General features: G+C 37.3%; 3 protein-coding genes and 1 long non-coding RNA gene across 7 annotated transcripts in view; 2 read left to right on the top strand and 2 right to left on the bottom strand.

The window, feature by feature from the left end:
* Positions 1-15390: 15390 nt before the first annotated feature.
* On the bottom strand, positions 15391-19335 carry LOC130742646 (uncharacterized). Of its 3 annotated transcripts, none has more exons than XR_009021235.1 (5): positions 17177-19335; positions 16837-17010; positions 16497-16636; positions 16256-16417; positions 15391-16150 (listed from the first exon to the last, which is right to left on the bottom strand). It is a non-coding gene; the product is annotated as an uncharacterized LOC130742646 (long non-coding RNA). The 3 variants fall into 3 exon arrangements; XR_009021236.1 differs by having other exon boundaries at positions 16837-16929; positions 17177-19334; XR_009021234.1 differs by having other exon boundaries at positions 16837-19330.
* Positions 19336-27819: 8484 nt separating this feature from the next.
* On the bottom strand, positions 27820-30199 carry LOC130744143 (uncharacterized). The gene is made up of 7 exons (XM_057596332.1): positions 30050-30199; positions 29724-29959; positions 29300-29421; positions 29133-29217; positions 28413-28548; positions 28217-28319; positions 27820-27860 (listed from the first exon to the last, which is right to left on the bottom strand). Exons 1-7 carry the CDS (start codon positions 30197-30199, stop codon positions 27820-27822), a joined length of 873 nt encoding a protein of 290 aa, XP_057452315.1.
* A 1167-nt stretch (positions 30200-31366) lies between these two features.
* Positions 31367-33884, top strand: LOC130742648 (receptor-like protein kinase ANXUR1). Of its 2 annotated transcripts, none has more exons than XM_057594751.1 (3): positions 31367-31592; positions 32221-32916; positions 32999-33884. In XM_057594751.1, exons 2-3 carry the CDS (start codon positions 32244-32246, stop codon positions 33394-33396), a joined length of 1071 nt encoding a protein of 356 aa, XP_057450734.1. In that variant the 5' UTR covers positions 31367-31592; positions 32221-32243; the 3' UTR covers positions 33397-33884. The 2 variants fall into 2 exon arrangements, with proteins under 2 accessions (XP_057450734.1, XP_057450735.1); XM_057594752.1 differs by having other exon boundaries at positions 31368-31525.
* A 36129-nt stretch (positions 33885-70013) lies between these two features.
* The window catches only part of LOC130742650 (pentatricopeptide repeat-containing protein At3g58590), a 3336-nt gene continuing 1260 nt past the window's right edge, over positions 70014-72089 (top strand). The window contains exon 1 of the mRNA XM_057594754.1: positions 70014-72089. This exon is cut by the window's right edge and continues 1260 nt beyond it. Coding sequence (XP_057450737.1) covers positions 70036-72089 — 2054 coding nt within the window. The 5' untranslated portion in view covers positions 70014-70035.

The following is a 72089-nucleotide window of genomic DNA, read 5'->3' on the forward strand; positions in this document are numbered from 1 at the left end:
AAGATAACAAAAATCCAAATCTTCTCTTTTATCTCATTGTTTGTTTCCCCAATTAAACTTTTACATTTTAATAAAAATTACAATGTAAATTTGCAATACCCTCATTCGTGTCTTTTTTAATTGTCAAAAAAAAATCATTGGTAAAACATGAAATTGGAACACAATTTAGGATATAAGAGCTTAATCCAGATGAGTAAACCCTTAATATAAAAAAAGAGAAAAGAAGAAAAAAAAAGTCAAAAGTAAAAGAATAATAGGTAATATCATAGTAAATAATAATAAGTATACTATGTGAAAGGTAAAGTCGTGTCTAAGTAATACAATTGACTAAATAATTTATTCTTTTTTATTTTTAATTATATCTTCTCATTAAAATAAAAATAAATGAAAATGTTTTCTCCTTTTTATCTGCTTCGGAAAATGTTTTCTGTGCCACCTTTATTGTTAGCATTATAGGAGTATTAATAAATATATTAGTTCTTGGAACAATTTACGACGTATTGATGAAAAGAAAGCACAGATCCACAAACAAAAGAAAAACAGGAAAAATAAAAAGGAATTTTGTTGTTATCAGACAAGGAAATAACATTTTGTTGCCACTTTTCAAATCACAATAGTGATAATAAACCTTTGAATCTATCAAAACAATTCGATGTCAGTGTCAATTTATTAAAAGTTCTGCTAAAATTTAAAAAGGACATAACCTGTAAGAAGAGTGACAGAAGAAGGTAGAGAATCATCTTGTTTGTTGTTGCTACTCGAGGCGTCTTCAGGTTTGGACCACAAAGTCATGAAACATCCAAACACCTTCATAAAAAAGCTTGAACCTTTGCTTTTTATACCTTCATTGTTTCTTCTTATCTTGGATTTTCCCATATCCTTAGGTCCAACCTTAGTGCAAGGACTTGTCATGTCTTAAGCTCAAAACCCTAAACGATCGGCACAAAATTCAACACATAATCGATAATTCAAATACACGCACACAAAAAGGAAATTGGACCGATAAGCCTAAATGACATGCATTGACAACAAAAACTTTAATTGTATGTTTTGATCAACATTTTTTTTTCGCCGGACTCAGAAACCCAGAAGTTACACACAAATGTTTCTCCTAAAATTTGATTCAATTTTCAAAATCAATTGTAGAAGATTCTCCTAACATGAATTGAAGCACAACAAAATCAGAAAAATAAAATAAAAAATAACAAGATTTAGTAAAGGCCCAGATTTCAGAGTCAATGTAGAACAGACACCACCATTCATTATGAAAACATAAAACAAGAAATACCCACAATGGAAAACAAGGTTTGAAACATTTAGGCGATGAAGAAAAATTCTTAGAGATCTAGATGATGATGATAAAAGAGAGACAAATGCAGAGAAAGAAAAAGCATTACCGGAGACAAAGTGCGTCTAGAAGAGAATAGATCTGCAGGAATTGGAAAATGGGGAGTGAGTGGGTGAGTCAAATGAGCATTGGGAGTGGTCTTTATAAGTAGGAATGTGATCACTCTTAGTGTTGTGGCTTCACCCATTCAGCGGATTCAACGCACATGTCCGGCTAATAAGACAGAAACAAACAAAAACAAGATGAAAGAAACGTTAGGTTTCGAGGGGAGCTCTGCATGATAGAGAGAGAGAGAGAGAGAGAGAGAGAGAGAGAGAGAGAGAGATAGAGAGAGAGAGAGAGAGAGAATTAAAGTTATGAGGAAAATACAAGGAATGAACTAATTAACACTTTAAAAAAACACAATTAGAGAGAAAAAAATGAATTAATGAATGAAGAAAGGGAAAAAAATTAATAGCATTAATGAATGTTACAAAAATAATAAGTAAAAGGGGGAGTGTATTAATTATTATTAACACTTTCAAAATAGGATAAACATGAATATATAATTTTGTGTAAAGAGAAAAAATGAAAAGAATATTATCAATTTCGTTGTATTTTTTCCATATTTTAATATTATAGGAGGGGAACTTAGAAATATTCTTCATTTTTAAAATAGAATTTATATTTTATCATTTATTTCGTGTATAAATTTAATCAGTTTTTCTGTTCAAAAAAATTTAATCAGTTTTTCATTTAAATCCTGTTGATATTCAGGGGTGAAATTAAACAATAATTATTCATTAATGTGGTAAAATGATACTAAAAAGTTCATGTGTCAAAAATAAAATGATCAAAGCTAGCTAGTGGGAAATAAAATTAAAAGTTGCACTGAAAAAGACACATATTAAGGAAATAAAATTAAATGCAAGAGAAAGGGAATGCATATGCTACCAACATTAGCAGTTAATAATGATTTTGAAGAATGAATTTTGGCGGAAATCTCAAACAACCACTTATCCCAAAAACTTAAACTGTTGGGTAAGGGTCACATCAATGATTTTATAATATATTCTAACACGCCCTCTCACGCAAGAGTCTGTTGGGCTTGAAGCGTTGATAATGCACAAGTTCACCTACCGTGTGCTTAAATTCCACCTTCTAATTCAAAAGTGAGGGGAGCAAGGATCGAACTCTAAACCGCTAAGTCATAGAGACTCTGATACCATGTCAAACAATCACTTATCCCAAAAGCTTAAGTTGTTGGGTAAGGGTCACATCGATAGTTTTATATTATAGGCTTAATTGCACTTTTGGTCCCCTAACTATTGCCTTCCTGTGAAAATCGTCCCCAAACTTCAAAATTAGCAAGACACGTCCTCGAACTATACATGTTGTTGCACTTTTGGTCTGCCGTTTGCCTTCCGTGAGAAAACTAACGTGGGAAGCTGATGTGGATCCCTCACATGTAAGACCCAAGATTTTAAGCTTAGAATAAGTGGAAGAGATTTCCATTTACGATTAGGCTTGATGTAATGTGAAGGGAAACCTGAACGAAAGTTTATTAAATGAAATATATTTATGAAGGAGAAAGTTCAGGAAAAGTTCAAGGATTGCATTATGATCGATAAAAGTTATAGCACGAACGTTTTACGCTTAAACCTAGGCCAGAAACCCTAGTATATAGCTAATTTTCACTTTTAGGCACGACGGAAGTTAATTCCAAAATCTTCAGAGAAATGTTAGAACTTCTCTTTTTCCATATATCAAAATCGTTTCGAGGCGAAACTCTAGGATCTACGAACGTCCGATTCCAATCATCGGAAGTTTGCCGAAACCGAATCCCTGGTATTTCAAAACCCTAGAATCACCCGACTATGGGGACTTTATCTATTCAGAGCTTCAAATGAATATTCTACACGCGTACACCCATTTCTCTTGATGATTTCAATCTTTCTTCAGAAGGAAGTTTTCTATTCCGACATTCGATGCAAAAAGCAACTTATCGGGTAAAATAGTTTTACACCGACTTTGCATTAGTTGCCAAAAATACAAGGAGACATCTTCTTAGCTTAGGAATTCCTTTGCCAAAACCTATCTTAGAATTCATGGAGAATGATGCCGGAAAAATCAGATTCGCGAAACTTTCATTTTCCCGCGAATTTCCACCTTTTATATATAGCAAAGAAAGGAAGAAAAACTCAAATTTTCCTCCATTTTCTCTCCTCAAATCCGCGAGCTCATCCAAGGAAGAAGGAATAAGAGTTTTTGTTCAAACCTTGCTTGATCGTTGATTAATCAGTTGCTGCTTCAAGGTTTCGAGGTATAGTCGCTAATCCTTACCTCTGATCGCTTTTTCCATAGCTTTTCTGTAGAGTTTTCTGAGTGGATAGTTTATGGGTTTTTGCAAAACTATCCTGAATCTTTCATTTCTGATTCTAAACCTCTTCTATATGTGCCCAAGATCACTTCTGCCGGATTAGATTTTCCGTTATGTCGCCGGAATTCCGCCGGAATCAATTTTAGCCTAAAATACCCATTTTGGAGTTTTTGGAGTAAAGCTTCAACCTTTAGGCTGAAAACTATCGCCTTAGCTTAGTGCTAGTAGGATTAGTTGTCATAAACGTCGTTGGTGACGTCCCTGCAAAATTTTATTTTTGGGATTTCAGTTTTGAAAATCCTAAGTTAAAAATCATGACCAAAATACCCCTGCGACAGTTTTTGATCCGATAATTTTTCCGAGTTCAGAATACCCTTAGTTACGGCTTATGAAAGCATAGGAACCAAGTTTGATCGAAGAAAAATCGAACCCTACAATTACCTATAGTGGCCGAGAGCTATTAGAGGGGGAGGAGGAAAATTTCCTTTTCCGAAAACTTGTCTTTCGCGCTAGATTATCGTACCTTAGAGTATAGATTACTTCGAGTAACCTTAGTAAGTATCGATAGCTTAGTTTTCGATAGATTCTGATAGTATTTCTGTGGTTTTGCTCTAAAGGTGATTTTGAGGAATTTCCAGCGGAGCAAGGCTTTGATTGTGAAGGAGCTTTAGGAGATAACTCTGGAGAACCTACAGGTGAGGGCTTCTCACTGAATCTCTAGTTAATGCTTAGGGTCGATGTTTCGACATTGTTTACTGTTTATGCACTGAGATTGTGTGTGATTGAAAATGTTTTCTGAGGCTTCGGCTGACAATGTAGATGATTCATCTACTGAATGTTTTTGAAGATTGACTTACATGCTATGTGCTATGTGGGTAATCTAGGATGTGTGGTGCATGCTTTATATGCTAAGTGCTAAGTGTTAATATTGCGATTTATTGAGATATGACATGTTGTTGATTGTGATGATTTAAATATGCTCTGTATTGGAATCTGAGTTTCTGAACGGTGAGAATAGCGGGCAGGTCATGCCGATTTTATTTTGAGAGTTTTGAGAAAGTTTGATAGGACGAACGAGGTTCGGGCCTTAATTCTGTTTAGTGGATCGAGACATCCTCTGGAAGCGACTTGGGATTGGGAGATCCTGCAAATGTATAAGACTTGCGATAAGACAAAATGGAATCTATTTTATAAAGAAAATTCATAAGACCTTAAATAACCTCAAAATCTTTAAGTAAGGATAACAACCTCGAAGGAAGGCATTGGAAGTCAAATCATGGTTTTGGAAAAGCGAGGAGTGTCGTCGGATCCAAGTGTTGAGGAGTTTGGTAAGTTCTGAGTATGTTGGTACTCCTTCGCTCGTTGAGCAGTTTGTTAGCCATCCAAGGGATGAGCCGAGAAGCTTCACTGAGGCGTGAGACCTTGTGAATGCGTGATACTCCACTGAGGCGTGAGACCTTGTGGAAAGCATGGATCTTCACTGAGGCGTGAGACCTCGTGAACAGCATGAAGCTTCACTGAGGCGTGAGACCTTGTGAATGCGGGATACTCCACTGAGGCGTGAGACCTTGTGGAAAGCATGGAACTCCACTGAGGCGTGAGACCTTGTGAGAGCATGAAACTTCACTGAAGCGTGAGACTTCGTGCAAGTGTGTAAATTCACTGAGGCGTGAGACCTTGTGAAAGCATAAAACTTCACTGAAGCGTGAGACTTTGTGAATGTGTGAGACTCCACTGAAGCGTGAGACTTCGTGAGAGCATTGATGACTCGAAGAGTTATCGTGAGTGGTTGCACTCATTTTATGATTATTGTATTTTGTCGCAGAATCGACTTTTACCTTAGGGTAAGCTTTTAGAGACATTAATTTACCTAGAACACGTGGCGACGTGTCGAGTGAGGTCGGAGACGTTGTTTGGCTAATCACATTGCACTCATGCATACATAGGAGGTTAATACACGGCGTGATACCGGACCTCGGTGAAATGGGAGGTTAATACACGGCGTGATACCGGACCTCGGTGGATTGGAGGTTAATACACGGCGTGATACCGGACCTCGGTGGATTCCAAAATGGTCATAAGACCCGGATTTCCGCGTAAGAGCGCTATTAGGCGACTCTTAGTAGCAGATCTGGCTACCGTTGTTGTTGGAGTAAGAGGCATCACGGGCCGAAATGGCACCACCGTGGCTGGTGAAGGGCTGATCCGATGATGTCCATCCGTTCCGGATTGCATATTGGTTGACTGGGTTAACCTGCATATCATTTCATGCGACATGCATACTGACATAGTTAATGAGTGTGTTTGATACTTGTTAGTTCTACTTGATGTATGTTAACTGTGATTTACAGTCGTTCTATTCTTTGTGGAAATATGCAACCCTAGGATGTTATCCCTAGTTATAAGCCTAAGTGGCTATTATCTTATTTATATTTATTGGTGCTATTATTTACATAATTCTTTGGAGTTGACCCTCGCGTCTTCTGTGTGTGCTTTGGCGAACAAACGCCCTTTGTCAGATGTCTTTGGCGGGCTGATTCAAGATGGTTCATCCTTCGAGAGGAACTAGGGTTGAGATGCGGGAACTGGAGCGTATCGCAGTAGCGAGAGGAGGACGGATGGTGTACATAGACTAGGTCGTTCTGGATTCAGATTCGGGCGACGATCATGCTAGCATGTAGGTTTAGTGCTGGTGTGAGCTCCTCGAGATGGGATTAGTGTAGGAGTAGAGTCTTAGCTCTGAACATCATTTGTTTTCTTTGGGGACAGGGTAGTTTCCCACCTATAGCTTTTTGTGTGGTTCTTTACGAGAATCACAGAGAGTTGGTTGGACTTAGGAGGTCTTGCTTCAGGCCGATGGGCCAGCTTATTCTCAGTTTTGAGGGATGGTGTTGCGGACACTTGACCTTCCTTGTGGATTGTACCTTTTGCCTTCGGGCGTTACACTTTTCTTTCCGTCACTGGAGGTTTTACTCGTGACGAGGTTACTTCTACAGCGGGGGCTGTTTATATATTGTATATTAGTTCGGATTTTGTTATTGTTGGGTTTCATTTAATTCAGTCTTGTCTTAGTTATTATAAAAAAAAAAATATTCACGTTTTTCCGCATTAAGTTTACTTTTGGTTACTAAAGTGACGCCACCGAAATCGGGGTGTTACATCACACGTGTCTCACGTGACTTTCTTCAGAGAGCTTGATGATTGTACAAGTCACATGCTTCTCACGTGACTCTAAAAGGCTCCAACGGTCATCTCCCTCCTCCATCGTCTTCTTCACCATGGAACCCTTAAAAGAGTCACGTGAGAAGCATGTGACTTGTCCCGTCATCAAGCACTCTGAAGAAAGTCACGTGAGACACGCGTGAGGGAGCCACATCAGCTTCTCACGTTAGTTTTCTCACGGAAGGCAAATGGCAGACCAAAAGTGCAACGACATGTATAGTTGGAGGACTTTTTTTGCTAATTTTGAAGTTTAGGGACGATTTTCGCAAGAAGGCAATAGTTAGGGGACCAAAAGTGCAATTAAGCCTATATTATATTATATTATAACAAGAAATGCAATGATATGAATACAACGGCAAATATTTGGATTGATGGAACATAATGGAACAGAACGTACTAGAATATGAACTCAAAACTCCATTCCATGCTAACGAAAGAATGAATTGGCGGAAATGTAATAATATGAACACAATCGCAGGAGCTTTTTACCAGTTGTAGTGGCTACGATTTTAGCAGGCTCATCAACATTGAAGAGAAAAAAAGAATATACCTTGCCAAGATAAACAATTGATGGAAAAAATTCAAAAATTGAAGGAACGAAAGAATGAATTTTGGCGGAAATGCAATAATATGAATACAACAACAAGAGCTTTTTCACAGTTGCAGCAACGTAAAAGAGAAGAAAAATATTGGTGAAAACATGAAATTATGGAGGGAGTTACAAAAGGGTAAAATAGTATTTTAATAATTTTACTAGGCATGAGCTTTTTTGTTCCATCTCATTCCTCCCAAATTGGGGGGAACAAAAGTGGGGAAAAGTAGTGGTATATGATGAAATATTGAAATGTGTGTCATTGAGTTCCATCACTTTCCATCCATTTTTAAATAATCCAAACAAGGGACCTCTTCCTCCATCCCCTCCAGTCCATCCCCTTCCACAAATCCAAACCAAGCCCTAAGCCATGAAACACAGAAAACACTACTAAATAACAGGGCATGGAATTAATGTAGTACTCCAAGATTTTTAGCACATATGTTAAGTGTAACACCCTCTAAACCTCGCGTAAATATTTTAGCATAAATCAGAGTAAAATGCATAACATAGAGGGTGTCACACTTATTCTCCAAAACCATAAATCAAAACACCTGTCATGCTCATATTTTAAATATAAATTTTCAACTTTGATGTCTCAACAATATATGCATAGCACAGCGGCTTTATTTTTAACTCCAAAATTTTAACATAACCCAAAAATAAATAAAGAGAGTTCATAAAATATTTCTTAACATTCAGGTACAATACTAAACGTTTCCCCGTGTTACATAACAGAGCATGACTCCCATCCCTAAAAACATATCTAAAAGACTAACTCCTCCGACTAACTCTTGCAAGAAACTCCACTATCCTCAGTACCTAAGCGATGTCGCATAGAACATCATTCCAACAGATGGGTGAGAACTCATATCATATAGATAAGCATAGTAATTAATAATGTAAAAGCTTATCTATGTTCCACATAAATTCTTCACACTCCAATAACAAATAATAAATTATGTAATTTAATATAATCAATCAATCTCACAGTTATGACAATACTCCATAATTCATAGCATCAAGTAAGCAAATATTATTGTCTCCAATTACCACAACATGAAATCTAAAAAAATATCACAATTATCATTATTTAGCATCAACAACTCCCTAACACATGACTCAAGTGAAACCCGTGCAAATGCCTTTGGTACCAAAGTTGTTATCCTTAGCGGTATCACCGCGTCCACTCCAGTCAGATAACCACCAATAAAGCCCTCGCTCTAGGCTTCAAAACACTCCAGTTTTAGGACAAGTCACTAGCCTCCACGAGAACTAGCCAACATTGCCTCTTGACAACTATGCAATGTATTGTGCAAAACTCAACTAACATGCATATTCAAACTATCTCCAAGTCTTAATTATTTTAGCATATTCATCACCAGCTCAACAATTCAAATCATCTCTAATTTCACAAAATACACACTTACATGTTATCAATCACACAACTTGTAATCATAGTAACTTAACAACTTAACACATAACATCAATTCAGAAAAACAACACCAAAATAATAAACTATTAAACAGATATAAATTAAATATAATTCATATTTAACAGGTTTTGCAACTATTATACAAAAACTGGATTATTCCTAATTTTCCCCAAAAACTCGTCATCTCCCTGCACCATACCCCTCATGCGCGCGCTACCGCGCGCACCACTACCTACATGCGCCACCTTCCTCATGCGCAACCCTCGCCATGGCCGCGCGTCACCGCGCCTTGTGCATCACCACGCGTGCGCACCACATCCTTTTTCAAAAACAACATTTGCACCTAAATACCTCAAATACACTCAGAAAAATCCAATATTTTTACCATGGTTCCCTATACACGTTTTGTAAATTCCTGTAAATTTTAAAGTTTAAATTCGAAGTACAAAATTCAGGAAAAATCTAACACTAACAGCAGTTCGTGAGAAACGAGACAACTTAACCTATCTTCACTAAAACGCATATAACTCGAGCTACAGACGTCGAAATGACGTGAAACCAGCGACAAAATTTTTATAACTGAAAGGGCTACAACTTTTAAGAAGACTACTTCTTCAAATTCGGTCACTAACACAGCTCAAAAAAGGGTTCAAGATCTCGTAAATTTCCCGCGCGCAACCCGCACATCATGCGCGCCTATCTTTTACCCCCAAAATTCATCTTAAAATCAAACCCTAACTATTTCAATTTGGGAATTTCTGCATCCTAGGGTTCCTAACTCATTCTTCCTATAATTACCCACTATCATACTAATCCATAGAACATGAATCCAAACCCTTACCTCTTATAGATCAACTCTAGGTTTTCTCCACTTTTTCTCTTCTCCTCCCCCTTTTCACGTGTTTCTTGTTCTGCTCCTCTTCTTCTCTCTTTCACGTGTTCTCTCCTTCTTCTCTTCTAATCCTTATTTTTCTTTCTCTCTATTTATTTCACTCCTAACCCTAAACTAGTAACACTAGTGGGCTCCACTCCATATATCACGTAAACCCAACAACCTTATCTAATTTAATCTTATCTCACTCAAATACAAATTAAATAAATTACTCACTCCATATATCACATAATCACTTAATTATCTAATAAAATAACATAATCACCATATATCATAATAATAATTAAAATAAAATAATAAAATAAAATAACCTAATAACGAAAAATGGGATGTTACATTAAGAAACACTATTAATGATCTTTTTTTACGGTAAAAGTGACAGATAAATAAAAAAAAAATTTCAATAAAATGTGAAAAGAGTTAGGGATCAGAGTATATATAAACGTCACAACAACAACACCAAATTATTTTTTCTGCAAACACTAAAATAGAAGGTGGACTGGGCAGGCTAGTACAAGCTCGCATACCCCGCCTAGTAGGCCTGACACCTCATAGGCAGAGATGGGGTCCCAGCATGAAGACGTGGGCTCGGGTTGCTTTGTCTTGTTTATATTAAGGATATAGGCATTTGTCTTATTCTACATAGGGATTTGGGCCTTGCATGTAAGGCCCAAATCCATGAATATTCTAGATAAGAATCACCTCCCACTATAAAAGGGGTATCCTCACCTTGTACTAGACACCTTTTTGATCATTAGTGAGATAATTTCCTTATTCATACATCACATATATTCTTTTAGCTCTGCTAGGGTTTATCAAGGACATTCTATATCCATTATTAGACCTTAGACAAGAACAAAAGGCACTAGTTATACGCTTAAAGTCACTAAACTAATTCATGTTAAGTATCCAGAGTTATCTTCCATCCATGTCAATAGAAGAAATGGACAAATCCTACTTCCTTCCTCCAAACACTACAAAAATTTGTCATTTTATATAACGTAAAAAATTAGCGTCGGCATCGATAACGACACTAATGTTTGAGAGTTAGCGTCAGTTAAGACAATGTAAAGCTGACACTATCATTAAAATTAGAATTTCACTATTTTTAAAAGTAGCGTCGATTGGTATTGACCCGACATTATAGAGTTATTTTCTTAGGTCTTCAATGTAAGACCCAAATTTCGAACTCGGATTTAAATAATTAGTTTTAATTATTTTTCCAACCCAAGAGTAGAACCGGTTTAACCGCAAAAGGATCTTGTAAAGGATAATGCTGTTTTAGATGACTTGATGAAGAATAACGTTCAGGAAATTCCTTGAAGATAGTACTGTGGTCAGTATAAGAGTTAGCACAAGCCATCTCCACACCGACTAAGGTCGAGAGTGTCCGAAACAGGCTATTTCCGCTCTTAAAGCGTTGTTTAAGCGAAATTCAAAATCGTTGGAAAAATAAGAAGCTCTCTTTATTTTTCCCTCGACCAGCGTTTCATTTCGGAACTCTGGACTGTACGCACGATAGGTTCCACTTCTCGGAAGTCTGACGACGCTAAATTATATTCTCTCAAGACTTTAAATTCCAACACTGAATGAAGACATTTTCTATCCGGAGCTTCTAACGAAGATTCCATCCACGTTGCCAGATTTCTTTCGACGTTTCAAACCTTTCTTCAGAATGAAGTTTTGTCATCCGACTTTCACAGTAAAAAGTAGTTTTTCGGAGCATTTTAGCTCGCACCGCTTTTGGATCGTTTTCTTCAAATTCAAGAAACCTGCTTTGAGTTCTGGAATTCTGTCGCCAGAATCTCGCTTAGAATTCACAGATGAACGTACTGCAAAAATCGGAATCCCGAAATATTCATTTTCCCGCGATTTCTCTCTCCTATAAATAGAAACAAAAAAACAAAAAAACTTGTCATTTTCCATGTGTGTGGCCGCGAGCTTGAGGAGGAGAGGGAGAGGAGGGATCTTCGTCGTTTCTTGACCGATCTTCGTGTTGTTCGTTGCTACTTCGCGACATCGAGGTTCAATTGTGTAAACTTTGGGGTTGACTGAACAAGCTTGTGAGCAAGACTTGCACCGCGAGACTGGAACAACTCGAGGTTAGAGCAACTTACTTGCTAGCTAATGCTACTAGGCGTCGATCAATTCGACTTGGTTATTGTGTTTATAATGAATATTGCTTTGATTTTGATTATTGTTTGGAACTGAGAAAATGATTTTTGGAGGCTTCGGCCGAGTGAACTTATATGAGACGTGTGTCTCCGTTTTCTGAGAGGCTTCGGCCGTTTACTGGTTTCTGTCTTATCGCTTTCTAGTGGATATGACAAGATTATGTTTACAGCACTGCAATATTGATTCATCGCTCGATAGAGCTTGATGTATTTGCGTTTATGATTAAATTGTGCTGACTATATTCGTGCATTTAATGCCACTCTCGGAGTGTGGAATACACTTACCCTTGTCATGACAATGACGGGTTTGTTTTGGGAATGTTTGTTAGGTCGAACCAAGGTTCGAACCTTTATTGTTTTAGGGAATCTAGTGTTTTCTCGAGGAGTTATTTAGGTTTGATGGGAACTTTGAACTTATAGAGTTTTGGACCAAAAATAATCATAATTTGTTTTATATAGATAAATTCATAATATATTTATTAAGAATATAACGCTTTTAATTAATGACGACGATTTGATGGAAAAGAATTAGGAATGAACTTGAGTTTGGAAAACGGGAATGGGTCGGTGATCCTAGTTTTAGGAACGTTATTTTGAAAGGTTTTGGAAAATGAGAATTGGATTTTGGAATTAACAACATAATGCACTAACTTACGATGAAACCTTTTACCTAATGAGATAACTATTTTTAAGGGAACTCATATTATGGAAAAGAATTTGTAGACGGGCTTCGCCAAGGGTCTGGGCGTTAGTGAGGTACTTAGTAGAGTACTCTTGGTGTAGCAGGATTTGACGATCAACCGTGTAGAGTTGCATCGTCCCTAACTATACCTGGCACAACAGGAAGTGACGGTCAGCCGCATAGAGTTGTATCGTTCATGTTGATGTCTGGCATAGCAAGCAGGATGGTTAAACCCGTGGGGTCACAACCGACTTGACTATAGCCTAGGTTTCTCATTGTAGAAGCCTTTGGTCAATGAACCAATTTTTACCTGTGAGGATGAATCGTTGTTTTGCTAATTATATTGCACTAATGCATACACGCGATGAAGTGCCAAGCAGAGTACTTCGGTATAGCAGGAAGCAACGATCAGTCGTGTAGAGTTGAATCGGTCCTGACTATACCTGGCACAACAGGAAGTGACAATCATCCGTGTAGAGTTGTATCGTCCCTGTTGATGTTCGGCATAGCAAGCAGAAATGGTCAAACCATGTAGAGTTTGTACCGTCTTGACTATAGCCAAAGGTGATAAGCGACACCCGAGCCGAAATTGTTAAACACGAGGCCAGTGTTACGACCGTCTCGAGGTGCCCAGCCTTTAAGTGGCAATACCGTTGGTTTGTCTCGTCGCCAAGCAGAGTGACGTTATTCGGATTTGTGTCAGCATATTCTGCATTGGCACACCATGCATCCTATTATGATTGACGTTACATGACATGTCATGCCCATTTAATTATATGTGTTCAGATGTTGATGATCGGATTATTATTAGGGGTTTGATAACAAGCTATGTATATACCTTAGGGTAGGCAACACATAACTTATACGTATATATAAAACATATATATATACCCCCTTATTCTTCAAATGTTGGTTGTATATCTATTGTATTCTGTAAGTTGACCCTAGCGCCTTGGCTTTGTTTGTATGTCTGTGTTTGGGCGGTCAGCCTGCTGCCAGACATTCGACAGCTGGTTCGTGATGATTCGTCACTCGGGGAGGACCAGGAGCGTAATGGCCATTACTGAAGTTTCGACGAGGACCCGGACTGAATGCATGACCAGATGAGGGTCGAGGATGGAAGTATAGGGTATGGGTGTTTAGAGCTTACTAAGGTTGGGTGTTAGTGTCATAGCTCTGACTAGTCGTGTCTATATTTGGGGCAGGGTAGGTCCCCGACGCATTACTTTTTGTGTGGTTCCCTGTCATGGGGATCTCAGAGAGTAGTCGGACGTTAGGAAGTCTGGAGGAGGCTGTTTTGAGCTGACTCTCTCATGTTTTGGAGGACTGTACTTATAGACTTCTCACTTGATTTCTGGACTTGTACTATTTTGCCTTCGGGCTCACTTTCTGTCGCTTGTCAATACTTGTGACACTTTTGGTTACAGCAGGGCTGTAATAGTATTGTATATTAGTTTATGTTTATCGCATTTTGGGTTGCGTCTTTATTCTGAAAATGTCGTTTATTCTAAAAAGAAAACAAAAAAAAAATACATGCTTTTCCGCTTTGTTTTATTTTTGAGTTACTAAGTGACACCCGAAAATCGGGATGTTACATTCAAGATTCTTAGGAATATTTTAGCATAACTTAGTTCTTTTAGGGTACTTAAATCTCAATTCACGCACTTTAGGAGTAGATTATGATTTTTAGGTAATTATTTTATGTGTTTTCACCCTTATTCCTTATTTTTCTATGCAGGGACCTGAGCGCAATCGCACTGGATGGATGTAGCGACCACACCCGCTCATTTAGGGAAATTGAGACATTTCACTGGCACGATCACACTAAGATGCATGGCGCGATGCCTATGTGCCCTGATGTAGTTAAACCAAAGATTTATGAATTCTAAGTAACTTTTATCACTTGAAACTCTTTTGGGGCAATATGGAAAAGCTTTAGAGCTGTACTAGGGCTAAGGTTTTCATCCCTACTTGGTGGTTGTGGATCTTCTTGGTTCTCTTATTGTTTCCTCCGTTGTAGCTATATGTAGCTAAGTACTCTTGTACTAGGGGATGATGTAGTTGACCTACTATGCTTTGATACATTTTAGTTATATATATTGAATCATTGGATGTAATGCACAAAAGAGCTCTCTATTTTCTTATTCAAATTGCAAGAGGGAAGTGTGAACTGAGATTTTATGTGGGATCCATCCAAACCAATTCACACAACAAAACGTTTTCTCTCAGTATTGTATTTTCTCGGAGACATCAAAACTCTTGGTAGGGAAATCTAAGAAGAAAGCAGTGAGCGATTACATGGCTGCTTGAGAATATTGTTCTGTACTTCAAGTTTAAAAGTGTTCTATATAAAACAATTGCGAAGTTGGTTATGAAACATTGATATGATTATTTATGAATGATTCACTCTCTAAGGACTCAACTTGTCCCAAGGATGTAATTCCAAAATTCAATTTGTAGGGCAGCCCAAAAGCCCAAAAGGGTATACAGAGAGAGTAGGGCTTGTGGGTTGGGACATGTTTCAATTCATAGGTCAGACCAAAAAGTCTAGGAGGGTATGCTATGGAGGTTTATAAGGAAAATAGTTTGTTCACGTCTCAATTTTGCCCACATTAGGAGTGAAATAGGAGGAGGAGAGAGGTAAATGATGGATGTGATTTAAAAAAAGATAAATAGGAAGAAAAAATGAAAGAGAAAATAAATTTGAATTTATCGGAACTAGTTATAAAACTTAGCATCCAGTTTTGAAAACAACTAGAATTACAAGAGCAGAACAATACTAAACGAAAAGGAAGATAATTTAAGTTTTGTCTTTAAAACTAAACTTAAACATTATTCCTTTCCTTTTCCTGTGCATACATAGTTTCTATACATAGTGCTCGTTTGGTATAGTCCAGGTCATTACTAGGAAATAAAAGAGAGCTTAAACAATATAAGATTCAGATGAATCTCATCATTCATGGCCTTCCACCACTAGCTTTGGGTGAAGGAAGAGGAAGGTTGCACGGGGAAGCTTTGAAGCGATTCAGTGTGCCTCTTGCTGAAGAGCCTTTTATGAAATCACCATCGTCAGAGGAGCTAACATTCAAGGGTGGGGGTGGGGAAGGTGAAGAGGAAGAAGCCATCTTCTCTTTGTAATGAGGAAGAGAGCTAAGGACTTTCACAACTTCACTCATCACGTACGGGTCTGTCTTTCCCGTCCCAGCTAACGTAATTCAAAGCCAAATTCATCACCTTATTAGCAGCTCTTCCTGAATACTGACCTCCAAGCTGAGGATCCATCAGTTCATGGAACACTGATCCCCCTTTTCTGAGTTTAGGCCGCACCCACTCTACCATGTTATCCGCATCTGGACCCCTTTTTTTGTCCATGGATTTTCTCCCGATCAGCATCTCAAGCAGAACCACGTCAAAACTGTACACATCACTATTGGCAGTAAGGTGCCCTATACAACATATATAATGAATTAGAAACAATTCAAACCTGTCAAGTATGCAAAATCGCTATTTAGTAGATTGTGGATTTAGTACCAATTCCACTAGTTTCATACCGGAAGATCATATTAAAATGTTGATCCACTATACAAACATGTCATGATATACTCTGGGGCTGCATACCCTTGTGTTCCCAATACACAAGTTGAGACATGAGTAGAGTCTCCAACGGGACCATCTCGTGCAAGCCCAAAATCAGAAAGCTTGGCATTGTAGTCCTGAAATAGAAAAAATTTAAGATGGAGTGAAAGTTATTTGTTCAAAACTAGTATCACATATATGCAGCATTTAAATTACGTTGTCCAATAGAATGTTGGAAGTTTTAAAGTCTCTATATATCAAAGGCTTCTCAGCTTCCTCATGGAGATATGCAAGGCCCTTAGCAGCACCAAACATGATTTCCATTCTCAATGACCACCGAAGGGGAACATATGATCCTGTAAATAAATCAAAAACACCATTACTTATTATGTGACCTATCTCGCATACAATGAAACACAGGTAGGATTGTTCTCATCGTGTTCATTTTTTTGGACAAGAATAATCAATAAAATATATTACTTAAATTATTCAAGCCAAATATTCCCCCCCTAAAAATAATAATTCAAATCAATACTATTATAAATCCAAAAGTTACCATAAGAAGACGACATCTCCAACGAAGAAGACTGGCTAAAGCATACAAGGCAATACAAGAAGTTAACCCAGTCAAGAACAAGCAAGAGTAAAGCTACAATGGCAGACGACACAGTAAAAGAAAGTCAAACATGTGACATCGTCTGATCATCAACAAAGAAGATATTGATCAAAGCTGCAAGACATGATTGACAACAAATGAAATGTTGATTATGCTGAATGGATCAACCAGGAAGAATAAGAAGAAGAATCAAAAGTATCAAGACAGCATGAGCCAGCAAGGAAAAACAACATCTGCCAGATCGCCTATCTAGAGAAAGAAGAAGAAGGGATCAACTTACAAGAAGGGTCAAATCAACTAGATCATCTTCAGAAGGAAATAACACATGATTCAAGCGCATCCACTTGAGCAGATAGTCAAAGCTTTCGAACTACACATGCAAAGCTTCAGGACTATACACGCAACTGATCAAGTCAAGCTATTGGACTGTTTGAGAAAATTGTACTCAACGTCTTCTACATCGTCTATCTGAAGGCTGATCAAAGAAAGCATTGTCTAGAGAAAAGAGCGCCATATACAAATGGAAATATCTATGACATTGTTGAGGACAAAGTCAAATGCTAGGAAATCATGTGATACTCTACAAAGCACTTTGACCAAGGAAACTAGTACAACATGTCAACATCAAAAGTTTTTTTTATCTCTCTCTCTCTCTCTCTCTCTCTCACAAAAGGAGTGAAGAAATGGAGCAAAGCTTATTGTCTACGTCTACAAGCATCTATCCATTTCAGGCGACTCACGACAATCCATTTCTGAAGAAGAAGATGTTGGTCAAAGCCATCACTCACAATCTAACTGAAAAATTAAAGAAAGGAATGAAGCTTGCGCCAAACTGATAAATCTTCAAAGAGAAAAATGACCAGAGCAAGAACCATCATATACATATAGAAGAAACGATAGGAGCAGAACTTCTGTTGGAACCAACGTCTATCATGATATGAAGACTGCATTGTTAGAAGAATGAAGAACGAGCCCAATAGAAGAACATCTGAAAGAGAATAGAATGATTTAAGAAATATCATCGTTTGAAGAATGATGAAGAAAGATCGTCTGAAGAAAGGAAAGACGATAGAAGCATAAGTAGCATCTGAACAAGAAACCTACATTCAACGAAAGCCACAAGCCACATCAATACACTTTCCGTTGAAAGTAGAAGCCATGAAAGCTTTGTGCAGAAGTTTTAAAGATCAAAATACTTTTCTGCCACCAAAGCTATGATGAAGAGAAATGTGCTGTGGTGTCACTATCAAATTTCCATATCTCTACACCAAAATATAGAAACTCAGACCTATGCTACCTACAAGCTGACAGATCACACCTTTATGACAGATCACGCCAACGACTACAATCTACCACACAGAAGATTCGGAAGTATAAAGGGAAGAACTGAAGACTTTGAAAAGTTGGCTATGCCCACTAAGTTCTCATGCTCACAAGAAATCAAGCCCCAAAGCTCTTAGAGATCATCATGAGAGATCCTGATGATAAACTTAAATGAACGATCATATATCATCGTCAACTTCAACATATAGAGTAGATATTTTTTAGAGTCAAATTCTTTCTACCTCTATCATGTAACTGAACATAAATATATGCTTAAGAGTCAAATTTGACAAACAATACTTCATATTTCCTAGGATTAATTGATATAATATCCCTCTTAGAAGAAGATATTTAGAGTAGAAGAAAGCAATCATGAGAAAGATTGTTTTGGAAGAAGTCATGTATAATACTTGTTGTAAAGGAGGAGTCCTTCTAATACTTATTAAAGAGACATAATGAAAATTTCATCAGAAAACATAAACGACATGCATAGATAACAAAAGCTTTAATAGCATGTTTCAATCAACTTCTCTTTCATCGGACCTTGAAGCCCACAAGCTACACAGAGATGTTTCACCTTAAACTTGATTTTGTTTTTAGAATAAATTGTAAAAAGTGGCTCCAAACATACATTAAAGAAAAACAAAACCAACAAAGAAAAAAAGGAACATGATTTAGTAATGACTTGGAATTTCAGAATCATTCCAGAACAGAATAGAGGCCCCCTTTCATCATGAATACAGAAAACAAGCAAAACGGCATGGGAAAACGTGATTTGAAACATTCTTATGATGAAGAAAAGTATAAGAGACCCAAATGATGATGATAATAGAGAGACATGTGAAAAGGGAATAAAAGGCATCACCGAAGGTAAAGTGCGTCTAGAAGAGAAACAAATGCAGGAATTGATATTGGGGTGAGTGAGAGAGTGTATAAATTCAATGAGCGTTAGGAGTTGACTTTATACGAAAAATTGACATCATTCCTATAGTTGTGGCTTTAGCTGATTGAACAAATGTGTTAGTGTAATTAGGTAGAAACAAAATGAAAGTACATTAAGAGAAGGGATAAATGTGCCTGAGAGCATGAGAGAGAGAGAGAGAGAGAGAGAGAGAGAGAGAGAGAGAGAGAGAGAGAGAGAGAGAGAGAGAGAGAGAGAGAGAGAGAGAGAGAGAGAGAGAGAGAGAGAGAGAGAGAGAGAGAGAGAGAGAGAGAGAGAGAGAGAGAGAGAGAGAGAGAGAGAGAGAGAGAGAGAGGGGAATTGAAAATAATGAATGTTATGAGAGAAAGTCAGGGAGTGAATTAATGAACAATTTGAAAAAATACCACTAAAAAATGAACTAATAAATGAAGAGACGACAAAAAAAGTAGTAGAATTAATGAATGTGGAGAAAGAAGAAGTAAACGACCTGCACAGAAGGCAAAATAGAAATTTCATAGGAAAACATAAACATAAACGACATCCATGGATAACAAAAACTCTAATAGCATGTTTCGATCAACTTTTCTTTCATCGGGCCTTGAAGCCCTTAAACCACACAGAGATGTTTCTCCTTAAAATTGATTTTTTTTCATAATCAATTGCAAAAGAGGCTCCAAACAGGTACTAAAGCAAAACAAAATGAACAAAAGAAAAAAAAGTAAATGAAACATGATTTGATACATTATGGTGACGAAGAAGGGTGCTAAGAGACTCAAATGACGATGATTAAAGAGAAACATATTCAAAGGGAAGAATAAGCATCGCCAGAGGCAAAGTGCGTCAAGAAGAGAAAAAAAATACAGGAATTAAAAATGGGGTGAGTGAGTGAGTGTATGAGTCCAATCAGCATTTTGAGTGAACTTTATACGAAACATTGCCAATACTTTCATTGTTGTTGCTTTAGCTGATTGAATAAACGTGCCATTGTAATAAGGCATAAACAAACAAGAACAAATGAAAGAAATGTTATGTTTGGAGGGGGAAGAAGAGTGATATACGTGCTTGAGAGCTCTAGATGAAGGGGGAGAGAGAAAGAGGGGGAGGGAGGGCAATTGAAAATAATGAATGTTCTGAGAGAAAGTCAGAGAGAGTGGATCGATTAACACTTTGAAAAGAACACCACTAAATAGAAAAAAATGAATTAATGAATGAAGAAAGAACAACGGAAAAAAGCAATAGAATTGATGAATGTGACAAAAAGGAGAAGTAAGAGAGGAAGTGTATTAAATATTATTAACACTATTTTTCCTTGCTAGGTTTTCCCAAGGGGGTTTTATCCTAGTAAGGTTTTAATGAGGCCTATTTTGTTAAGTCTATTTTCAAGGAGGTATTAGGTGGGGTAGTTTTGTCCTTTTTAGGATCTTTGTTTCTCATACATGTTAGTTCTTTAGGTTGTCTATTTCATCTTCTTCTTTCTCTTTGTATTGGGTTGACGTACCCCTTGTACTTCTATTCAATATAATTCATATTGCCTATAAAAAAAACATGTAATAAAGTTAATTAATAGGACAATTTTATGGTTGACAATGTTAAAGATAAGAAATATGTATATTCAGAAATATAATCCATACTATTAATTTTTTAAAATATATTATATTTGTTTTCATATTTTACCCATTGAAATGTACTTTTATCTATCCTCATTTATTATTTTTATGGTGACATTATATGAAAAAATAAATAAATAAATGCTTCATTGAAATTCTAACTTGTGAACCATGTTATTTTTTTCACGGTAGATAAAGTCTAATGTATTGATTTTGAAAAAGTTTATGCATCTTCCACATTTACCCTTAAATAATTTATTGAGTAGTGCTGAAAAGAATTAATTACTAGTGAAAATAAAAATTTTGGAATTACAAAAGTTTAATAAGTTAATGCAAGGGTATATATGGGAAAGAATAATATTTTTTAATAATTAATAGAGTTTTATATAAGTGGACATGAAATATGTCTCTGAAGGGTCTTATAATCAAGAGCAAATATAGTTTATTAGTTGTATTTAATTTTTATATTTTATGAGGGAAACTAAAAAATATTCTTGATTTTTTTGAAAAACTTCAATTAAAATATATATCATATCATTTATCTCTTGTATATATAAATCAGCTTTTTATGTAAATTCAATTAAATATTGAGAGTGAAATTAAACAATAATTTCATTGTTCCTTGGTGAACGGTTGGGGTTGGTTCACGATTGTTCTGGTGAGATTGCCCTCCACAACATTGCTGATAACATTAGGTGTTGTAGGTTGAGTCAAAGTTGATTGGTTGGTTTCTTCTATCTTGTTCTGGATCTGTCTATATGGTTTCATTCTGGTTGGTCTATTTTGGTGGATTTTTCTTGGTCTTTTCTTTGGGGTTTCCTATAATTGTGTGTTGGTTAGCTTTTTGGTGTACTGACATTTATCCCTTTTGTATTCCTTTCTTGGCTCGCCAAGTGGCATATATAATTATTCCATTTTGTTTTTAAAAGAATTATTTATTAACATTGTAAAATGACAATAAAAGTAAATACATTGTTAAAGTGTCAGACGAAGAAATGAAAAAAGATAGTGAGATATAAAATTAAGGCTTGAATATGTTTGAAATCCCTGAGATTGTAAAAGGAATCAAATTGTTTCTCTGAAAAACATTTCTTTGAAATGTAATCCCTAAAATATTTTTTAATCAAATTAAATCTTTTTGCTCAATTTTTACCAGTCAACCGTTCAGGGACAAGTCTAGTCAGCTGAGAATGACCACGTGGACATTTTTACATCAATTTTAGTCCCTGAAGATTTTTAAAATTATATTTCAGTCCCTCTTCTTCCAGGACCATCTTCTTGCTCTTCCACCTTCATCTTCTTTCTTCTTCGTAATGAAATTCTTGTTCCTTTAAGCTTCATCTCATGTTAGTTATAATTTGTTGAAAGAGATTTATCAACTTAATGTTATCTCAGAGCATCGAGAGATTAGTTTCATTATTGTCGGCTGCGGAGATACCTTGAGAAACCAAAAAAAAGTATTAGTTACAATTTCTCTTTTATTTTAATTTATTTTCTCCACTTTATTTTATTTCTTCATTTTATTTTTTATTTTCCTTTTAATTATGTAAAAAATTTATAAAAATAATGTTTGCAAGTTTCCTAAGAGGCGAGGTCGGCCTAGAAAATCTGGTGGAGGTTTTTGTACTGCTAATCTTGGGGTTGGTTCTAGGGAAAGGGTTATTAACGTTTGTCCTACAGTGGTGACTCCTCGTCCTCGGGGGCGACCAAAGAAATTGAAGAAATCGGGGATAGAATTGGAGGTTGGGAGCTGCTCCTCTCCAGGTCTTGGGGTGGGTGCTTCGAGCTCATCGTGTAATCAATTGGTGATTGTTGATTCTCCGCTTCCCAAGGGCCCTTCGGGGATTATGACGAGGGCGAGGTCGGCTTTGGTCCTTGGTAAACGCTTGGGGTTGGGTTACGATTATTCAGAAGAGGAGGCCCTCCATGGCATTGCTGATAACATAAGGTCTCGTAGCTTGTGGCATAGTTGAATGGTTGGTCCCTTTTGGCTTGTTCTGGGTTTGTTTATATGGTTTATGTTGGTAAATCCACAAGTGTACGAATCCACCCGGTTTTAAATATCGAACCACAGGGATTGTGAGTGAATAAATTCAGCTTAAGCCTTGAGTTTGAAGGTTTGCTTTATTGGATAGGAGATATGTCGAAGTAGTAAAATGGAAAATAAACATAAACTCATAAAAGAACATGCTTTGGGTTCTTGTTCAACTAGTCAATTCAAGCACATCAATCTAAGCACATGTTCTCATGGATCTCTCCTTGATGCTATAGCCTAGTTACTCACTTATTGATTCATAACATAAGCAATTCTCCCATACTAAAAGCTAAGCCCAATTCCTTGTGTACTTAGTCATTTATATGAGGTTTTAGATCATGCAAATTCAGGCCAACAAACCCCAACCCTTCCTCTATTCCTAGTAGCAAGCAAAGAAGGGGTAATCCCAAATCGGTTCCCTAATCTATAACAAACTTCCGTTCTGATTATAGAAAAGCAAAAAGCAAGCATGCATACAAGCTTAGATTGAAATTCAGAATATGGGATTCAAGGAAAGAAGAAGATCATGTGGGAAGAACTTAAGATTATAACTCAAATATGAAAAGTCTTACATGAAAACCAAAGCATAAGAAGAGATTAGCCAAGCATGGCTATGAACCTGAATTACAAGCTTGGAAGCCTTCTCTCACTCTCCTAGATGATCCTCTACCTCTGAATTTTACAAAGTATGAAAAGATACCAAAGAAAATGACTAGAATCATATTTATAGGAAAAATAGTCGAGCTGGGGCGCTCAAGCGCTGCCCTGGGGCGCTTGAGCGCCCATAAGGCAGAAGCCAACTTCCTTGCTACTGGAAGGATGGCGCTTGAGCGCCCATGCCTGGCGCTCGAGCGCCAGACACACGTTCTGATGGTCTTTTAGGCTTCTTGTAACCCCCATTTGAATGTTTCCATCAATTCTTCAAGCTTTTTGGCCTTCCCTCTTCATGAGTTATCTGCTGAAGCACTTAAGGACCAAGACAAGGAAAAATATCAAGAAATTCAAAGGGCTTTTAAGCACAATAGTCCTCACAATTCCATGGAAAACAAATGCAAGTCCTAAAATCTATAAAAATACAAGAAAGACCCTTATAAAACTATATAATTACTAAAGCAATGCAAAAACACTAATAAAGATAAAAATGCATAGAAATGCATGAAACACTACATGAGACACAAGAAAAAGACTCAAAACCTACAACGAAATGACCCAAAAAACACTACTAAATCCGGGTCATCAGTTTCGCTCGGGTAGAGGTTTTTTTTGGTGGGTTTAGCTTGACTCTTTTACTTTGGGGCTGCTTACATTGGTTGTTGGTTAGCTTTTTGGTGTACTAACTCTCACTCCCCCTTATTGTATTTCTTTTTTCTTGGTTCGCCAAGTAGCTTATAATATCATTCCCTTTTGCTTTCAAAAAAAATCAAAGTTACTGATGACCTTAACTGTCTATAACTTTTGGCTGTTACCGACAACCATCAAAGCCTTTTACAATCTCTCATTATTGTTTAAAAAAATTAAATCCATATTGTTCTAGAACAACCTAACACTAACTTTTAAAAATAAATTACAGAATTCTAGTAGCACTACGACACAAAGATGATGAAAGGGGAGAAGGTGATGAAGAAATCGAAGACAAAAACATGGATTTAATACTTCTATCCATTATAGCCAGCGGCCCAAGTGCAAGGCTAATAGGCCCAAATAACTTCTCTCTAATAAGCTCAAATAACTTACAGCTAGTTTATCAGTTAGGCATACCAAACATAACCTTAGTAAAAGCTTCATATAAAAAAAATTAGTTTCTACTATCACCAATGAATACTCTTAACTTGAAAAAGCAATTTAGAAGTGCAATGTTTACAAATGAATGAGTCCTCCTTGATATAAATGCTTCCATACATGTATGTATGCGAGTCTTCTATCCCTTTTTTGTGTCTTCTTCTATGTTCTATGAATCAAATTACATCATATATGTATGAGTATGACAATTATAACCTTACAAAAACCAACTGCTTGGTGATGGTTTCTTCACGGGAATAAGGTTTGGAGGGGCATTTGCACTGAATCATTTACAGTTAGCGGACGACAGGCTCCTTTTTTGTGAAAATAATGAGGAGCAATTGGACAGGCTTTGCAACACATTGCTGATTTTCCTGTATGCCTCTGGTCTTAGGGTAAATACAACAAAATCCACTCTCATCGGCTGCAATACTTCCAGGTTCAGAAGTGTCAAGGGTGGCTAGTCGCTTTGGCTGGTCATCGGGATCACTTCCTCTGACTTATTTGGGAGTGCCACTTGGTGGCAATTCGAAGAGGAAATCCTTTTGGGAACCTACGTTGGTGAAACTCAGAAGGAAAAATGGATCTTGGAATTCTAAATATACCTCTCTCAGTGGCAGAATTGTGCTAATGAAATCTGCCCTATTCTCAATACCATTATACATGATGTCTATCTTTAAAGCTCCCGTGGTTGCTTGGATTCCTTGGCTTCAAGTGTGTCAGCTAAAGGAAGCCGGAGGCTTTGGGCTCGGTTTCATTGGGTGGAAAAAAAGAACTTCAATCTATGCTGATTTCCTGACATGTATCAACGTTGTCTTCCCATCTCCCAATTCCCTCGATTCTCTCATATGGTGCCTAGACAACACAGGATGGTTTTCTGTTAAAGCTCTTTGCAAGTGGGCTGAGAACATGACCTTTGATACTACAATTCCCCATATTTCTGTGCAGGTTTAGAAAGTCATTCCCCCAAGGTAAATCTTCTTCTTTGGCAAGCCTCAAATAATAAGTTAGCTACTAAAGATAATATGTTGAAGCGGAATGTGGTAGTCAACGATCTCTGTCAATTGTGTGGGTCAACACCAGAATCAGTATCTCATCTCTTTCTTCATTGTGAGAAAGTTTGGCCACTGTGGTCAGCTATTATGCTCAGAGAAGGAACTCACTGGGTAATTCCTGGGTCCCTTGCCATGATGATGGACGAATGGGAATCACTTGCTGCTGTAACTGATAAATTGCTATGGAAAATCATTCCTGCTTCTTTGGTCTGGTCCTTATGGCTTGGTAGGAATGATGTCTTGTTTAAGGATAAGCGCTTTTCTACTCAAGAGACGTGGGATTTGCATCTCTTGCGGGCAGCATGGTGGGTGAAGGGTTCTTGGCCTGATTGTCCCTATGAAATCCCTCAACTCTTATCAAACTACTGCCATATTAAGATCAAGCGGAAGCTTTGTGCGCCTCGCTTAGCACAATGGGATCCTCCTCAACTGGGAATTCTTAAATTTAATGTGGACGGGTCATCTATGGGCAATCCGGGTTGGTGGGCTCGTGCGCAATGCCAATCAAGAAATCTTGGGGATGTTCTCCAAAAGTATTGGGGATGGATGGGCATTCACAGCTGAGGTCAAGGCAATTTTGATGGCTCTCCTTTTCAGCCAACAGTTCTTGTTGAGCAATATCACAATTGAGAGTGATTCCTCATTGGCAGTGGGGTGGGTGAATTCGAGAAATAACATACCTGGGGCTTTGATTAATGATCTCAATCAAATTGACTACCTAGTTCCCCAAGTTAACTGCCTCAGCATCAAACACATTTATCGTGAAACAAATGATAAGGCAGACCAACTCGCCAAGGAAGGAGTAGCCCGAGTTTCTCCTTTGTGGGTTTGCAATGCTTCCATTCCTGGTGGGCTGGGCAGTGGAGATGTCCTTTGAGCTTTTGAGGTTCTGTTCTTCTATCTAGGATCTGGCCTTGCTGAGGGTGTTATTTATTCAGCTCATGCGTGCTTTTGCTGCTGTCCTGTGCTAGTTACCAAGTGTCTTAGTTTTAGTTTCCTCCTTTGCTCTTTTTTTGTATTGTCTTGTTTCTTTTGTTCCTTTCCTTTGTTTTTCTCTTCTGCTACTATTTCGTTTGACCTGTAGTTCTGGGCATGTCCCCCCTTTTATATTTATATATATATATATATATATATATATATATATTTTTGGCTGTTCCAAAAAAACCTTACAACATAACTGTTTTTTTTTAAATTACATGTCATAATTTGATTGATGGACAAAGTAATGAGACATAAATAAGTACATGAGATTTGAGTCCGTACATTCTTAGTTTTAAGTTTCTTTTTACGATTCAAGCGTTACATCTTAAATTAAAAACTAAACATGCTATCATTTCATCTTCGCTGAGGTTAATTGTTGTGTCATTAAATGACTCGGATTGAAGGAGACGTTGACACGTATGAGAGAATGACTGAGAGAAGGTAATTTGGATCCCCTCATGTGTGAATTTCGCATGACAATGTAATGTGAAAGAGCAAAACCTTTAATTAATTTTTTAATGAAATCTGATAGTCATTATTATTTCCCGAATAATTTTAATTTTCTCTCTCTATGTATTTATTAAGGGTCAAGATTTAAAATATAATTAAATACTCAGGTTTCCACATGACCATGTCAAGTGAGCATTAACACATGAGAGATCTAAATCCAAGAGAGTTAGCATTGAAGCGTCACGCCATCTAATTGAGGCTCCTAGTAATCCTCTTTTCTAATATACTAGTGTTCTTTACTCGTGCGTTGCACGACGATTAAATTTATTATAAAGATAAATCAGTAGTAATGTGTTTTTAACTTAGTTTAGTCTCTTTTGAGTAATTATTAAAGATATGGAATAAAACATATGTCACAAACATGTAGATGAATTGACCACAGTAAAAATATTTATTCGATGAGGTTTGTAGATACCTCAAAGTGTCATTACTTGAATAGTAATAAAAAATACATTTTTAAGTAATGCATTACATGAGAATTGAAATAAGATAAACATAACAATGACAACAACATGAACCCTATAGCCTTTGTAGTCCTTGATTAATGTTAAAGACATCATAACGAAGCTTGTTGTCAATCAAGCATATTTGTGCTATAGAACCTAGAAAGGAAGAAAAAATTATTAGTGTAATAATCAGTAACTAATACAAATATAAACTGTGTATAATTTGAAAGTGGTAAACTAACCTTATAGAAACGTCATTATACTTTCAAATTAGATGATCAATAACTTGCTTGATATCTTTTTTTGCTGTATAACAATAAATATAATACCCAAATCAGTTTTTATATTTCTACCATTTAAATTGAAATTACTTATAAGATAAATAAAAACTTACATGTCAAATATTATCAAAGACTTCTTGATACACTACGTTGCGTGTAGTGTTTGATACAACTCCTTCGTCATCTATGATAAGCATCTTCAACCCTTTTCTAGATTTAACTCTAGAAAGTGCAACATATAGCTGCCCGTGAGTAAAGACAGGCCTTGGCAGGATAACGCAAAGGTTGCAGTGTCTTTTGAATCCATAACCCTTAGTTGAATTCTAAACTTGTGAGTTGGAGAAACAACGTGACGGTTACATGTATCACAAAAATACATGCCATCGGCAGGATACACTTTCTTGCTACACTTGCATGCAGGGTAATGCCAGACCATACCCTCTGCAATATACTTAACAGTACCCAGTACAACACAAAATGATTTCTGTAAAAAAAAAAAACATTAATAAATAACTGTAACATATGTTAGTAGGACGAACATAAATAATATTGTGGAGTTATGAAGTAAACAATATACTTCAGCGAGATCTTTGAGTTGCTCGATGGTTTTCCCATCACTCTTTTTCAGAAAATCTTCTTCTAGGGATATTTTTTTTGCATTGTCTTGAAGCGGGCTAATGATGTGTGCTGCAGGATCATTTGACTCCAGAAACCTAGGGATTATACATACATATGATTAATTGAAATAACTGTACGGAATATAAAAAAAAAATTGCAGATTATCTTTTTGGAAAGAATGCAAGTTTTTATCCTGCACTGCTATTTGTTGTCTACTGCAAAACATATCACATTAATTGATTCTAATTTATTTTAGAAATTAATTCCATAATTGTTTACATTAAAACTTCCATTATAAATTTACAAAAGTCAATCATGGTCAGATTTACATAATTCTTAAAAGGTGGAGTATATTTTTCTCTTAGATTTAGGATTTTTTAATTGTGTCATGGTCAGCCATGATTAAAAAACGTGTGTGAACCCCCAAAATTACGTATATTCCAAATTATGTTTCCCATTAAATAGGATTTAATGACAAAATAAATTTCTTTTTTAATTTCTGAATCATATTTAATTCAATTCTGATCATTTTAAAATCGATGCCGAGTTTATTTCAAAATAGTAATTCCAATGCAAATTGGAGATAATACTTAATTATATATTGTGATAACTTAACTATAAAAAAATTATTAAAATAAATCAACAATATTTGTGAAAATTATTTCAGAATATAATTTACCTAGCACGGAGAGGGGCAGCTTCTTGAATCTGAGGATTAAAAAGAACCCTAGTAGCACCATAAACGTTTTGAAGGCTAGTCTTACCTGTAAAAAAGTAATTAAAATTAAAAATAAACCACGTTTAAATCATTCAAATCTTAGAAAAATCTGAAAAATGAATTAATACATTTGAATGGCTTGATCTTACAAAACTGTACAACCACGACAGCATTGGTTGCATCAACTGATGAAAGATAACCAATGACCTCAGAAACATATTTCCCGAAAAAAGCACATTCAACACGAACCCTAATCAAAAAAGTAGTTTACTCATTTAACTTTCATAATGGTAAAATTAGGATCGATCTTTTGAATAAATAAAGAACATGAGGTGTACCCATCTTGATCAAGTTCTATAGTTATCCTCTTCTGTTTAGTACCATCTTTTTCGAACTCTTGTTCTCCACTTGCGCCCGTCAGAATACCAATTACATGTGGTGAAAAAAAAGTATTAAAAAATTGTAAGAAAAATTAATTACTTTTTTTGAAAAGATCAAGATGCTGCAGAAGAGTAAATACCTATAAGGAATGATGTATCAAGGTCCTTATACATAATGTCAGCAAGTGGAACGAAAGAGTACGATGTTATGTTGATAGCCTTGTTAGGTAGTAGTCGTACATAAGTCTGAATATCAAAGTTGATCTTGAATGGATGATCGGTCGGGCGAAAATCACGTCCGCTCTCGCCCACACCAAAGTAGGAAATCTGGTATACTTTTCCCTCAGTTAGCGAAGACTGGAATCGATATATCAAAGTCTTCCTAACAGTAGCATGTATCTTGCAGCCCTGACATTTTAAAAATAAACAAACTAAGCAATTTAGGAACGCATAAGAAAAATATGGGAAAAACGTTTAAATAATCAAAAAATAGTATACCTTGTCATCCATCAGTATCATGTCCATTGAAAATGGTAGCTTTGAGCCATATAGGCTCGGACTAAGCCATAGATGACTGACTTTGGCAACAATTGTCCAAGTTTCTTTGGAGGCATCCACCTTTGCTAGATCGTCGATCCTTGAAGCCATCAAAAAGGAGGTTAAGTTGAAATATGCAAGGAATGATGGAAAATGCTGGGAATGATGGAGGAGAAATGTCACATGAGGGGTGTATATATAGTCTGAATGAAGGGTTTGTGAAATTAAATTATTTCCGTATGATTGATGAGTATTAATCTTCGGTCAACAAATGTCCAAAAATACAATGGCATGTGTTTGTAAAGCCCACCATAAAATCAGCGTTTTCAAAATATAGAACACTGCCTTTGAAAACAACGCACGGGTGAAAATGTGGGAAAATGTGGGGAATCTGGCCATGATTCCCACGTTGATTGGTTCAAAATTTAATGACTGCAAAACTTATTTTAGGAAATTTAATGGTCCGAATGCAATTGACCATATACACTTTCATGATTGCAAAAATTACTATATGAAATTATATGGGCCGAATTGAATTGTGAGGTCAAGCATTTATTACCAAATCAATAGTAACGTAAAAATGGGGAGAAGCAAAACAATTTCAGTTTTTGAAGTTTAAATAATATGGGCCGAATTGAATTGTGTGTATACGGGTCCGAATTGAATTTTAGAAGATTTGTGAAGTTGACATTTTTATTTTTTGAATTTGTTTTTGGGCTGTATTAAATGAGTGTATTAATGTGTGAATTATTAAATGGGTGTATTAAATGGGTGAATGCATTTACTGATTTACTCAATATTCCTTCAATTTCTACTACTATATATCACTTTTACACCGCCTAATGAATAGTTCAAATCAACATCATTTAATTATTATTTTGATTAAGTTTGATCAATGCATTTACAGAATTTGCATTCAATTTGATTTAAAATGCACAGGTGAAAATTATTACGTTTTTTTTGTTTTTGCATCAGAAGCTTGGAAACAAATTAAGAGTCATTACACCATAAAATGAAAAACCCCATTCTTTGATAAATGGGCTAAAAACTGAAATACGTAATTGGGCTTTTACAATTGAGGTCCAAAATAATTAGGAGGTGACACTTGTCATGTAAAGAGGGGGGTGGTGGAGAGTGGGTCTTGGAGTGCCAAGTCATGGAGGTGGGGCTCATAACATATAGATATATATATATGTCATTCTTTATATTTTATTATATTATATTCCGTTCAGTTTCATTATTTTCCATCAATTAATGTATAGTCTTAGGAAACATCATCTACCAACAAAATATATGGAAATATCTGGATTTGATTTTTATCCCACTTATTTGGAACCACCGCTGAAGGAAGCATTGAGCCACCACGTTGAAGGAGTAGACTACAGGCTACAGCATCAAAGTAGAACAATTGAAGCTTTGTTCTGCTTCTATCCTCAGGTTCCCTAACCTATGGAATCTTATTCAAGATCTCCCCACTCCCTGTTTCCTTCTGTCACTATATAGGGTATTATTGATCTGCTTAATTTCTTTCAATTAGCATGTTTGACTTGGTTGCTTACCCTGTGGCTGTGTCTCAACTGCAAGAGAATCAATCAAGTAACTAAATTATTGTGATTATTCTATCTTGTTTAGACACACAAAGATGAGTAACCTGCAGAAAATTTATTGCCAGCTATGCATCACATCTGAGATGGTGACTTCACTTTCATGTATATAATATGCTTGCAATTTTTCAACTAGATAGATGGATTGCATCCCACTTTTGCTGACATAGGTGATATATTTCTGATTTTCTGTATCTATCAAATTTTTACTTTCTTTAGTTGAACAAATGGTCTTGATTGCAATCCACAAAACATGATGATGGATATAAATAAGAAAACAAATGTATCTATATTGTAGTTTATCTTTGTGTACAGTAAAAATATAAACAGATCTAGGATAGGATACCATCTTTATTTTGGGTTAGGTTTAACTATATCTAGACAAGCTTAGGGGTCAAAATGTCAAATTGTGCTGCCCTTTAAAAAGAAAACTTTGCACTTAAAGTCAACGTAGGACTTTAGCAGTATTTAGTTATTGGTTTCCGATGAGATGTTCACATGCATGTTGATGTTCATGATGCATTTCAGGTTAGGTCAGCTGTGAAGATTGAATGTTGAATCTATCTAAATTTGGAATAATGCTCATCAAATGTTTGTGTTTTTGCCGCTCTAAGCATATCAGTTCCCCTCAGAGGCGCTATCCAACAGTAATAGAAGAGCTATGCCCTCAATTTTCTCTTGCTGATCTTAGGAAATCAACCAACAACTTTGATGACAATCAAATAGTTGGAGGTGGAGGCCTTGGAACAGTATACAAAGGTTGTCTAAACCACAATGGAACTAATGAGTGTGCAGTTGCAATCAAGCGAATTAACGCGATAACTGACCAAGAATTCAAAGAGTTCAAGAACGAAATCGAGTTGCTCTGCCAGCTTCGTCATCCTAATTTGGTCCCTTTAATAGGGTTTTATGACGGCAAAGATGAAAAGATTATTGTGTACGAGTACATGGCCAATGGAGCTCTCCATAATCTCCTACACGGTACGAAAAGAGAACGACTCTCGTGGAAGCTGAGGCTAAAGATATGCATAGGAGCAGCATGTGGACTACACTTCCTTCACTCAGGAGCCAAGCGCACCATATTTCACCGTGACATACGACCTTATAAAATTTTATTGGATGATAATATGGTGGCTAAACTATCAGACTTGCGGTTTTCCTTACAGGGACCTCTGTTTAAGTCAAAGCCAAAACCAAAGTCCATATTGAATGATAACTTTCTAGGTATATTTTTTTTCCATTTCATGTTGCAAACTTACTGAGAATAATCTTATGAAATTAGTTCAGCTAATGTTTTCTCTTATAGGTACACAAGGTTACATGGCCCCTGAGATTTTACAAAACAAGACAGTAACAGATAGGTGTGACGTTTACTCTTTTGGTGTAGTTCTCCTAGAAATGGTATGCAGTGACAATCTAGAACTTGTTAAGTGTCAACAGCAACCTATGGAGGCGAATATTGATTCAGAAATCAAAGGAAAAATTGCAGCAGAATGTTGGGAAGTTTATGTGGATGTCATAGAAAGATGCTTGAGGCTTGACCCAAATGAGCGACCATCAATGGGTGAAGTGGAGGTGCAACTTGAGCTTGCCTTGTCACTGCAGGAAGAAGCAGATATCAGAAACACCAATGGTGATCATTATACTTTATTATCTTCAACCATTATTGGTCCTTCACCAAAGACACATTTTAGCCAAAGATAAACTTAATGAATGATGGAAGCCTTTTTCGATGGATATAAGATTAGTCTGACGGTGAGTCTCAGCACAATGGTAAGGTTGCCTTTACAGTCACATATTAGAGCCATGGAATGAGCCTTTGAAAAAATGCAGGTAAGCTTTCCTAAATTCGATTCATGAAGTGGGTCCAGCACCTCCCTGGCCCTTTCACATAGCCTGAGCTTTATAGCACCAGGTTTGCCCCTTTTTTATAAGACTGTGCTTATGTTGTACGTTATTTTTTATTAGTGCTAACTAAAAATAATAATTAATTGCGTTACTGATAACTGAAAGTTAGTTGATGTCAACTAGTTGTATTTTCCCCTGAAGCATGTTTTGCCTGTCTCCACTCTCCAGAGTTGGTCAGCTTCAGTTTTTCAGTTTCATGTTGTATATAAAGTATTCTATTACAACTTGTAAGCTTTGACAGAAGAACGATTCAATTCAATATGGATTATTTTTCATTCTGGGTTCATCCTCTATACTGTCAACTCCATGATCGTGTCAGAGCTTTGTTCTTCTTGTTAAGTACTAATTTCCTTATTGTTATTAATGTTAGTGGAGAAATGTGTTACTTAGTGAAGTGTATTAAGTGAGCAGTTGTGACTCTAGAAAATTGTAACAGTCACTTAATATCCTATAAATTCATCTACATGTAAAGCTTTCTCTTACTTTATTCCTAGAAATTAAACCCGTGCGTTGCACGGGTTCGTTTTTAATTTGTATTTTTTAATCGTAATATTTAAATTTGCAGAAAGGTAAGAAAGCTATTATTTAGAAAAAAATTTAAAATATATGTATAATTAAATATAATTGAGTTATGATATTCTCACACTTTCTTTCTCTAATAAGGGAAAAAATGATCAAACAGGTAGATTTCTTTTTTTTTTTTTGCTTCATCGGAAGAAAAAATAGGTAGATTTCTATTGAGATTGAAATGAGAGTAGTTTTTTTTTTATATAAAAGAAATTTAATTACTTAATTAGGTTAGTATTGAAATGAACGTGGTACTCTACTATTTTTTTTTCTAATATTGATTTAGTCATTGCAGTGATGTTATCAGTTGTGCTAATTTTTTTTTATCAAGATTGATGTGTTATTTACCATTGTTGGTGGCATAGGAGTTCTTTTAAAATCACTTTCACGAACATAAAAATAGATTCTATCTAACTTCAGGATGGACGTCATTTGTTCCCTTTGAATGATTAAGTTGCTGTTTTTTTCCATAATATGACAATATTGAGGACTGAGGAGTGAAAGATTCCTATTTCTTATCAAGAATATAGTGAGTACTACATTTTACGCTTATCTTTCTAGTGCAGTATATAAATTTATGTGGCTCACACTTTGTTACTGATTTGTGTCATTTAAATATAGAAATGATGATATATTTGTATGATTTAAATTGAATGAGAAGAATTGTTTAGTAAATTACCATATATGTGAAACTCACAGTTTTATTTTCCAATCATCTGCAACGGGGATATATATCACTAAGTAATGTGTGTTTCTTGTTGTTGTTGATGATCTTTCTCCTGCAATAAAGAAATAAGATAATTTAAAAAAGCAATTTTGAAATTAACTAAAATAATTAAAAATGACATACTTGTTGAAGTAGTTAGAGACAATTGTCATTTTTTTCTCACGAGCAGCTGAAGTCTAAGAAATATGAATAATTTGAGTTTGTGAGTGATTTCACTGGTTTGTTTATATAGAGATATAGTAGATGCATGGTTCAATATAATACATTTCATTTTTTATTTATTTAATGTAGATAGTTGAATAGCCTCTTGACATTAACAATTTTATTCAGTTTTTGACACTGGTATTGCCATCATGCCACTATTTTTAATTTAATGTTAGTTTTTCTTCGGAGTTACTATGTTAAGGAGTTCTAAGAGTATGTGAGTTTAAGAAAAATAGACATATATTCCTACAGAAAATTGGACAGCAAACTAAGACCATTGCATATCAAGATTAATTTTGGCGGAAGTATGCTTTATTGTTAATAGTTTTTTTTTCTTGGACTAAATTGATATTAGTTTAAAATTAACATTAAATTTGATTTTAATTTAAGGTACTGTGCTAAAACCATTTGTAGATATAACTTTGTGGCCTGTTACACTTTTGGCATGGATGTTACTCTTTTGCTTATACATTTGATATTTATTAAGTTTAAAACTGAAATCATTAGTGCACAAGTTTCCACTACTCGTTCATTGACTCACTAAGCTATCTCATTAAAACACCAATTTTTTTACTAATGTATGTAGGTTCTCATGTGTATTTGTACTTAATACTTAGCTCAAGTGAGCTTTGCTAATATATATAGATAGATAGATAGATATATATATTTTTTTTGGAAAAACCAAATATATATATATATATATATATATAAATAATTACTTTGGGAAATAAGAGCCCCAAGTACAATATAGATAGATATATATTGATAGAAATTTTTTTATTTTAAAAGTATTTTATCTAAATTATTTATTAATAAATATTATTTTATTTTTTATTTGATTTTTTAAATTTGTCAAATGGAAAGCTCAAGTCAATTTTAAGTCTATGAATGTTGTTATTTAATATAAGTAGTTGAGTAGGTTTTTATAATACAATTTTTTTCAGTTTTTAGTTTATTAAATATTTTATTTTTTAATGTATTTAATATAAAGGTATGTGATCTTTTATGGTTTAATATATTAATTGCATGCAAAAACACAAGTGTGCTTTACATATATATATATAGATTATTTTTTTGTTGCTAAATTATGCAGTACTCATAGTTTATCATATTCCACATTTTCTTTAGTTATTTAGTTCTTATATCACCTCTAGAGACCACCGAGATACTAGTATCAGATATTAGATCCTTGCTGTGAGACCCAAGTTTTTAAGCTTAGAATAAATTAGTGAAATCTCTTATTCACGAATAAATTCGATGTGACGTGAATTAAGAAAACTGGATAAACGTTTATTAAATGGAATAAATGGATAGAGAAGACATTTCACGAGAAGGTTAAGGATAAGATTCGAATCGACGAAACTTATGACGCAAGTATTATTCGTTTACGCCTAGGACAAGAACCTTAGGAAACGATTAATTTAACCCTTGGAACACTATAGGAATAAATTCCAAAAATCTTCAGAGAAATATAAGAATTTCTCTTATTCCTTTCCACGACAAGTGTTTCGATACGAAACCCTGGGATGTACGAACGTCCGATTCCAATTCTCGGAGGTTTGCCGAAACTAAACCCCTGATAGTTCAATAACCCTAAAATCAACCGACGATGAAGACTTTTTCTATTCGGAGCTTTAAACGGAGATTTCACACGCGTACACCTATTTCTTTCGATGTTTTGAATCTTTCTTCAGAACGAAGTTTTCTCATTCGACATCAACTGCAAAAAGTAGTTTTTCGGGTAAAATCGATTTACACCAACTCTGGATCGTTTGCTTTAATTCCAAGAAACCTATTTCGAGTTCTGGAATTCTGTCGCCATAACCTATCTTAGAATACACAGAGGAATGCGCAGGAAAAATCGGAATCGTGAAATAATCATTTTCCCGCATTTTCCCTTTCCTATAAATAGGTGGAAAAATGAAAAAAAAAATCAAAAATCCACCCAAAAACCCCATGGGAGGCCGCGAGCTTGGAGGAGGAAGGAGGAGAAGTGATTTTCGCCGTTTCTTGCATGATCGTTGCACCGTTCGTTGAAGGTGCGAAAAACACTAGTAAGCGGGGTTTGAATAGAGTTTTTGAATAAAGGGTAACTTTTTAAACGTTTTCAAAACTCAAAGATAAGAACTAGGTGCTGAAGGATAAGAAGTAAAGCACGCAAGTATTTTATCCTGGTTCACTTGAGATAAAAGCTCAAGCTAATCCAGTCCACCTGTGAAGGTGATTTCTTCCTTCTTCTGATGAAGGCAATTCACTAAAATCAATGAGTGTTACAACTGCACTTTGCTACCTGCTAAGTGACTAACAATACACTGATTTTCTCACTAGTATCCTCTTAAGAAGCTGATCTACCGATCCTCTTAAGACTAGCTAAACACTGAATCAACCTTGATTCAGTCCTCTCAAGATCTGACCAACCTTGGTCTCTTAAGGAACTTTACAATGTAATGTAAAAGGTTTCGGGTTTACAATAGGTGCTTCTAAAAAGCTGATAGTAAACTCAGATGTTTAAGAACAGTGAAGAAATAATGCTAAGAGATTGGTTCGTAAATGTTGAATGATTTCAGCAAAGTTTCTTCCTCTCTTTCTTCTTTCTTCAGCCTTTATATATTCCAAGACTTGTGATGTAGCCGTTGCTAGGGTTTTGTCCGTTGAAGTGGCAATCTTGTAATATCAGACTGCTAGGCTGCACGAGGTAGGTGGCGGACAGACTGAGATTTGTACGATCTATATTATGACAGTGACCTGTCCTTTCACCCGCTGACTTGAGATCTGGAGAGCTTCATATGAACGTTGGTGAAGCTTCTGATCATAGTCAGACGGAAGCTTGGATCCTCTGACCTTGCAACTTCTGCTTCTGAACAAGTTCCTCAGAACTTCTGATCGTCAGAGCTAGAAAAGCTAGGGTCTTCAGATGCAACTTCTTTCAAGTCTTCAGAACTTGAGTCTTCTACTTCTGGACCGTTCCTGCTGGAACATCTGGTCTTCAGAACTTCTGATTTCGGTTCTTCAGAACTTCTTGAGAGCTTCCATCTTCAGAACTTCTGAAGTATTTGCCACTGTTCTGAACGAACAGGGTACGCTTTAGAGCTCTCTTTTCAGTATCCCTTGGTTCTTTTTCTTCTGAATAAATAGGCTTGGGTCAGATTCAGAACCTGTTTGTCACAACTAAAAAAGACAAAAGTTAGGGTACCACAATTGTTCATCATCACAAACCTTAATTGTAATCATCAAAATATAGAGATGCAACCACTGATCAAATCTGATCTTACATTCGTTGCTACGCGTAGACCTCGAGGGATAGATGTTATTCCTTACTTCTGATCGTCAATTCTGTCGCTTTTCTCTATGTCTTTCTATGCTCAAAGTTTTGAGCTTTTTGTAAAACTGTCCAAATAACTTGAATTCAGTGTCTAAACTTATTGCCTACATGCCCAAGAGCATGAATATCCGGTTGTTTTCTGCTGAATCTCGCCGAATTGCCGCCGAGTTTCAATTCTGCTCGAAAAACCCATTTTTGGCCAAAGCTTCGTCCTTTAGACTTAAAACTCTCGACTGAGCTTAGTGTCAGTAGGATTAGTTGTTATAAATGTCGTTAGGAACACGCTCATCAAATTTATTTCTCAAAATTCCGACTTTGAGTTTTCGAGCTAAAAACACTGACCAAAATACCCCTGTGTTAGTTTTCAACCCGATAATTTTTCTGAGAGTTTCCCTGGCTTAGATATCGCCTAAGAATACCTAGGAATTAAATTAGATCGAAGAAAAAGTTCGGGAAACCCTATTTTGATAATGGCCGAAACTTATTTGCTATGGTACCGTGTCCAAAAATAATTTTTGGGTCTGTATGGCTTGAGCTATAGCGTAGCTCTCTCCGTTGTCGAAATTTTGGCTTTGGTTTTGTGTCATTCTGAGTTCTGTAGCTCGAGTTATGCACGTTTTAGCGAATAAAGTGTTTTTGTACAAAACTTGAATCGAGTCAAAACTCATCCATTCGGGAAAAGCCTTTCCATTCGTGCCTAAATGTGGTACTCTGAAGCTCCTTGAGCTTTGTCTAATGTTAGTTAGTATTGTTTCGAGTGTATCGACTTATTTTGATTGATTTTGCTTTGTTTGCTCTAAGGTTCGTTTGTGGAAACCTTAGACTTGACTGAGCAAGCTTGGGAGTGTGACTTACACTGTGATTCTGGAAGAACTAGAGGTAAGGGCAACTTACACTGCTAGCTAATGCTTTAGGCGTCGATAATTTCGACTTGCTTATTTATGTTTCTTTATCGCTTTGACTGGAGAAAATGTTTTGAGGCTTCGGCCGTGTGAAACTAATATGAGGCGTGTGTCTCCTTTTTCTGAGAGGCTTCGGCCGTTTACTGGTTTCCGTCTTACTGCTTCCTAGTGGATAGGACAGGGTTATGTTTTACCGCAATTACTTGATTCACATGCCATACTTGGTAAGTGATTAAATGGTTAATCTTAGGCTATGTGAATACTTGTGCGCATTATTTTGGAACATGCAATTATTATTGGAATATGCTGACCATATAGTGCAATTTATATCGTCTATTCGTGGACTACAAAAATGTGAGGAATAACGGTTAGTTATGCCTCGTTGGTGGCGAATTCTTAAGGGTTTATCTCGACAAGACGAACTGAGGTTCAGACTCTTGTCTTCTTTTGTGGTTTCAAGACCTTCTCATGGGATTTTGGGGATATCGGGATCTTTTGAACTTATAGTTTTGGAAAGAAAATATTTTCATGAGAAATTTCATAATGCTTTAAACAACATTCAAACTCTTTTAATTAAGTGTTAATAATCTCAAATGAACTTCTAGGATTTGGATATTAGTTTTGGAAAATGAGAAGTGTCGCCGAATCGAAGTTTTGGGGAAGCTCATAAGTTTCTGAGTATGCTTATACTCTTTTGCTCAATGAGCAGTTTTATGATTCGACTATCTAAAGGGATAAGTCGGGGAACTATAGGTTTCCAAGTACATTAGTATCCTTCGCTCGATAAGCAATTTATTTGTTTGGCTATCTAAAAGACAAGCCAAGGGACCATCAGTTTCCGAGTACATTGGTACTCTTTTGCTCGCTGAGCAGTTTTTGACCTTCGAAATTTGATGAGTCAGATGACTCAAGAAGTCATCAAGGGTGATTGCACTCTTTTTATAGTTACCTGTCTTTTGTCGCAGAATCGACATTTACCTTAGGGTACAGTAGAGCCAATAAACTCTAACACTTTTGCTGATTAAGCAAGTTTTGGTCTATGACCACAGTATATGCCTTCGGGTACAGTATATACCTTCGGGTACAGTATATGCCTTCGGGTACAGTATATGCCTTCAGGTACAGTATATGCCTTCGGGTACAGTATATGCCTTCGGGTACAGTATGCCTTCGGGTAACTCGGGCATTCGATGGGGGATATGATCGACCGTAAGGTTAGGATCGACCTGTTGATGTCAGGCACAACGGAGGGAAAAGTCGACCCGCAGGGTTAGGACTAATCCGGCTATGTCAAGGTTGTAAGTGACACCCGAGGGTTATGGTCGACACAATGCCAGGGTTAGGACCGACTCGATCGTGCCCAGCCTACTTCTTCCGGAACCTTTTGAATTGACGTTGCATTGACATAACATGCACTCTAACTATATTTGTTGAGATCTTGATGATTTGATGTTGATAAACATCGTTATGTGTTTTGATGATTTGATGTTGATATACATCGTTATGTGTTTTGATAATTGAATTGTATTAGAGATTTGATAACATGCTATGTATATACCTTAGGGTAGACAATGCAGAACTTATATGTATATATATATATACAACATATATATATACACACCCCCTTACACTTTACCTGTTGTCTTGTATTCTCTATACTATATTCCGTAAGTTGACCCTTGCGCGTGCTACCTGTGTGTGGGGGGCTATGTATGCCCTTTTTGTCAGATGCCGTTGACGAATTGTTTCGTGATGCTTCGTCGTTCGGGGAAGACCCGGAGCGAAATGACTACTACTGAGCCTTCGACGTGGACCCGGACTTCATGCAGGATCGGATGAGGGTCGATGTTAGTGGTGTAGTATATCGGGTTTCGTTGTCATAGCTCTGATTTTCATTTCTTATTTTGGGGCAGGGTAGGTCCCCGACTATTAGCTTTTTGTGTGATTCCCTTCCATGAGGATCACAGGGAGTTTGTCGGACGTAAGAAGTCTTTTGGAGGCCGTTTTGGGCTGACTTACTTTCTTGGAGGACTGTATTTATAAAACTTGTGACTCTAACTATGGGTCGCACTTGTTTGCCATTGGGCAATATTTTTAGTTACTGGATGTTACTTTCCGTCACTTGAGGACACTCGTGACGATGATTTTGGTTGCAGCAAGAGCTGTGCTTATATTGTATATTAATCGTTGTTAATCGCGATCGGGTTGAGTCTTTATTTCGACAAGTCTTTTTATTTAAAAACAAAATGAAAAAAAAAATACCTGCTTTTCCGCTTTATTTGATTTTTGGTTACTAAAGTGACGCCACCGAAATCGGGGGTTACACTTGCAGAAAATTAAACTTAAAAACAGAATATAGGACGTGGAGAATCTTGGCTTCCTCAATAATCTCTTCTATGGCTAATAGTAATGTTCAAGTTCCTTTATTTGAAGCAGAGAATCATTATTTTGGGACTGTCAAAATTGAGACTTTGTTTATGGATGTCTTAGAGTTGGTCAAACAAAGTAAGAAAGAATCAGAGGCTACAACAAACGATAGAGCTGCACAACATGAAAAATTTGGGAAGTAGTAAATCTCAGATGCTAGTTTTCTTGGGATATGTTATGAACTACGGAGGGAGGAGGTTAATGAACCAATTTTCAATAAGCTATGGGCTGCCTAAGCCCCTTCGGACGCTGTAGCATTGGCCTGGAAAGTGTTGGTGGATAGGATTCAGTCCAAGACGAGCCTTGCTAGAAGGAATGCACTTCCTAGTGGTACTTCGACAGATTGCGTGCTTTGTGAGGGAGCATCAGAGACAGGTACTCTCCTTTTTCTCACTTGTCATACCTCTTGGAAACTATTGTCTAAAATCTGTGACTGGTTGGGGTTTCATTGCGTGATACCATCCACTGTGGGGGACCATTTCATTCAATTTTGGATTCGGTATTGGGGGAATAAATTGGGGAAGGTATTGATCTTGATCTGGATAGCAACAGTGCGGGTAATTTGGCAGATAAGGAATGGTGTTGTGTTCAAGGGAGAGGAGGTTGATCTAGTGAAAGCTGTTGATCTCATCCAATACAGGGTTTGGATGTGGCTCAAAGGTGAAAGGGAACCAGTTCTTGGCATCGATCTCTGAATGGACTTCAAATCCATTAACATGCGTGGGTGGTCTAGTGCCAAACAGATAGCAAGTCTGCAGTGTCATGTGCCTGCCCAATGATTTATGTTGGTGTTTGAACCCTCTTACCATTGATGGCTCACATAGTGCTGAGGGTTGGGTGGGGGTTGTTGTCAATTTTATGAACTTTAGATAGCTATTGTGATCATGTATCCTTAATCTACTGCATAGTTCCTTAGTGGAGCTGAATCTTTCTCTACTGGTCTTCTATTGTATTAAGGGCTGGGGCACCCCTTGTGCTCCCTTTAATACAATCTTTGGCTTAACAAAAAAAAAATGATATGAACTACGGAAGTCATTGCAAACTAAACCACACTAACCTCTTCCACTTTTGGTCGTAGAAAGAAGGTTCATTTCTCTCTATTTCATCCTCAAAACTGTCTAATACGGTTTTTAGTTTACTTACATGTTGCTATTTTGCGTAACTTATCTTCTGTGACAGTTTTGACCAGTTGAATCATGGTTTCTCCTGAAAACACTACTTGTTCAAGTAATAGTATGTTTGGATTTCTCAGGAACCTACCACATGAAGTTCTTCCCATGATTGATTTTGCCTTTAGAATTAGTTATAGATAAGTTTTCAAACATGCACTAAGCGTGTCACTTCTGATTCTAAACCCCATTGAACTATAATATTTTTGACATGAAGTCATCATCTTCTTCACAAACTTTTTGACTTATGGTTTGGAGAACAATGTCTGTTTGTGTGTGACTGATTGAAACCTGAAATGCATTAAGTTCGTGCAGTTGTTTTCCATTTACAAAGGAGTCTTACTCAAAAAAATGGCTGGGGATAACAGAATGAATAGAAAAACTGTGAGTCTTCAACCAGTTGTTGATTCTAAGAGCAAGTGATGCTCAAAGAAGAGCACGGTGCCCTTGTACAAGCTTTTCTCATTTGTGGATCCTTTTGATCAATTATTGATGTTTCTGGGTCCTGTGGGTGCTATTGGGAATGGAATCTCCATGGTCCATGCCCTTAATGACTTTGATATTTGGAAGTATGATCAATGCATTAGGTGCAATGGTTAATGGTAGCTTACAGATGGGTGGTGACTTGCCGGAAACAATGATGGGGAGAAAGGGTGGTGGGTGAGAGGAGGAGGAAGAGGAAGGGAAAAAGCGGAGAAAAGGAGGATTAAATTTGATTACAGAAATTTTGAGAGACTAAAATAAATGTGAAAAAGTCCACGTAGAAGTCTATGTGAACTGTTAATTGGGTAAAAAAAATTGTTAGATAAGTTTTATAATGAGTATTTTAAATTAAATAAAAAAATTTAAGGAAAGAAATAGAGTAATTGCTTACTTAAGTACTACCTCCGGTCTTATTTATAAGCATGAAAGAGAAGAAAAATCTTAGTCATTTTTATAAGAATCAAATGAAAGTTTGAGCTATATTAATTATTTTTTTCCAATGATGTCCTTATTCATTCTAACTTGTAAAATGTGTCTCATTAATTATTCTCTCTCTTTCTCACTTTTCAACACTAATAACAAAAGGTAATATTGGAAGTTTATTTTGATTCAAGACATATTTAATGCAGTTTATCTAGTTTAACTACATTTCTTAAATTATGTAATTTTTTTTTGTTACTTATAAATAGGACCCTAGGGAGTACTACTTTAGATTCAGATGACCAAAACATATTTAACCCTTTTGGTTTTGTACTGTTAGATTGTCATCTTCCGAGGAAGCATGATATGCGTTGCAATGTTTTGTTCTCATTATAGTATTGCTCTTTTATTGACATGACATTTGTCTTCACCATTTACAACGCTTCAACATCCTCAACATCATTTTTTCTCTTCTCAACACTCTACATCATTTTCTCTCTTCAATTCAACACTCATTTAACTTTTACCCACTCCAATAGTTTTTCATTCAACACCAACATCCTACCCCACCACTTTTTTATTTCATATTTTTATTTAATTTTATATTTTTGTTTTTATTATTTACATAAAATTACAATTATCGATTTAAATTAAATTAAAACAATAAACACTTAACAATTTAATTTTTTTTAAATATAGACAATAATTTATTTGGGATTTTGGTATCTAACAGGATTAGAAGAATTCTGGGTATTGAAATGGTAATTGTTGGGTTCCATTTCAAAACAAAGGCTAATAGAAAGATAATAATAATAGTGAAAAACTTGATTTTTTTTTCTATGTCCAAATCAAACGAACCAAGTCTCTATTTATAGAGGAAAAAAAATCATGAATTTTGGTTAAAAAAAAATTTTCCATTAATTTTTTTTAATGAAATAATTGAGTTCAAAACATTAAGATAATAAAAATCCAGCGTGCCAACCAAAACTAGCCACGTGTCCTTATCCACATGCTGGTTCCCTTTCTCTCTCCGCGACAGAGCTTCTCACGCGCCCTATCGGTGCATGTGGTGCACGCGCCTGGCGTGACCACACGCAGGGCGCCACGTGGCACCAGATCCCCCCTCTCAACATATTGAACTCTCTCAATACCTCTCTCCTCCACCTCATCTTCAACAAAACCTCAACAAACCACTACACCCTCTCAACTACCCTCAACTCCCCTCTCAACACCACCATTTCACTTGGTCTTATATGTAAGTGTGTTTGGTGATAACCATCTACTCCTTATTTCCAAGTTTTCTATTTTTGCACTATTCACCATTCACCATTTTTTTTTACTTTTACAAATTGGGCCGGTCTAAACTCTAGAGTATAGAACTATAGAAGTACTTTGAAAGAGTCATGAGAATTGATTTTAACACTTATTTTACACTACTTACTCGTTCTATGTTCTTTTAAATTTATTTCAAAAAGTAACACTATCATTAACCACACACCCACTTTATCCATGCTTTAATTTGACCATCTGAAAACAACATTTTTTAAACTAAAATTTATCGGTGTTGAATGAAAACATTACAAGATATAAAAGAAAAATAGTTTTCAAATAATTACATAGCTTTCAAGTACTCAATTAAATAAACTACAATTTAGATTGGGTAGATAAAAAAAAATGGTAAATAATTGTGTAGTTCTCAAGTAGACAAGTACTCTATCATCTAAAAATCTTGTTTTGTCAAAAAAAAAAACTATCTTGTTAAATAGAAATATTTGTTAGTTTAGTGTTAATTATTTTATGTAGTAGATATAAAAAATGAGTTTATTCACTTCAAAATTTCATCAAATATTAGTAACTAGTGGTGACACTTTATATGTGATATATCAAGAAGTATAATAACTTGCGCCTTCTTATTCTCTGTACAACTTTTGGTGGTTTACAGTACTCCATAAACATAAATTTTGAGAATTTAATTAGAATGCTATCAAATCTTTTAAAATCCTGTGGTACACTAAGATATGGATCATCTAAGGCACATCAGCATGTTGTACTTCTCCTGTTAGAACCGGAGTTTAAAATCAAACTTCGTTTCAGGAAGATAGCTAGGGTGATTCAAGTGAGATCCAATGTAGATCCAACTTTCTGTTGACTCGTGGGATCCGGGGGCACCATATGGCTCTTATCTTCTCGAGAATTCATACATCCCTTATCAGTATATGGACAACTACTAACATAATTGATATATAAAACCCAGTAACTTTCATGAGTTTCATCTACCAGATTTTCGAAAATTCGATGGTTTACTGACCTATCAAATTTTCAAAGATTTGAGTATGTTCTTTGAATTCATCTACCGAACTTTCAAAAATCGAATAATTTATTTTTCTCAACTTGCACTGATTTTTCAGAATTTCAATGTGTTTTTAACATAACAGATTATAAAATCTGAAATTTCAATACCGGAAATTCAAAAACCCCACATATGAGTTTTTACGACTTCAGGTTTTCTAGAAGATGAATGATTGAGAACATGAAAAAAGAAGGGAATAATAATAAATTAATAATAATAATAATAATAATAAATTAATAATAATGAAATGTTTTTATAAAAAAAAAGTGAGAAATGGGATGCTTGTGTGGGGGGAATATTAACTTCCAATTGGTTTTTGGCAATTTTTCCAAAAAATTAATTTCAATCTGAAATCCTATGCTACTCCGCGCCTGAGAGTTTCATTTTCGCCTCCGCATAGAAATTATCAAGAAGCGCCACCAACAAAAATTCATTCCGCTTCACCAAAATTTCCATCTCCCCCTCTCTCACTCCATTCCAATTTCAAATAATTTCTACAAACTCCGATTAAACAATGGATATATACCAATACCTTACCATCCCCATATAACCCATCACCCCAACTGCTCCTAACATCTCTGTCATACAATTCATTAGTAATGGAGACCAAAATCAATATCATTGCCACCGCTGCCGTCGTTTCTGACCAGAGCAACAAGGAAAATGTCGCTCCAGTTTGCAACAACACCAATAAGGCGAAGAAGATATCAATTCCTCACACATCCCCATCTTTCAAGCACAAGAAGAAGGGTTCTGCTAGTGCTACTAAGCGAAAGCCCAAAAGGGTTCCTCTTGCTGATATCACTAATCTCTTCAATATCCATTCTGATAGATCTACCTTAACTCTTGCTCAACACCAACCACAAATTGGAGTCTCTGCTCTTCTTTCTGATCCAGCAATTTCTCAAAGGAGAATAGTAGCAACATCTGCAATTGTTCCCAGTTCCAAGACATTAAGAATGGGATTTAGATAGTTCTTGTATCATACTTATAATGCTTCAAATCATAGAAAATAGACTTCAATTTTTGTTATTTTTTTCTTCTTCCTTTATGTAGTTTATTCCAATTGCGATGTTATGATTCAGATTTCAGAATCTGCAATTCAGAAATGCATAGACAAACCGGATTACTTGCACACTTTTATCAATCACTAGGTTGAAACTAGAGTTTGAGTTCACTGGAACTCTGAGCTTATCACTGAAAAATCTGTCAACATTCATTTTCTGTGAGTCAAAACCTTTGCGAAAATCTAATACAATTTCAGAAGACACTTTGAATTATTTTGCCACGGATTACTTGCACACTTTTATTGCGAAGATCTGTGGTTTTTTAAATTATTTTTTACAAACTAATACAATTTCAGAAGACACTTTGAAAATCTAAGTCTTAGCCTCACTAGAGTCTAATCTTCACGAGATATAACCTGATAGCTACGTGGTTTTTTAAATTATTTTTTACAAACTAATACAATTTCGAAAGACACTTTGAAAATCTGAGTCTTAGCCTCACCAGAGTCTAAACTTTACGAGTTATAACCGGATAGCTCCGTGGTTTTTTAAATTATTTTTTACAAACTAATACAATTTCGAGAGACACTTTGAAAATCTAAGTCTTAGCCTCACCACAGTCTAAACTTCACGCGTTATAACCGGATAGCTACGTGATTTTTTAAATTATTTTCACAAACTAATACAATTTTGAAAGACACTTTGAAGCTCAACTGCATAGGAGAACTAATAAACCATCAAAGAAAAAGAACTCACACCCTCGAACCTAATTTGAGTCTTAGATTATTCTTTAGATCCATTTATTTATGCAGTAAGCACAGGGCGTTGATAATAATTATTATAATGAAAATAAAGTCAAGATATTGAGAAAAGAGCTAAATAATATTTGAGGGGTGTGCATATAAAATTCAAATATGAATACAAAATTTAATTCGGTGATCAGATAGGAAAAAAAATCGCAAACTGAATCGATTATACTTGGTTTGTCTTGGATTTATCGTAAAGTTAATCAATTAACCAAATAATTCTGAACCAACAACTAGGCATGTCCATCAGCCGGTTACGGTCGATTTCGGGTTGTCGGCGTCGGTTTTGTCGAGTAAAAATCACCAAAAACCTAAGTCCACCATCATCTTTTCAAAGGTTGCGATTTTGTTGGGTTTGATTTTTTCGGTGTCAATTTGAATCAATCCGTTAACACGGTTGATCCATAAAATATAATAAAAAGAAACTAAAAGCACAAGAGTTGATTTCAATTAAGTTTCCAGAAAAAATACAATCAGATCAAAATAGAGAGTAAATCACTAAATTTTATACACCCAATAACCAAAAATAGGTCTTCATAGAAGATAATTTATAAAATAAAAGAAAGAAAAGATGGAAGGAACGTGCAACAAATCTCTGCATCTTCAACTTCAGATCTTCAAAAGAGAGGCAGAAAAGGAAGATGATAACCGCAAGTCTCAATCCCATAGATGAATTCACATTGAGATTTCTCGTTAGGGTTAGTTCCAACGGGAAGAGAGAAGTGGTGGTGCGGAGGTTAGGGTTTGGTGGTTGAGGAGAAGGGGAAGGAAGTGTGGGTTGAAGAAAGGCTTAGGAGAGGTTATGGCAATGGTGACTTAAGAGAGGGGGAGGAAAGGAGGTGGTGGTTTAGTGTTTGGCTATGGAATTCAAATGACATTTTCCCTCAAATGTTATTTCTGAGGAGAAAGAGGCTTCTAACGGCTAGAAGAAACTACGCGGGTTTATAAAGAAGAAAGATGTTGCCAAGTTATGAAAGGTTCATTGATGGCGAATTTTTTTCATTTACTGCAAGTGTATTTCAAAGCATTTATTTCACGTTCTTTAAAGAATCTTGATAAAACTACTAAATGCTAAGCTACAAAAAGAATTCTGATTTATTGAGTTGCAAGCTTAATATAGTTTTAAACATGTAGGAATTTGTATCTACAATCTACACCATTCTCTTTTTTTTTGATTAATGAAAGGGGCAAAAGCCCAGAGAAAAAACAAACTAGAGAACCATTATGGGGAAAGCAACCCCTACAATATCATCTCTCAGAATAGGAATGAGAGAGTTGGGAACATTATCCTGTCCAAAGAACTCCTCCGAGGAGTTGTGTCCAAGCTTTGCAAGGTGGTCAGCACATCGATTGGCCTCGTGATAGATCCACTTGAAATTCACCTCCCAATTCAGGGAAGCTAGGTACTGTATGTCCCTAATCAGGTCTGCGCAAGGGTGAGCGGTTGGACATCTAACTGTGATGAGATTATATGCTGTTTTGGAGTCCAATTCAATCATAAGCTTCGCTGGAATAAGGGAAGTGGCTAGTCTAACGCCTTTGAGAACTCCCCAAAGTTCAGCTCTTACCGCGTTGCACACCCCCAGGGAAGAAGAGAAGCCGGCATACACTTTCCCTGAGCTGTCTCTGATGATTCCCCCACAAGCTACACCATTCTTTGATAAGGTGATAGCTTGGAGAGGCTATTAAAAGGACTATTCTAGTTAGCTTGAGGGAGTGAAGTCACATACTTGTAACTTTACAAAGTTAGTGGATAAGATCTCAAGGCGTAAATTGGATGTAGCCCAAAGTTAAAGTGAACCAATATAAACATCTTGTGTCAATATTCTTTCCTTTACAAACTTAAAGGAGTTTACAATCAAATGAAGATTCTTAAGATTGCACTTTAATACTGAACCTAATTAGTTTGAGCTAACTTTCAGAATCAGCTTTTAGCATTTTCTTTGTTCAGCCCTTATTATCGATGCCCACTAGGGTGGGCAAGTTATAAACTGGTCCACCGGTGGACCAGAGGGTAACTTTGTCTTTTCCCCTTCCTTTACCCTTTTCCTCTACCCTTACATTTCTCTTGGAAAATTCCAGCAGAGGTTGCGCCGTCAGAAACCCTAAACACCAGTTGCAGAATCAGAGCACAAATCGTCAATTGCCACACTCCAACCATGTCTTCATCGAGAGAAGCAGACTCGAGCTCATCTTGCCACAATCGAAAAGCTCCGACCCAGACCCAGTGGAGAAGCAGAATCAGAATCGATGATTGCGTGGCGCCGCGGCCGGACTGGGCGATCAAGGTGGCGATGATGGCGTTGGAGAGAGCGAAGACGAAGAGAGGGCTCTAGAGGCAGCCATCGGAGAATCAGAGAGCGGAAGGGAGGCGAGTGAGGATCCATGAGAGAGTGAGGCAGATCTGGTTGTTCATAGATGCTTCAAGTTCATAGCTTTTTAGTTGTTCATCTCCTTTCCATCCCCTTCAGATCTAGTTATTTTAAGTTTTATGGAATTTATTTTGTGTTTTCAGTTGCTTCTAGAATTGATTTCTGGAATCAACTTTTGGGTTGACTGCGTAGCGCGGCTGCCACCAGATTGAGCCATGTATGGATTTATTTTGAGTGCTGGAGACCCTTGTGCGTGCTGTTATAAGACCACCTCGCTGTGTCACTTGCTTTTCAACAGATTTTTAAAACCATTGGTACTGTAGGTAGATTTTGAGACCTTATTTTTGCTGGAATTGAAGGTAGTGGATTGCTCTTGTTGTTTCATGAATATTGGTCTTGGATGAACCATGATTTGTGTACTGTGTAGATCTGAATTAGGTGGGTTAGTGAGTATTTAATACTCATTGTAATACTCTTAGCGTTTTTGTTGGAAGGGGTGGAGGGATGGACTAGAATTTTGTATCAGGCTGCATTCTGTAGCAGTTTAGTTTGCTCTTTTGCCTGTTCTGGTTCTCTTTTCACCATTTCTTGTTAATATTTCTCACACTTGTAAATGGTTAAAGTACTTCTCGTTCAATACATTCCTTTGTTTACAAAAAAAAAAAGAATTTTTTTGAGTTTTCTGGAATCAGTTTATGGAGATCGGTGGTTGAATCTTGAATGAGGTTTCGCAGGTAAGGAAGTGGGAGGAAGAGAAGGGTTTGTCATTTTACATTTTTACCCTTTTAGGTCTCAGTAAATCCTAACCATTAATCTAAAGAATATTCCTAGATTCTCTAATGCAATGGTGTTTAGGGATGGTTCACCGGTGGACCAGTTTATAACTTGCCCACCCTAGTGGCCACCCTTATTATCGTTTTTAGCGAAAAAACTTACAAGTTTGCAAAGAGATTTTTAAAACACAGTTCAACCATTATTTTAGAAAAGAGAAGAGTATAAAGTCCATCATGAGAAGCATATAGATCTAAAATCCTAGGATGAGATATAATTTAGTGCACTAAGCACACAAGCAAGTTCATAGGTCCTGAATGTCATTCACTCAATAGCAACAAAGATCAAACATGCAGAATTTCAAAGAGACTTTCAAAGGGCTGAAATGTTGGCTTGGTAAAACATGATGGTGGTTGGTCCCTAAGGAAAATCTAGGCATCAAAGCACGTTGAGTGTGGTCCTCTTTTAACAACCACGGAGCTTCTAACAACAAACTTTTCTTGCACAAGTCTCTTGCACCCTCTTTCAATTTTTCCTTCTTTTTTCAACTCCAATTTGTTTATGAGTTCTTTTTCTCTTTTTTTCAAACTCTCTTTTTTTTTCTTTTTGGGGGCAAGAGACTATTCCATAATTTTTCAGCTCCACACTAACATACCAAGAACCATCACTCCCCAATATTCCAACCAAACATCCGTCCCAATCATTTAGTTCACGAATAAATCTCCAATAGGCTCAAAAGGGACAACTAGGGACAAATATTCAAGCCAAGAAAAACTCTGAGGTTCAAAAACCTATTAGTCTCATGAATAGTGCAAGTATCACAAAGCATGCAAAGTGTGAAATCAATACAGAACCAAGAATTGCGAGTGAGTCAGGATCCTCCAGGAAAATTTTATGGTAAAGGGTCAAAGATAGACCCCTAAAAGCACAGTTCTTTGATGCCCAACAACCACCTAGCAACTAGGGTTAAGCCTCCTTAAATAGTCGTTCTTTAGGTCTTGACCATCAATGGGCTTGAACGAAAATAGAGTCCACAAAACAGATCTGGAACAAATCTTTTTAAACCAGTACCAAATCTTATCAAATAAGATCTGAAAATAAAAAGATATAATCTTCTAAATTTAAACCAAATCAAATCATCTTGAGCAGATTTGATTCCACTATAATATATTCCAGATAGCACACGGAAGCTTCTTCAAAAACCCTAACTTGATTATCACGAAATCAATCCAAAGCTTCACAATTAAATCAGTCAAACACACAACAGTTCTCAGGGACACATGTCACAGACAAGATGTTAAGACATCGTGTCTGACATCTTGTCATAGACAAAAAACATTAGCTAAAATTTAGACAATCATAACAAAGGAACAACAATCTCCCCCTTTGTTAAATTTTAGCTAATACAATCCACTACCATTAAGACTCTTCATAATACTTGCAGCTTGAATCATCAGAGAAGAGCAATCAGAATATATCAAGATAGCTTACACACAAGCATACTTCAACATAGCTATTAGCAATAGCTATGTACATACCAATCTCAGAAACACACCGTAGTGCAGTAACAAAACCAGATCAGAGTTCAGTACAGCAGCACATAGACAATCATAGCAAACAACAAGATGTTGTTTGAATAGAACACAAAACTTCACAGTAGCAAGAAGCTACCAAACTGCCAAAGCAGAAAAACATATACCAAATACTAATTACTCCCCTTATTAGAAAAATTTGGCAAAGGGTCTTCAGCATAAACAAACCATCACTTCTAAGACCAGAACGACAACAATTCATGAACATTTTCAATAACTAACTTCTTACGACCGGTAGATGGTTCAGAACCCAAGGTAGATTGATGGATTTGGAAATCAAGTTCAGATGTGTCAACAATGGGGTTTGGATTTCCAGTAGAGGGTTCCATATTCACATTTGAAGTGGTCTCAACTAATGTCTCAACATGGGGCCCAACATTGGGAACATAAACAGATTCAATTGATATCTCATGAATCACACTAGGCACAATAGCATTAGGATATGTACTTACAGATTCACCTATGCTTGCATGAACAGTTACTGGTGCATTTGAGACTCCAAGAGAACTTAAAGCAACAAATTTCTTCCTCCACTCCTTCATAACTTCTACATCAAAACTATGAGATTTAAGAAGAGCAACATTCTTATTCTTTGAATATGATCTATTCACCCTAGATGGCTGTGGAGACATCTCTTCCTCGCCGAAGAACTTGACTCTAACTCCTTCTTTAGGTTTCCACTCTTTCCTTGTTGGAGCTACTTGTGGATTAGTCATTGGTTGATCATGAGACTGAGGATATCCATATAGCTTGTAACAGTAGGGCCTTACATGACCAAGTTTACCACAGTGATGACATCTCCTAGAAGATTTATTGGATTTTCTGAACTGAGGGTACACATGTCGTACAGAATGATGCGACATTGGGTCTGACATTGGTTTCTTAGTTTGCTTTTCAGATAAAGCGGGCGTATTTGCATTCTTGTAGCTGAAGCCTATCCCTTCCATATCTCCAACTGTTTTCCCAACTTCCAGAATCTCCTCTAACACATTAGTACTATTATTCATCATACGAATAGACTTTGTCATACCTTCAAGCTTGGAGTTCAAAAGAGTAACTTCCTCTTGTAAGCTACCATTGATGATTAGAAGTTGCTTCTTTTCCGCAAGTAGATTATTGATGTTCTTTACTTCTTCTTGCAAACTAGCATTAGTGCTCTAAAGCTTCTCATTCTCCTCACGTAACTTGCTGATGGTCTTTACTTATTCTTGCAAGCTAGAGTTATTACTCTGAAGTTGCATCTTCTCAGCAACCAAATCCTTGACTTCTTTTCTCATTTTCTCACCATACGTACATGATTCCTTCCACTTAGCCAGCAACAATTTGTAGGTTTCAACTAGTTCTTCATTTGAGATAGCCTCATCACCATCACTTGACTCAGCATCAAAATAGTACTTTCCAATGAGAGCCTTTACATGAATAGCCTCGGTTGTATCATTCTCATGTTTGCCCTTGAGTTGAAATTCAGTATTCTTCACATTGTCTGACACATTGTCCAGGACATTTGTATTTGACGTTCTGCCCAAACTCTTCAACGCTTTGTTCAGAAATGATTTAGCTTCTGCAATACTCGCATCAATATCCTTCTCCCTCTGATCTTCATCTTCTTCAGTGTTGGACACAAAAGTTATACTATTCGCCTTCTCAGATCTACCATTAAGAGACATCTCAAAGGTTTGCAAGGAACCAATGACTTCATCAACCTTGATGTTACTGATGTCTTGAACTTCTTCAATGGCAGTTACCTTCATATCAAACCTCTTGGGGAGAGACCTGAGAATCTTTCTTGCAAACTTTTCTTCAGACATGGGTTCCCCTAGAGCAAAAGAAGAGTTGGCTAGATCCATTATACGCATGTGGAACTCATATATGGATTCATCCTCATTCATCTTCATGGTTTCAAACTGAGTTGTAAGAAGTTGAAGCTTTGACATACGGACTCTTGATGTTCCTTCATGGGCAGTCTTGAGAATCTCCCATGCTTCTTTAGCCACAGTACATGTGTTGATTAGCCTGAACATATTTTTGTCAACTCCATTAAAAATAGCATTCAAGGCTTTGGAGTTTCTAAGAGCTTCGTCATCTTCTTTCTTTGTCCACTTTTCTTCAGGCTTCAATTCAGTTGTGGATGCTATCACAGGATGTTTCCACCCCTTGACTATTGTCTTCCATGTTATACTATCCATAGATTTGAGAAACACCATCATTCGAGCCTTCCAGTAGTCATAATTGGTACCATCCAAAATTGGTAGCATATAGATTGATCATCTTCCATCCATAATGTTGTCCTTGAGAACATAATATATACCCTAGAGCTCACCCAACAGAATAAGGTGCCTGCTCTGATGCAAATTGAAATTCTGGTTCACGCACAGGACAGATGTCGAACCAAATGTCTAGGACATCTGGCACAACGTACCGCAGATAACAGCAGAAGTGCAACACAATATTAAATCAACAAAAACAATAAAGAACACAGAGATTTGTCAACTCAGTTCGGTGCAACATCACCTACATCTGGAGGGCTTCAGCCCGAGAAAGATAATTCACTATTATAGAGAATCAAGTACACAAAAGGTCTTAATTGAACAGCCCCTGTTCACAGCCTTTCCTACTTATTTCTACCCGTGGTTTATTACTTAGGTCTCCCCCTAAGTGTGAGAACCCCCTCTCACTTTCTCTCACAATCACTGCCACAGTGATTGAACATGCAAAGCAATATAAGATGAAGAGATTACAATTCAACTAAAACACACCAACTCTAAGCCTCATGATCAACAATGATGGCAGTAGAGTAGTGTACAAATAACAGAATAAGGACTCACAAAACATAAACCCTAAAAGCACAATTCTTAGATGCCCAAAAACCACCTAGCAACTAGGGTTAAGCCTCCTTAAATAGTCAATTTTTAGGTCTTGATCATCAATGGGCTTGAACGAAAATAGAGTCCACAAAACAGATCTGGAACAAATCTTTTTAAACCAGTACCAAATCTTATCAAATAAGATTTGATAATAAAAAGATATAATCTTCTAAATTTAAACCAAATCAAATCATCTTGAGCAGATTTGATTCCACTATAATATATTCCAGATAGCACACAGAAGCTTCTTCAAAAACCCTAACTTGATTATCACGAAATCAATCCAAAGCTTCACAATTAAATCAGCCAAACACACAGCAGTTCGCAGGGACACATGTCACAGACAAAAAACATTAGCTAAAATGTAGACAATCATAACAAAGGAACAACAAATCCCAACAAAGAGATATTAGCTATGCATTTTTATGGATAGTTGTATAAACATGGAGAAACAAACGAGAAGAACTGAAACCGTCGCGATGTCTCGTTGCCGAATCCAGCACCCAAGCCTCCTCTCCAAGTGCTCCTAACTTTCTCCCCTGTTTTATCTATGTTTCAGGTGCAAATAACTCAAAAGTATCAAAAGGATTGGAAGAATTTGAGAGAGAGAGTCTATTTAGCCATGTTTTTTTCTTTAAATAATTGCGTAGGGCTGCCAGCGACGCTAAGTGCGGCTTTTTGGGTGCTCAGAACCAAGGTTACTTCAGGAAAGGGGTTTTCTAACTGCCTTTGGCGCTCAGCGCCACTTTTTGACCGCTGAGCGTTACTCCCCTTTAGAACCTTACTTTTCACTAGTGCTCAACATCACACCCTTCCCAAATCAGCATTTTGTACGAAAACCTGATTTTTACTTAGATTTTCTCTCTTGCAACAAAACTTAAAATTAAAAACACAAATTAAGCATATTCTAACTACAAACTACATATTTACAAATGCAAACCAGAAAAGGGCTAATAGGATATAAAATTCACATGATTAACATAAATAAAGGCCAAACTTGCTATAAGAAACTAGGTAAATTTGATACTTATCAAGCAAGAGACAGATTTAAAATTAAGAAAGATTGCTTAAATGAATGAATTAATTAAAGAGTAGTGCTATTAAGCACGACTCATTCTATGCACGACAATTAGGGATGTCCAACAATCGAATGCTGCCGGTTTCAGGCCAAATTATCGGTTATGTCGGGTGAAAAAGAGCCAAACATAAGCTTCGCCACTGTCAGCCCCAAGCTATAGGTTGTTCGGGTGCGGTTCAAACAGATCACGGTTACCTCGGGTGGGTTTATTCAATTTTTTTGGCACTTCCTTGTCCTGATAGGTCCAGCTCTGAATGCTCTTGCTTCTGCTTGCCCCTGGCCATGCATGCCCATTGTAGCTTCTTTGTGGGTCCAGAAGGTGAAGCGTTGGAGTGGCTTCCTTGTATTCTCTGCTTCTGGAACTGTCTTCCACCACAGCAGGGATGCCGTAGTTCAGCTTCTAAAAAGTTGCTTCACATCAATCCCTTGGACTTGGTTCTGCCTCTATTTATAGCAATGGTGGTGTCGGGGCCCTTCTCCAAAATAAAATCCACTAAAAAAGAAGATTTGAAGATGAGGAAGAGACCTAGAAAAATACACTTGTTCATTAAATTAAAAAAAGATAAAAGGAAACAGATCTCGGATCATAATCCATACAAAGCAACTCAGAATAATCTTAACAAATGCTAACACGGAAGAAAAATGCTAATAAAGAGCAGATTTGTGGCAACATTCTTCATCACCATCTTCTACTTGCAGGTGAGTCCATAGTGCGGCGGAGGTGAAACATGCGATGGAGGCACAAAATCATAGATTTGGAGAAGTTACGCTTTAAGATCTGGAGAAGAGTGGAGAAGTAGGGGTGGTAGCTCGAGGAGAAGATAAGAGAAGTGGTTGTGGCAGTGGTGGATCGTGAGGTTTGTCGAGGAGAATAGAGAAAAAGTGGTGGTGGCGGCGACGGTGGTGGTGAACGGTTGTGGTGGAGTTGATAGTGGAGGTAGTGATGGTGGTGGAGAGTGGAGGGTGATAACAGTGGAGGTGATGGTGGTCGTGACAAAGAAGGTGGTGGTGGTGGCAATGGAGGTGGTGGTCGTTGCGGTGGCAACGGTGGTGGTGGTGGACGGTTGTGGTGGGGGTGATGGTAGAAGTGGTGGTGGTGGAGGGTCTACAACTTATTTAAAAAAAGCTCTCTCATTTAACTTTTACTTAAAAGTCACTTTTTTATATTTTTTTTGTAAAATTTTTTTAAGAGTTTATCATCAAGGCTGTTTGGCCAACTTTTCTTAAAAGTCAAAAATAAGTCGGGTTAAACACTACCTTAGAATAAAAAAGAAGTTATGATTCATACATACCTCTACTTCTTTTCCACCTTCATTTTTTATCAATTTCTCTCTTCTCTATCAATCAAATTATCTATCACATATTTACATTCTCTCTCATTTCTTTCTATCTCTCTCTTCCTCCACTACTTCATACCTCATAAACAGAAGATTATTCAACAAAAAGTGTGAATGCTAACAGCTAACCCTATAAAAGCCCCATGTGTTCCAATTTTATTTGATGACCCATGTCGGTGTATATAAAATTATATACACACCACAAAAATTCAATGGATCATGTCAGTGTGCACATTTTAGATCTAGAATATTTACATAATGCTATCCTTTGTCTTTATTCGTGATCTAATAATGTTTTTTCGTCGAAAACAATGCCATCAACAGGGTTCGGAAAATTGCAGATTCAAGAACACCATTATTAGTGATTACATTTACAGATCATGTGATCTGCGCACTTCCGAATTGTAGCTTTTGAAATCTAGTATCGCAATTGAACCTTCCTCAAATTCTATAATTGCAATTGACATACACTATACAAGGTAAGAAAAAAAAATTGAAGCAAATTTTACTATGATTTGAAGCATTATGCATACAAACATATCAAGAACAAGAACTATCTGAATCCCATCCTCAATGTTTTGGAACTGGGAACAATTGCTGGTGTTGCTGTGATCTTCCTTTGAGAAATTGATGGATCAGAAAGAAGATCAGAGACTCCAATTTGTGGTTGGTGGTGGGCAAGAGTAAAGGTGGATCTATCAGAATTGATATTGAAGAGATTAGTGATATCAGCAAGAGGAACCCTCTTGGGCTTTTGCTTTGTAGCAGAACCCTTCTTCTTGTTCTTGTGCTTGAAAGATGGGGATGTGTGAGGAATTGAGATCTTCTTCCCCTTATTGGTGTTGTTGCAAACTGGAGGGACATTTTCCTTGTTGCTCTGGTCAGAAAAGACGGCGGCGGCGGCGGCAATAGTATTGGTTTTGATCTCCATTACTTATGAATTGAGTGATAGAATTGTTAGAAGCAGTTGGGGTGATGGGTTGTGGTGGGAATGGTAAAGTGATGGTATATAACCATTGTTTATTTGGGTGGAGTGAGGGAGAGGGAGGGGGAGCTGAAAATTTTGAGAATTTTGGAATGAAATTGTGTTGGAGGCGCTTCTTGATAATTTCTCAAGGTGATGCGGGAAGCAAAAATGAAACTCTCAGGCGCGGAGAGGCAAGAGATTTCTGATTGAAATGAAATATTGGAAAAAGCAAAATGGCCAAAAACAAATGGTCATTTAGCGGTTAAAGTGTTTTAGTAAAATAATATATGTTAAAAATTAAAATAAAGTAACTGTTTTAATATTTGTAATATCATGTTTCTTATTACGAATTACATCATACTATTTATACTTTCAAAAAAAATATTTTAAAAATTGACACTTTTGTTTATTGTATATGTATTGTATTTTCAAGATTTTTTTTGTGAAATCAAATATGATTTTGTAGAGTTTCAAAAAAAAATTATGATTTTGGAGATTTGAATTAAATAAATATCACACTCAAAAAGTTGCATGAGGTGGGTTGTTGGATTTTTTCTTTTGGAACCAGCTGTAATTACTCTTTCCCCTAGTTTTGTGGTTAGTATCCTTTGCTTAGGCACTTGTTTGGGAGCATTTCTTGCGCTTGAGGGCAAGCGAGTGTTTTCTACGCTCGAGGGCGAGCTGTCGTTGAGTATAGTGGTGTGATGACCCTATGTTAGTAGTGGTTTTAGGGTCATTTACTCGAGTGTTTTTGAGTCTTTTTCTTTGTCTCATGTAGTGTTTCATGCATTCTCATGCATTTTTGTGTTTATTTGAGTTTAAGTTAAGTTTTGGTAATTTTATGGTTTTATGAGGGTTGTTTTTGTATTTTTATAGAGTTTAGGACTTGCATGAGTTTTGCCATGATTTTGTGAGGACTAAGGTGGTTAAAAGCCCTTTGAATTTCTTGATTTTACTCCTTGTCTTGGTCCTTTAGTGCTGCAGCAGGTAACTTATGGAAAAGGAAGACCAAGATGCAAAGGAATTGAAGAAAGCATTCAAAGGGGGGTTACAAAAAGCTGAAAAGTCACCAAGTTCGTGAAGCTGGCGTTCAAAGCGCCCTCACCTGGCGCTCAAGCGCCAGCACTCCAGAAGCTGGAGCCTTGCATCTGCCACATGGGCGCTCAAGCGCCCCAGGGCAGCGCTTGAGCGCCCCAGCTCGACTTTTTTGCCTATTAATAAGGCTTTAGGCCATTTTGTTCAGAACTTCTGATTTTTCCTTAGATTTTTACCAAGTATTGAAGCTTAGGAAGTGCTTTTGGGGCTTGTGTGAGGCTTCCACCTTGTATTTTCCAGGTTTCCTTTACATTTCTTGTATGGATTCACTAGCCATGAGTGGCTAGACTCTTCTTTTGCTTTGGGTTCAATGTGATTTCATGAATTTATAGACTTAATTCCTATCTCTATGCACTTGTTCTTGAATCTACCTTATATTTCAATTCTTTTATGCATGATAAGTTTGGGTGATTCTTTGCTTAAGGCTAAATTGCAATCATATTGGAAGATTGTTGTAATTTGGGGACTTGGGTTGGAATTGACCTCTCTTTGCTTGCTTCTAGGAATAGAGTGAGGGATTGATTTTGTTGGCCTGAAAATTGCATGCTTATAAACCTCATATAAATGACTAAGTACACAAGGAATTGGGCTTAGCTTTTAGTATGAGAGAATTGTTCATGTGAGGAATCAATGAGTGAATATCTAGGCTATAACAATAAGGGAATGATTCAAGGTTTCAATTGCATAGGGTAAGTTGTCTAGGAAGGATTGGATGAACATTAACCCAGAGCATTTTCATTAATTGATATTTTCATTTTCTTTACTATTGCTAATTTTGCAAACTCTTGTCACAAACAAACAAATCCAAGAACTGAATTTTATTTGCTTTCAAACTCACAAGCTTTGAGCTTAAACCACAATTCTCACTCACGGTCCCTGTGGATTCGATATTAAAACCCGAAGATATCTGTGCACTTGCAGATTGAACCAACACCTCTTCTGTGTCCTCGGCAAAGCCACCACGAAATCCATGGAGATACTTTCCCATTTCCATTCTGGCACGTCTAGACTCTGTAGCATACCAGCAGGCCTCTGATGCTCTACCTTAGCCTTCTGACAAGTCAAACATGCAGCTACACACTCGGCCACTTGTTTCTTCATTCCCGGCCACCAGAAATTCAGTTTCAAGTCTTGATACATTTTTGTCATTCCAGGATGAATGCTCCACTTGCTCTTGTGTCCTTCATCCATGATTAGCCTTCTTAATTCTGGGTTGTTGGGTACACATACTCTGCCTTTGCATCGTAGGATGTTGTTAGCTCCTACCCTGAACTCCGGGGTTTTCCCTTAAGTCACCAAGTTTCTCTTTTCTAGCAGATTCGCATCGTGCAATTGTTGCTCTCTAATCTCTTCCATCAGTCCACTGGCGATTTTGATCATGCCGAACTTCAGCATTCCCTCAGACGGTGTCACACCCAAACTCATATCTCGAAATTGTTCCACCAACTCCAGCTCTTTAACCATCATTGACGAGACATCCATCTTCCTACTCAAAGCATCAGCAACTACATTTGCCTTCCCAGGGTGATATTGCAACGTAAACTCGTAGTCCTTGATGAACTCCATCCATCGTCGTTGTCTCATGTTCAGCTCCTTCTGATCAAACAAGTATTTTAGACTCTTGTGATCGCTAAATATCGTGAAAGTACAACCATAGAGGTAATTCCTCTAGATTTTAAGCGAAAACACAATAGCAGCTAACTCCAAATCGTGCGTCGGGTAGTTCTTCTCATGAGTCTTCAACTGTCTCGAAGCATAAGCCACCACTTTCCGATGTTGCATCAGTACACATCTCAAGCCGTGATGTGAAGCATCAAAGTAGACTTCATAAGGTTCCTCCGGTTATGGCGAAATAAGCACAGGTGACGTCGTCAAACGTTCCTTCATGGTCTGAAAACTTGTCTCACACGCTTCTCTCCATGCAAAATGTTGATCCTTCCTTGTAAGTTGAGTCAAAGGTCCAACAATCTTGGCAAAACCCTCAATGAAACGTCTATAATACCCAGCTAAGCCCACAAAACTTCTGATTTCTGTCACCGTCTTCGATTGTTCCCAAGCTAAAACAGTCTCCACCTTCGCTGGATCCACAGTTATGCCTTCCTTTGAGATAACATGGCCTAAGAATTTGACTTCCTCAAGCCAAAACTCACACTTGGAAGGGTTCGCATACAGCTTCTTCTCCCGCAACACTTGTAAAACTTGACGCAGATGTCCCTCATGTTCCTAAGCGTCCTTCGAATAGATCAGAATGTCGTCGATGAACACCACCATAAACCGATCCAAGAACTCATGAAAGGTACGGTTCATGTAGTCCATGAAAACAGCAGGTGCATTCGTCACTCCAAACGGCATCACTAGGTACTCATAGTGTCCGTAGCGAGTTCTGAAAGCAGTCTTCGGTATATCCTCGGTCTTCACTCTGAATTGGTGATAGCCTGATTTCAAATTTATCTTAGAAAACACGGCAGCCCCTCGAAGTTGATCAATCAAATCATCTATCCTTGGCAACGGGTAATTGTTCTTGACCGTCGCCTTGTTGAGCTATCGATAGTCCACACACAATCTAGACTTTCCGTCTTTCTTCTTGACCAAAAGCACTGGCGCTCCCCACGGTGAGACACTTGGTCGAATAAATCCTTTCGCCAAAAGATCCTCTAACTGAGACTTCAACTCCACTAGCTCTGCAGGTGCGATCGAAATCGGTCCGGTTCCAGGTACAATATTGATTACAAACTCCACGTCGCGTACTGGCGGTAGTCCAGGTACATCTCCAGGAAAAACATCAGCGAAATCTCGAACCACCGGAATACCACGAACATTTGAGTCCTTCCTACCCTCCAAACTTAGCAATGAAGAGTACTTCTGAGCTCCCTCGCTCAGCGATGCGCTAATGTGGTTAGCGGAAAGGTACTCGAAAAGGTCCGAGTCAGTGAACACCACTTTCTTTCGACTACAGTCCAAAAGACAATGGTAGTGGGATAACCAATCCATTCCTAGGATTACATCTAGGTTTTTAATGGATAGACATACTAGGTTGGCATGAAAAGTCCTATCTCTATATACTACTGAACAATGCATGCATGCAACATTAGCAAGTAGTGTCTTAGCAAGCGTAGTCACCATAAGATCAAAACTCAAAGCAGTGATAGACAGATTCAGTCTTGATACGCAATCCTTAGAAACAAAAGAATGAGTTGCACCAGAATCAAAGAGTACAGTTAGAAGATTACCGTCGATTACACATTCTCCTCTGATCAAGCCATCCACTTCTTTGGCGTCTTCACAACTGGGCGCTCTCCTCTGGCCGTATTCATAGATGGTTCAGCCTTAGGTGCCTTGCAGTCCACAGCCAGATGCCCCGGTCGGTTGCAGTTGAAACATAACGATTGTGACGCTGGGCACACATTTGCATAGTGCCCGACGACCCCACACTTGAAGCAGGTCACATCCTTGTTTGGGGTACGGTTTCCCGACCCTCCAGAAGCAGCAGCAGCAGCCATCGGCTTGTAAGATCCTGGGGTAAACCCTCTCCCCGTAGGACGTTGGTAAGGTTTCTTCGCCTGAAATCTTCCTCTTCCCTGAAAACTCTGGGAGCCCGACCTCATTGGTCCCCTAACTCCAGCCCTGTTCAATCTCTTGTTCTTCATCAGTTCTACCTATGTAGCCTTCTCAACCAATGCCTGAAATCGCACAATCCCTAATGGTCTTACTGAGTCCTCAATGTCAGCCCTCAGCCAATTTACAAAGCGCTTGCACATGTAGGGTTCGTCAACCTGATTGCGGAAAAATCGGAAGTGTTTGGCCAAAGATTCCAGCTTAGCAGCATACTCCGGAATAGACATGCTCCCCTGACGAAGAGTCAGAAACTGCGCCTCACGCTCATCGCGAGCACTATCAGGAAAATATTTCTCCAGGAAAGCAGCACGAAACGAATTCCAGTTCACCTCCACATGGTTTGCCTCCATAATCCCTCTGGCGTCCCTCCACCAATACTCAGCATCACCCAACAGCAGAAAGGTTGCCATGCCCACCTTGGCTCCCTCAGCAGTCTGCAGTACACCGAAGATCTTCTCTATTTCCTCGATCCAGAGATCCGCTTTGTCCGAGTCAGTACCACTCGAGAACTTAGGTGGATCTTGTCTCCAGAAGTCATTCAGCCCCTTGTTCTGATCTAGAGTTACCTCCCTCTGACGCTTGTGTTGATGACGTGCTTCCTCTGCAGCACGCCTTTGAGCGTTGTCGTTTTCCTGATTAGTCATTGCCTAGGCCATAGTGGCCATCATCTCAGCTAGCTGATTCGTGTTCACCATCGTCTGTTACCCCAAGCAAACAGTTAGTCCTAACCATACGATAGCACTAGAAAACTATTCCATATGACCAAGTAACAATGCAACCAAGCACAGAAGACCTATTCCCCAAAGACTCCCGAAAGACTCGACTAAGCTCTGATACCACAATGTAACACCCCGATTTTCAGGTGTCACTTAAGTAACTTAAAAATAAACTTTAAGCGGAAAACAAGTATTTTTTTTCGTTGGTTTCTTTTGTTGAAATGAAAACGTCATAAAGATAAAGACATAATCCCACAGTTTAAACCTCACCGATGTACATCATATAAACAGGTAGGGCCTCAGCTGCACTCCAACGTCACGCGCTCTCGCAGTGACTCCCAAGTAGTGTGCCCATAGGCAAATATTTACAGATCCAGAAACGTGAGTGACAAAGTTATAATTACAATCCTCCAGAAGAAAGTCGGCCCTCAAAATGGCCTAAGCAAAGAACCCTACAGTCCGACTAACTCTCTGTGATCCCCCAGCAAGAGAACCACACAAAAAGCTATGCGTCGGGAACCTACCCTGTCCCAAAACAAAACGAATCAGAGCTCTACACAAAATATGGCGCCCACCTAACCTACCCTCCGGTACCGCTCAAAGCTCCTCCTCCTCCTCCTCGTCGCTCCCGACGTAGTAGTCAACATCAGTGTAAGAATCAGAGTCCACCGTGATCTTCTTAGTGTCCAAGTCCACGACCTCCCTCCTGACTGTCCTGCGTACAACCCTAGTCGAACCCATCTCAACATCTACCTCCTTAGAAAGGACATCCTCCTCCACCACACGTACCAGGGGTTCCACGCGGTAGCCGCGTAATGGAGTAAACGGAAAACGACGAGAGGCAAACAGAACAACAGGCTCCCTCTTCGGCTCCACGAGCCTCGAGGATGACGCAGCGTCGGTAGGATCGACAGCAGTAGCAGGAAGTGGCGCGACAGGTGCCTCAGTATCAGCCTCAATCTCAGATGGATCCTCGTCATCGGATGAAGATGAAGGTGGTGAAGGTGGTCTCCGGCCAGTGCCCGGTCCACAGCGCACCGAAGGTGGTAAGTTGAAGCTCTGCTCCATGCGTCGTAGAACTCCTCTCGTCAGACGTCCACGTCCATCAGTCCGATCCTCCATGACCCTTCCTCGATACGTCGCCCAATGATCCACAGGATCGATCACCCAAGCGGTGGGGGCATGTCGGTAAACCAGCTCAAACCTGATTACCCCCCCCCCCCCCCCGAGGGAGAGACCGTCGAAAACCAATCCGCCATCGACATCTGGCAGCAGGCCGACCGCCCAAATACAAATATGAAACCAAAGCCAAGAAGCTAAGGTCAACTCACGGAATAGAGTAAATTTACAAACAACAAGTGATTGGGGGTATATATATATATATATATATATATATATATATATATATTCCTAGCATGTTATCGGCTCTAACAATAACTCAATAGACAATAGCACACAATTCCAGTCAGGCTGCATGTATGCTTGCAATGTGTTTCAAATGATCCGGATAATTCAATTGGGATGGGCACCATCGAGTCAGTCCTAACACCGGCCTAGTGTTTAACCATTTCCGCTCGGGTGTCACTTACAAACCCATGCATAGTCGGATCAATTCTAACCCCTCCAGGTTAAATCATTTTGCCCGCTATGCCGAAGATACACTCTTGGTGTTCTTCGATGAAGGCCAATCTTTTGACTGTCTCAAACATTTGTGAAGCCGACCGAAGCCGTCTCAACTTCACCGAAGCCCGATCCTCCGATCGTCTCAAGCCCCGAATGTATGCATGATGCAATATGGTTAGCCAAACATGGTATCGTCCTCACCATATAATGTTTAGCTACGACTCTTAATTCAATAATACCCGAAGGTCAAAGTCGACTCTACGACTAGGCTATAAGTAGCCAGAGTACGCATCGTACTCAGTGACGTATCTCTGGTCACTATGGTTCATCCTCGTGATGACCATCAAATCTCAGCAGCTCCAAAACTTGTCGACATTTCCCCGTCTTTCGCAATCATTTCTCCACTTAAGTTCCCTATGGTTTTATTCGTTAATAAAAATATTTAAAGTTGAATTAGTCAAGTTATGAGTTTCATTCTTGAGAACTAAGTTCCCTAAGATCTCTAGTTCCAAATTCTAATCATTCCAAGTTTGCCAAAATCCCCCAAATGTAATCCCCGAGGAAAGTCTAAGTGTTCCAATAGGCTTAATCTCAAACCTCGGGTTTGGACTCGCCTAGGGTTGTTCATTCAACCCGAAATAATACAAGTAGGACGTTCCATGACTCCACACTCCGTAGTCACGACAAAGCGCACTGTTCAATAACAATATCGATATAACAATAGTTCAATGCGGAAATCATAAGACGGAAACCAGTAAACGACCAAAGCCTCTTAGAAAACAGAGACACACGTCTCATATAAGTTTACTCGGCCGAAGCCTCCAGAAAACATTTTCCAATTCAAAGCGATAAACAATATCCAAGCAATATTCAATATCAAACAATATTCAAGTCAAATTTATCGACGCCTACAATACAATAGCTAGTAAGTAAGTTGCCCTAACCTCGAGTTGCTCCAGCCTCGCGGTGTAGGTTTTCCTCACAATCTAGCTCAATAATCCCCAAAGTTAGTCAACTGAACCTTGGAGAAAACAAAGCGAAAATCAATCCAAAATCGATTAGCTCGATAACAACAAAGTTAATTAACGATTGACAAAGCTTACGAAGCTTCAGAGTACAACAATCGAGCACGAGAGGACGAGTTATCGCGAAAAACGAATTTCTCCCCCCTCAAGAACATGCTCTCGGCCACTCAAGGGAAAAAGGGTTCCGGCGCTTTTTCTTCGATCTAATTTAATTCCTAGGTAGTTTTAGGGTAAAACTAGTGTAAAGAAATTGTCGGAAAAATTTTAGAACGAACGGTTTGAATTACGACTAGTTAGGGGCACTTTGGTCCAAAATTAAAGCTCAAAAACTCAAAGTCAAAACTTTGAAAAACAAATTTGATGGGGTCGTTCACAACGACATTTATGACAACTAATCCTAAGGGCACTAAGTCGGAATGTGGCTTTTCGAAGATAAAGTTTCAATATGTGCGTAAATGGGTTTTTATACAGTTTTTCAGATCTTTGGCGACTCGATCGAAATCGGCGCGCATCGACGAATGATTTAGCTTGTTGGGCAACTATAGAAGGTAGTTTAAAAGAAAAATCGGGAAAATCGAATAATTTTACGAAAAGCTCAAAACTAGGAGCTCAGAAAGAGATAAAGAAACACGATAAAAAGATGATCAGGGGTAAGAAGTGAGTAGATTACCTCTGTGTCGTGAAGTAGAGACAAACAGCTTGAAGATCCGTCAAGAAACGAAGAAAATCTCTTCTCTCCCTCTCCTCTTCTCACTCGCGGCCTCAACAAGGAAGAATGGTGAGATATTTTGTTTTTTTCCCTATTTATAGGAGAGTGAAATCGCGGAAAAATGAATATATCGCGATTCCAATTTTTGCAGTACGTTCATGTGTGAATCATAAGCGAGATTCTGGCGACAGAATTCCAGAACTCATAACAAGTCTCTTGAATTTGAAGAAAACGATCCAAAAGCGGTGTGAGTTAAATTGCCCCAAAAAACTACTTTTTGTTGTGAAAGTCGGATGAAAAAACTTCGTTCTGAAGAAAGATTGGAAACGTCGAAAGAAAACTAGCAACGCGAATGGAAACTTCGTTAGAAGCTCCGAATAGAAAAAGTCTTCATTCAGTGTTTGAATTTAGAGTTTTGAGAGAATGGAATTTAGCGTCGTCGGACTTCCGAGAAGTGAAACCTATCGTGCGTACAGTCCTGAAATGAAACGCTGGTCGAGGGAAAAATAAAGAGAACTTCTTATTTTTCCAAGGATTTAGAATTTCGCTTAAACAATGCTTTAGCCTTTTCTGAACACTCTCGCCATAAGGCAGGTGTGCAGACGACTCGCGCTAACTCCTAAAACGTCTATGGTACTATCCTCAACCAATTCCTGAACTTTCTTCTTCATTAAACTTTCCCAAACAGCAAACTCTTGTCACGCTTACACCGATCCTACGCGTGAGTCGGAAAAATAATTATTTAATCCAGTTCTGAAATCTAGGTCTTACAAAGAGCATGATGTAATAGAGTTGGATAAAGACATAATAGGATAAGAGCAGGATAGACTGTTATTCTATCTTGTGTTTGAGGTGGACACGATAGTAATAGGATATGATATAAACAGTGAAAAATACATCAAATTTTCCTTTTATTAAAAAATATATAATTTAAAAAATAATTTTCCAAATTAACTATTAAAAAAAAAATTATTCTATTAAATTTAATTTTTTAATATTTTTATAAATGAGCCTATTTTTTTTATTAATTACCCTATTTTAAATTTCTCGTGAAGGGAGCCTATTTTAATTAAAAGTAAAAATTATATATTTGACCAATTGGTTTTAACTTAATAGTGACAAGTGATAAAAAAAATTAAATTTAGAAGGACTTTTAAAATTTTTCAAAAGTACTTTATATTTAAATTATAAATTATCATGTAAGTAGAGAAAGGGAAATAGTTTTAAATAATAGCAACTAATGATATAAAATTAATCTAAATTTACTACTAATAAATAAATATTTTTAAGTGAGTAGTCTATTTCATTGTTAGTTAAAAGTAATTTTATTTATTTTAATTATAATATAAATAAATAAAATGTTAACTAAGTAGAAGCAAGTGACAAATGATAATTTAATAGTTTTATATAAGTAAACTCAATATTTTCACCATTAACAAATCATTTGATTTTTAATTAAATTTATGAGTAAATAAAAAAAATTTAACTTAGCAATAGCAACTACTAATTGATAAATAATAAAATTATAATATTATTAAAATTAATATTTTTATAATAAGGGTTTGTCCCTTTCTTTTGATTTTAATAAATTATTTTGCTCTCTAAAATTAAAATTTTTATATTTATTAATTAAATGATTATAAATTATATTAAATATGAATATTGAAATAATTAAATTTAGGGTTACATTACTAAAAAGAATCGGAAACCGCTATCCTATCCTGTCAGGATAATTTTATCCTAACTCTCCCTCAAGATAAATTTTATACATGATGAACATGATAGGATAAGGGACTGTGTTATTCTATCCTTCTGTCGCAACAAACAACATATAAGAGCATGATATAGTTGAATTATCCTATTCTGTCTGCTTATCTTATCTACTAAACAAGCCCTATGCTTTTTGAGAATTTAAGAAAAGACAAAAAATGAAAGGCTTTTTATTGATCCACATCACTAAGGTATGATACAATTGAGGTACGGTAGATTTTAGCCTAGATTTTACCTTGACAAAAAGAGGAGTAATGATATATACACACCTCATTTTTTAAACACTTCATTTCCACCTCTTTTTGTTTCTATCTCTCTCATCTTATCATCTATCACATTTCATACTTTCTCTCTCTTACTTTTTCTTTTCTTCCTATCTCTCTCTTCATTCCACCTCTTCCACCTCAAATGAGAGGTGTGTAAGTAACATTATTGCAAAAAGAGGGATGAATGAAACCCGAAGAGTAAATAACACAAAAAATCACAATATTAACATTTGGTCCTCTGGCTTAGCTGCATGAGTTTTCATAATCAAGTTTTCCGACATGGCCAACTCCTCCTTAATTTACTCGAAGCGTGCTCCACCGTTCGGTCCCTCAACACAACCAAATGCCTTCACGCACTCTCCGTCACACTGGGTCCTTTCCCAACGCAATCCATATTTTTCCACAACAACATCATCTCCTCTTATGCCTCTCACGGCGAGTTTCTTCATGCACGCAAGGTGTTCGACGCTTTGCCTGAGAAAACAGTCGTCTCTTACAACACGCTTATAACTGCTTATGGTCGACGTGGAAATGTAGGAGATGCTTGGAAGTTGCTCCGCCACATGAGAGAGAGCGGCTTCGTGCCTACCCAGTACACACTCACAGGGTTGCTAACGTGTGAATGGTTGAGTCTCTCTCAGGGGTTTCAGTTGCTAGCTTTGAGCATTAAAAATGGACTCTTTGATGCTGATGCTTTCGTCGGTACTGCCATGTTGGGCTTGTTTGGGAGGCATGGATGTTTGGATGAAGCATTTTTGGCATTTGAAGATATGCCCCAGAAGAGTTTAGTGACATGGAATTCCATGTTGTCCTTGCTGGCGCGTAATGGTTTTGTTGAGGACTCTAAGGTTTTGTTTCGTGATCTTGTGAGATTGGGGATTTCTTTGTCAGAAGGTTCATTCGTGGCCCTTTTGTCTGGACTTGTTGATTCTGAAGAGGATTTGAAATATGGGGAACAGATACATGGTTTGATGACTAAGTCTGGGTTTGATTGTGAAATTAATGCAGTTAATTCTCTGATCCATGTCTATGTTAGGTGCAGAGCCATGTTCTCTGCAGAAAGATTGTTTGAGAAGGTTCCTATTCAAAATGTTGTGTCTTGGAATATGATCATTGATGCGTTGGTCAAAAGTGAGAGGCCACAAATGGCGATGGAGATGTTTATGAACATGTCCAGCAGAGGATTGATGCCAAGCCAGGCCACATTCCTGGCTGTTCTTGACTCATGTACTAGTTTGACAAACTTAGTATGTGGAGAATCTATCCATGCTAAGGTCATCGGGAGTGGTTTTGAATCTGATGTTATTGTGGGTACTGCATTGGTAAACTTTTATGCTAAATGTGATAAATTGGTTTCTGCCCATAACTGTTTTAATCAGATAGAAAAGAAGAATGTGGTTTCTTGGAATTCTTTGATATTGGGTTACTCAAATATGTGTTCTTCCAAGTCAATTCTATTATTACGGGAAATGCTTCAATTGGGTTACTTCCCTAATGAGTTTTCCTTTACAGCTGTTCTTAAGTCATCATCATTATCAAACCTACATCAGCTCCATGGTTTGGTTTTAAGAATGGGGTATGAGAGTTGTGAATATGTATTAAGCTCTCTTGCTATGGCTTACACTAGAAATGGTCTTTTAAATGAAGCACTTGCATTTGTTGAAGAATTTAACTACCCACTTCCTGTAATCCCATCTAACATCATTGCTGGAGTGTACAACAGAACCGGCCGGTACTATGAAACAATAAAGTTGCTTTCTTTGCTAGAAGAACCTGATGTTGTATCTTGGAACATTGTCATTTCTGCTTGTGCTCGGAGCAACAATTATAACGAGGTTTTTGAGCTTTTCAAGCATATGCATTTCGCACGCATCCATCCAGATAAATACACATTTATGAGTGCATTATGTGTGTGCACCAAACTTTGCAGGCTTGATTTAGGAAGATCTCTTCATGGACTTATTATGAAGACCAATCTTTATGATTGTGACATATTTTTGAGCAATGCACTAATTGACATGTATGGGAAATGTGGAAGCATTGATAGTTCAGTGAAAGTTTTTGAAGAAATCACAAACAGAAATATTATTACATTGACAGCTTTAATTTCTGCCCTTGGGCTGAATGGTTATGCTCGCGAGGCTGTAAAGAAGTTCCAAACCATGGAATTGTCGGGGTTGAAGCCTGATAAATTAGCTCTCAGAGCAGTACTTTCTTCTTGTAGATATGGTGGATTAGTGAGTGAAGGGATGAAAATTTTCAGGGAGATGGGTAACATTTATGGGATTCAACCTGAACTTGATCA

Source organism: Lotus japonicus, chromosome 3 (assembly GCF_012489685.1).
Source record: "Lotus japonicus ecotype B-129 chromosome 3, LjGifu_v1.2".
NCBI classification, from domain to species: domain Eukaryota; kingdom Viridiplantae; phylum Streptophyta; class Magnoliopsida; order Fabales; family Fabaceae; genus Lotus; species Lotus japonicus.

Coding starts and splice junctions, on each gene's coding strand:
- LOC130744143 (XM_057596332.1), bottom strand. CDS start 30,199: ATGGCTTCAAGGATCGACGATCTAGCAAAGGTGGATGCCTCCAAAGAA. Junction 29,422..29,723: donor GTTCCACTTGCTGACATTAT/GTATAAGGACCT, acceptor TTTTTTGATTAG/GGTTCGTGTTGAATGTGCTT. Junction 28,549..29,132: donor GCTGCCCCTCTCCGTGCTAG/GTAAATTATATT, acceptor TATAATCCCTAG/GTTTCTGGAGTCAAATGATC.
- LOC130742648 (XM_057594751.1), top strand. CDS start 32,244: ATGTTGAATCTATCTAAATTTGGAATAATGCTCATCAAATGTTTGTGT. Junction 32,917..32,998: donor ATTGAATGATAACTTTCTAG/GTATATTTTTTT, acceptor TTTCTCTTATAG/GTACACAAGGTTACATGGCC.